Genomic DNA, 72,089 nt, shown 5'->3' on the forward strand with positions numbered 1-72,089 from the left:
GAACCACCTGCTTTCAAGTTCAGAGGAAACTACTTTCCATTGGCTCTGCATGTACAGACCACCAGAAGCTTCTTGGCATCATCTGAGGGGAAGAAGGCGATATCCTCAAATCAGTACCGCTTTCATGAGGAAGGATCCTTGTTGGCCATTCATAATATTGCTTCTGTTTATTCTTGTAGCATTTGGTCTAGGAAGGAGGCAATGTCAAACCACTTCTGAAAAACCTTGCCAGGAAAATTGCAGGGATTTGGCTGGGTAGTCTTGGATAAATGGACACAGTAGAGCAGAAGAAAAAGTGGTTACTAATTAACCATCTTCAGAGAAACAATTTAAAAAAGAACTTAACATTGAGCTATATGTAAGGAAATCTGTGGTCATCCCTACTTCTTTTTGAGGCTGCCAATCTGCCTCGGACCAAACACTAACTCTTAGTCTAATATTATAAAAACAAAACTTGCAGAGCACTGGGATGGAAAAATCCATATTTACCTGAACTATTTTTGAAGTGCAACTTTAAAATACAATTCAGGCTAGTGTCATTATAGTCAATAATGTAACCAACCTTTTCCTAATATAATGAAGCAAAACAATTAATTATACTTCCATTCAAATATACAAAGAGCAATCGAACAGAGAGAAAAAATCATTAGTACTTTGATGCTTCTAAATATAACATTTTGCTTCAAGTAGTCTTTACTTTAAAATGTTTTATTCTGTAAAGTTAACACAGAGCATTAAAACATAAAGCCAATGAATACGCAACATGCATAAGGAAACCCAAAAACAAACCAAACAAACAAAAAATCACCCTAGCAGCAAATTCAAATATGGAATAGTAAAAAAGGATAGCAAGATTCATACAATGTGCATCTATAAATTAAATGCTATTATTACATTATAATTATGTTCCTTATTTTGTTCAAAGAAAAAAAGTTACCAGAGACACAGAATCAAGTTAAGAATTTAGCAGTTAAATTTTGTATGGTTGCAATTGATTAACTCTCAAAAATATGTGTTAAAATGTTGGATGTTGCTGTAAGAACATTCCTTAGCTAGAAAAAAAGACTTTTTATAATAAAGTGACTGGGTAAACTTTTTTCAGTCCAGTATTAGGATTGAAAGTTGGCATTAGAAATTAGTTTTTTAAAAGATCATTTTAAACTGATCAGGTAGGCATCAAATATTTGAAGACCAATTCAGAATAGTTCCACATGTATGCGTAAGGAAGCTCATCTAAATTTATTGCACCTTAATTCTTATTAGACTTGTACTATCTTTTGGCTATACTTAAATTCTATTGAAATAAATGTGAAAAGCAAGCAATGACCAAGACCCATTGATTTTCTGGGAGTAAAGCTAAATCTATATTCAACAGACCATTATTACTATCTTCATTTGCCCATTCAGGATATTCTGAATGCCATGCTTATATCCAACATTATGATTATGAAGTTGCTTAATTCAATGTATTTTCAAAAATCCTAACATTTGTCTTTCCCACACAGATGTGCATATATGCACTTACTTCAGCTGTAAGAAAACCTGAATATAAGCTTGACTTGAACACATACTAGAGTGAACCACCATAAACAACGAATTGCCAGATATAACCTTATGCCTAAAAATTACATATCTGTAGCCTGATATTATGCAATTTATTTGGAAGCACATTTCACAGAAAATCTAAAACAAGTACTTTCAAGTACTCAAGCAGAAGACTGCAGCCTTGATCTTTTCTGTCCATATAGTTGATCGGTAAGCTGGTACAAGTAAAATCTTGATTGTTTGCTTATTTGGATCTCATTTCCAACAAAAGTTTCATTTTGCACATTTAAAATGGTATTTTTTAAAAAAAATGTGTAAAGTCTCCGGTCATGATTTTTACTATTCATACAGATTAAAGGACAATTTTACTTCCCCCCCATTTGGCTGCAGTCTTTTTACACTTTTGTAACCTACCATGAGTAAGTTATAAATCACTTTGTGGCAAACCATTTGAGAAGCCTGGGAAGATATATGGACTACTATTCTGCACATTAGCTGGAAGAGTGAAAAGAAAACATACAAACACAAAAGGCTTCCTTGTTAATGTACAAGATTGCAAATGGAAATAGCAAAGTAGCAGAATGATATAATCCTATGAAATTTAAAACATGCATTTTCCATTGCATTACATATAGGGCCTCTACTCTGTTACTAACCTTCATACAGAACATATTTATGAATGAGGCAGACAAGAAATACACATCCATTGATGATGCATTACAGTCCCCTATTTAAACTAACATAAGTTTCATTAGATAAGCAAAGAAAAATCTGTACAAAACTAAGTATCAGACAGTCAAGTCTGCAAAACAAAAACAAAATCCTACATATTGTTCAGATAGTGCTGTTTTTAGATAAAAAGTATGACATCTTCCTAATTTTAATTTATTATAGCAAGCTTAGTTTGTAGGAAGAGGAACTCATCTAATCCTCAGTTTTACAATGACAGACCTGTTTATAAAATTGAAATGCACTCCTGCAAATTAATACAGTTATGGGCATATTTTAAAACTCAACAAGTAGTCTTAGGAATTCAAAAAAATAACTTTTAGCAGGCCTTGTTTATTATGCTATCATATGACTTATGCGTGCTAGCACTTTTTTTATAGAAATTATTTTCCAGGTACAAGTAAGTAAATTAAGGCTTACTAATGTTCAGGTAAGGAAGCACAATCTCATTTTTTCCCAAGCTTTGATGGATAAGTTTAAGCAATTTTACATTTTTTGCAAAATTTAGAGTAATTTGACAAGAAATAAAAAAGCACAAACCATAGAAAAGAAAAGGATTTTTGTGAATAAAGAAAGCTAGAAGCTCCTCCAAAATTAGAAGAAAGTTTAGGCGATATTCAGACTTAATAATACTTACAAACAACATCATTGAAATTAATGGATAAAAATTTAATTATGACTTATTAATAACTTCCCCCATAGAATGACTCATTCTGGGGTTTACTCTTACAAAAAAGACATGCTTAATATTTCTATACAAATCTGTCAATTAAAGATGAAAGTTGCAATTTTTAATATGCCAAGCAGTTCCTTGTAAAAAGTCAGAGAACAATTTGTATAAGCACCAGACTTTAATAAACCAAGCAGAGCTTAGACCTTTATTAATTTTAAGCTTTGTTATGAACTTGATGGACATTTCAAATGTGCAACAATGTAGCCACTTAGCTTGTGGTCTATCAATTTGAATTCAAAGAAAGAAAAATATTCAAGGCTAAGACAATAATGCATGATCTAATTCAAATAGGATCTCAATAGTGAAAAGTTCCATTGTATTTTCCCTCATTGGAATGGAGTGCACATTTTCATTTTAGTAATTGTAAGCATACCAGTCATAAGAAACTGCTGTTTCTTTTGCTAATTTACTGTAAAATAGTTAATTAACTGGGGCATGATCTAAGTTAACACGTGTTATATAATAATTTAAACCATTAGGATTTAAGCACTATTTAAATCATGCTTAACTTGGGCAAAATTATACTTTGCAGCTAGTAACACATGAATAACATTTTAATCAAGAGTTAAATTATCAATCATCATATGCTCCCAGTAAAGAATTTCAAACAAGAAAAGGAAACATGTATTTAAGTAAAAGTATCAGCAAATCTGTTTCTGACATGGTATTTACACAGATCCAAACTGAAGCAATGTTCAAACATATTAAATATTCAAATGGATTAAAAATATTCAGGACAATTCTATTTCTTCAAGAAATAGAAATAGCATGTCAGAAAATAACATTTGAGAGAGGCATTATCTGCAAACCCCTGCCATTGATAAGTAACTGCTTACAGTATTGATATACTGTATATACTCAGCGTCTACAACTTCTTCTGATTAATTGTAGTATAATTAAAATCTTGCAAAACCATTCTTTACTCCTGTCAAGTGCGTCATACATTTTTGCTTTCAGGAAATCCATTTATATCCAAGCCAAGGACCATGAAAATAAAAATCTAAATGCAGGTGCTATGCTTTGCCTCCAATGTAAAGTGCATTGGCACTTATGTGGGTTTCCCAAGAGTGGATTACTTTAGGCTGTATGGAATTACAGAGAATCAAACAAAAAAGCAAGCTTTGAATAGCTGTTTGCACAGGAGAACTGTGACAACTGCAATGAAAATCAAAGTTCAAGAATACTGCAAAAACTCTAAATACAGTTAAATTGAAGATAAATGTATACAAAGAATATGGGCCTAATAAATAAGAGACATATAAGACACTTTTAATACTAAAGCCCTAAATTAAACACTTGGGGGTAAACATACCTAATTTGTTCACTTACAAATATCATACTGTAAAAGAAACAATTGGAGGAAGTTTTCTACGGTATTAAAGACTGGGATTACAAACTAAGCAATATGGCACCTACTTGCCACTCCCCCCCAAGTTCAGCAACCTAGTGCTAAGCTCTTATTCTATAGCCATCAACCTTGGTTGTACACCACTGCATTCCAAGACAGATTGTCATTTTACAATACAAAACCTATTGCAGGTGCATGAATATAAAAATAAACCACATCACTGCTATGCAATTGTAACACTTGACACCTAGAACCAAGTGGCTTTCCTCTCAGTGTTCTTCAGATTTAATAAGCTGATTTGTAAACCCGTCAGACAAATAGATTTTCCTCAACTGGTCAGCCTTGGGTATGGAGTTCCCATTCTTCACATGGCGAGAGAGAAATGCTCGTACAGCGGGGTGATCAGCCTTCTCAAGGGGAATGCTAGCTTCCAGAAACATTTTTACAAAGTCCTGGACTACACTGGGTTTCTCTGTCTGGGTTGCGCTGTTGCACTGCAGAGAGGCAGTCAGGGTCCGTGGTTTCTTTCTGACACTTTGCTCTTGAAACTCTCCCTTACGTTTGGTGTGTGTTTTGGATTTGAGATGATCATTGATTGCAGACTTGCGGACATGATTCAGAACTACGTTGCAAAAACTGCAATAGAGTTTTCCCCCGTCTTCATACAGTTCACTGCCAAATTCAGTCACACGATCCTGAGGGGTCACATATAAAGCAGTCTTTGAACGGCTCCGGGAAGGAGGTGGCTTTACATCAAATCGTTCCATTGCTGCCTTTAATAAACTAAGAAAAAAAAAAGAGAGAGCAAATGAGTGATTTTGCATTTATGTACAAAAGAATAGTACAATAGAATTTAGTCATAGTCATGTGAAAAAGTAAGTCCACCCTCTTTGGTTTCTATGGTTTTATGTATCATAATAAAAATCATCTGGTCTTAGCAGTTCTTACAAGTAGGTAAATACAACCTTAGATGAATAACAACACATGACATATGTACACCATGTTATCATTTATTTTACAAAAAGAAAGCCAAAATGGAGAATGGAAATTAAATACACTTGTGCTTGAATAGTTCCCACAACCACCTTTAGCTGCCATAACTTGAAGTAAGTAATAGTTTTCTGTATGATTTTATCAATCTCTCACATTGTTGTTGAGGAATTTTGGCCCATTCTTCTTTACAACATTGCTTCAGTTCATTGAAATTTGTGGACACTTGTTTATGCACAGCTCTCTTGAGATCCCACCACAGCATTTCAATAGGGTTGAAGTCTGGACTTTGACTGGACCATTGCAACATCTTGATTCTTCTCTTTTTCAGCCATTCCGATTTCTGGTGTGCTTGGGATCGTTGTCTTGCTGAATGACACAATGTCGGTCAAGCTTTAGCTATCAGACAGATGATCTCACATTTGACTCTAGAATATTTGGTATACAAAAGAGTTCATGATCGACTCAATGACTGCAAGATGCCCAGGTCCTGTGGCTGCAAAACAAGCCCAAATCATCACCCCTTCACCACTGTGTTTGATGGTTGGTATGAGATGTTTGTGCTGATATGCTGTGTTTGGTTATTGGCAAACGTGGCACTGTGCATTATGGCTGAACACCTCCACTTTGATCTTGTGAATTTTACAATTTAATCCCACAGATAGCAGAAAGAAAGGGGAATTGGTGAAAGTTGCCTTCTCCCTCAATTTGCAAGTTCACTGACTTCCACTCTATTTAAAGATCCATCACATTATTTAATATGCTGTATGTATTCACTACATGTGCACATGAGTTCTCTATTGGCTCTTGAAAGTAGGACAACCAAAATACACTGCTCAAAAAAATAAAGGGAACACTTAAACAACACAATGTAACTCCAAGTCAATCACACTTCTGTGAAATCAAACTGTCCACTTAGGTAGCAACACTGATTGACAATCAATTTCACATGCTGTTGTGCAAATGGAATAGACAACAGGTAGAAAGCAGAGGCAGTTAGCAAAACACCCCCAATAAAGGAGTGGTTCTGCAGCTGGTGACCACAGACCACTTCTCAGTTCCTATGTTTTCTGGCTGATGGTTTGGTCACTTTTGAATGCTGGTGGTGCTTTCACTCTAGTGGCTCAGGTAGTGCAGCTCATCCAGGATGGCACATCAATGCGAGCTGTGGCAAGAAGGTTTGCTGTGTCTGTCAGCGTACTGTCCAGAGCATGGAGGCGCTACCAGGAGACAGGCTAGTACATCAGGAGACGTGGAGGAGGCCGTAGGAGGGCAACAACCCAGCATCAGGACCGCTACCTGCACCTTTGTGCAAGGAGGGACAGGAGGAGCACTGCCAGAGCCCTGCAAAATGACCTCCAGCAGGCCACAATTGTGCATGTGGCTGCTCAAACAGTCAGAAACAGACTCCATGAGGGTGGTATGGGGGCCCAACATCCACAGGTGGGGGTTGTGCTTACAGCCCAACACCGTGCAGGACGTTTGGCATTTGACAGAGAACACCAAGATTGTCAAATTCGCCACTGGCACCAGGTGCTCTTCACAGATGAAAGCAAGTTCATACTGAGCACGTGATAGACGAGACAGGGTCTGGAGATGCCGTGGAGAACGTTCTGCTGCCTGCAACATCCTCCAGCATGACCGGTTTGGCAGTGGGTCAGTAATGGTGTGGAGTGGCATTTCTTTAGGGGGCCACACAGTCCTCCATGTGCTCGCCAGAGGTAGCCTGATTGCCATTAGGTACCGAGATGAGATCCTCAGACCCCTTGTGAGACCATATGCTGGTGCGGTTGGCCCTGGGTTGCTCCTAATGCTAAACCTCATGTGGCTGCAGTGTGTCAGCAGTTCCTGCAAGACGAAGGCATTGATGCTATGGACTGGCCTGCCCATTCCCCAGACCTGAATCCAATTGAGAACATCTGGGACATCATGTCTCGCTTCATCCACCAATGCCACACTGCATCACAGACTGTCCAGGAGTTGGGGGATGCTTTAGTCCAGGTGTGGGAGGAGATCCCTCAGGAGATCATCTGCCACCTCATCAGGAGCATGCCCAGGCATTGTAGGGAGGTCATACAGGCACGTGGAAGCCACACACACTACTGAGCCTCATTTTGACTTGTTTTAAGGACATTACATCAAAGTTGGATCAGCCTGTAGTGGTTTTTTCCACTTTAATTTTGAGTGTAACTCCAAATCCAGACCTCCATGGGTTGCTAAATTTGATTTCCATTGGTAATTTTTGTGTGATTTTGTTGTCAGCACATTCAACTATGTAATGAACAAACTATTTCATAAGAATATTTCATACATTCAGATCTAGGATGTCTTATTTTGGTGTTCCCTTTATTTTTTTGAGCAGTCTATTTTATTTCAACCCTTATTTCAAATGCAAGAATATAGAGCTTGAATATTTCATGGAATAATATGAATACTATCAAAATCCTCACAGCACTGTCACTCAAAATACTTTTCTTACCTGATATAGATCAAAACACATTTTGTACACCACTATGTGAAACTATTTTTTTTATTTTTAAGCAGCTTCTAGAGCAATCATTTTAATCACAAAAGTTTTATTTAACTGGCACCTCCCCTAATTGGTCAGAAAGCATATATCTTTAAAGCCTGTCATGGATTTCTTGGTTTCCTTGGGAGAAAAAGTTTTTTTTTCAAAGAACATATTAGCACAAATGGTTTAGATCAGGGGTGTCCAACCTTGGCAACTTTAAGACTTGTGGACTTCAACTCCCAGAGTTCCTCAGCCAGTTTTGCTGGCTGAGGAACGTTGAAGTCCACAAGTCTTAAAGTTGCCAAGGTTGGACACCCCTGGTTTAGATGTTCCAGAGTTCTTTATCCTCAAAAGACATTTCTGTTCAGAACCAGAGTACAAATAAATCCTAAAAGAGAGGTTATTATTGTATTGTTTGCTGACATCTAGCAAAGACAGGTAGCCTAAGAAAAGTAAGATGAATAGGGGTCTTTTTCTTGTTTTATCCCTACATTTTGCAAAAAAAAAAAAAATTTTTTTTTTGCAATTGTGTGTATGTTGTTTTAGAAATCACATTTCTCGTATTAAAACAAAAGAGAAAAGACTCCCACTGAAGAAACTGGAAAAAGAGCACATCCATTCTGGACAAACATGAAAGTATGACAAAGGGTTGAAAAAGTAGTCTTCATACAGTATCAGCTTAAATCCACTCAGCTGTCAGGTCATATTTCAGCCTCATAGTAAAATATTAAGCAGACATATTTGACTGCTTTGCAAACCTAACTTCCTTTTCTTCCTTTGGAAAATTAGTACTAGAAATTCACTTCAGCTAAAACATTGTCAGACTAGCTTCTGATTTATTACATAATTGTTGCTGCTGTCAATTTTTTTTAAAAAAATAAATACCTTTATGAGCTAGAATCCTAGCATGTTTTCCACAGAATCACTATCACTGAACATAACAGGAGTGATTTTTTAACAAAATAATTTTTGTTACCCATGAAATTGATGGAATATTTCAAGATTTTCTTACCTAAACTATCTGTATTTTAAATTGTTAATTTCATATCAAAATATTTAATGATTTTGGTTTAAATGGCCAGGAAAAAGAAAAAAGTTGTTTAAAAATTATTGTATTAATGAAAGAAGATATGTTATATTGGGAAATGCAATACAACAATTGTTCATTGAAAACCTTGATGAAAGGGAAAAAAGAGGTTCACTGATGAACAATGTGCCTTTCTAGTAGTAATTGAGATCTCTAATGTCTTATACCGATTCTTGATCCATTAGCAGCTGCATGCCCAACTGATGTACACTATCAACAAATGTCATTTTGAATGGCTGCTTTGATAATAATATTAAGGAAAAGAAAATCATGGCCAAAGTGAATTACGGTGTTTTCATTTCTAGTTTCTAAATAGCAGTACTTGCTTGCCAAAATATAATCTAATTTTCCTAATGAAGCTTTTATGGCTAGCCTTTAGGCAGGAATCAGGGAAGATAAGGTCTTCATAGCTAGGATAATATAGGGTAGGTATTAAAAAATAATTATTAGTACCCATAAAGAATAATTCAAGAAAGTTCAGAATATTTAACTACACAGAAGCTCTTATCATTTCTGGTATCTATTATCAAATTTGTGATCATTAACTTGAAACAACTGAAACCACCTGAAGGTGATGTATCTATCTCATCGCTTCCTGAATTCTGGATAATTTGTTTCTAGAATACAACCACAGTGGCAATATCAACTATAGATAAATATGATATTAATCTAATTGTTTATTTTTCCTGAAGCCCAGAATGTGAACCTTGTCCCTTATTTAAAACTGAGGTCAAATGCTTTTAGCACTCCTAGGTTCTTTCCCTACCTGTTCCCCATCTCTCTGTAGATGCTTGAAAACCATATTTTCTAAATCTGATATGTTAATTACTTGATATCTGGAGAATATATAATTAACATAAATACAAAATATCTTATAAATGAAAGCATGCTTCTATTTAAACTTTGTTATTTGATAAATCAAGATTTCATAGCAAAACAACACAAAAATCAGAACACTAAAAAAAAATCCATGGTAAAGTGACATGATCTGTGGAAAGTATAAGGTTCTCTGATAATTCAGGATAGTTTTTTTTTAAATGGTCATTCAACCTGAGGGTATATTTTATTGTCGGTTAAAAATCAAGATCAGGGATACCCAACCAATGGCATCCAAGGATTTGGATTCAGAGACAGAGTCTCTCCAAAATCTGTGATTTATTAATGTAACAAAGGGGAAAATTTATTAAATGCATCAATATTAATTATGTAAATTAACTAAAGCAATTTAATTTTAAAGTGAAAAATCAAACTTTATTTTGTCATACTTCTAGGTTTTGCAGTATATACTTTAATAGGCCACTCACTTGTTGCCAAAATGTAACAAACCTGTTTTATACATTTTCTAGAATCATAGTCTAGAAACGGCATACAATATTTATGCTGCACTGTGCACAAGATCAATTATGTGTAAAATTTATTTCACCTGTCAGGCATAAAAAGACTATTTTAACTTGGTGTATAGTTGCACTGGTGGATCCCACACTTGGCTGGCTAGAATGAACTATCTCAGATAGGATTCATTCATTTTCTTTTGAATTAAAATTGTGCCTTCTGTACAGTTATGTTCCAAGATTTTTCAAGAGCCCTACCTGAAAAGTATGTGAACTGTGGCTAACGGTGAACTATGGTTTAAGTAAACACATGCTCAACATGATACACTCAAGAACAGCAAATGTAGGATCAGTAAGAAACCGTTCTTCTCAATTTATGTATTTGAAAATAATACAGCTTGTTTGAACAGTGGGGAATAATGTCAAACCATATACCATACCTATTATTTTGCAATATATAAGTAATGATAATGATAACTATTGGCATAGTTAATTTTGTTCACAATATTAAAAAGGTGTTAAGACTCTAGAAAGAGTGTAGAGAAGAGCAATACAGATAAGGTGACTGAAAACTAAAACATAAGAACAATTGCAGAAATTGGTATATCTAGTTTAACAAAAGGGACTAGGGGTGATGTTATAGCAGTGTTCCAGTGTCTAAGGGCTGCCACAAAGAAGGTGTTCAACCTATTCTCCAAAGCACCTGAAGGCAGAATAAACAATGGATGGAAACTAATCAAGGAGAGAAGCAACCTAGAACCTAGAAGGAGAAATTTCCTGATAATTAGAACGATTAATCAGTGGAATGACTTGCCTCCAGAAGTTTGTGAATGCTCCAACACTGGAGATTTTTAAGAAGAGATCGGACAACCATTTGTCTGAGATGGTACAAGGTTACTGCTTAAGCAGGGGGTTGGTCGAGAACAGTGGTCACCAACCAGTGGGCCAGGGACCACTGGTGGTCTGCGAGAAAATTTTGGTGGTCCGCAGAGAAATGTCACCTCCAAAACACCCCCCAAAGCAATTAATTCAGGCTGCGCGGGAACACAAGGCTTGCGTCTCTTGCATTGCGAACAACACGATGTAGTGAGGGGAAGGGGAAAGGGCAGGGGGGAACTTGCCCCACTAGTCCCATGGACCTGACCTGGCCACCGGGCTACTTTTTTCTGCTTCTTTCTTCTTCTGCTTTTGGCTACATGCAAGGAAAGGAGCAAAAGTCTTTCTTTCTCTCCCACAAACTCCACCAGAAATGAGTCTTTGGGACTCTGCAAGGCATCCTGTTCCAAAGGCTGCACCGGCAGGATAAGTCTCACAAAGACTCATTTCTGGTGGAATTTGGGGGAGAGAAAGAAAGTTCTGCTGCTTTCCTTGCATGAAGCCAAAAGTCTCCCCCCCCCCCCCAAGAACAGAGCTGGAGATGGTATTGTGTGATCCCAAATAAAGAATGATCGACCGGTAGGAAAACGGGGTGGCGAATTTTCCTGCAGACTTTTTGGGGGGATTTTCCCAGGGTCTCTGGTCCACAGGATTTAAAATTATGAGTTTGGTGGTCCCTGAGGTCCAGAAGGTTACGACCCCTGAACTAGAAGACCCCCCCAAGGCCTTTCCAACTGTTATTCTTTATTCTGTTATGTAACATTAATACTGATAATCAAATTATTAATAATCTGAAATTCAGTATTGCAGCCTCAGAACACATACTCAAGCATATTTGCTCAAAAGTAAGTATGGCTCTCTTGAATGGGTCTTATGCCTAGTAAGAGCATTCAGGGATGTAGATTCCCTTGGTGTAAGTAAAATTAAAAACAGTGGGATTAATTGCCAGAATATATTCTGTCCTGGAGATGGTTATCTGCATCTCAGAGTTGCATCTCCATTTTTCCTATACACTTTAAGGGACGTTAAACCTCGCTTGTTCCAAAACGAGATGGATCCTTTTAGGTGTAAACACTTTCAAGGTGGCAAACTTCTCTCCTTCCCCCTCCCCCCCCTCCAGTGAAAACGTCTCCGTAAACCTTGGTCAGCTGTACAGTTCGCTGGCTCAGAAATTCCCACTATATTCACTATATTCCTCTCGTCAGGTGCAACCTTTCAATCTGTGTCCCCAGCAGGCCCTCCCTCCTTTCAAAAGAGAGCCCTCTCCATCGACTCTGCAAGGCTTTTTCTCCATCACCTGAATTTGCTGAGCCCGCCCCCCTTTCTGACATTCCTTTCAACCCCCCCACCCTCTCCCAACCCTGACCCAGTCTTCTTCCCTTCAATCTCGATCCACGCAACCTAGACTAATATTTCTTCCCCGCCTGAGGGAAGGGGGGGGGGGGGCGGAGAAGAAGACAAGGTAGGTTACAGTGCTGCACTTGATGCAATGAAACGTCTCTTTCCGACTCGTCCTTACCGATGCTGACAGCGCGGAGTTCGGCTCCCACATTGACCGAGACCAAACCTCCGATCTGCTCCGTGCTTGCCCCCCCCAAAAAAACTCCGCGATGGCGTGGATTAGACTTGGCGGAGCCGCCTGCCAGACAGACAGGCACTCGGAGAGGCGCGGGGTGGAGTGGGGGGGGGGCGGCGGATGGTAGGGCTGAATAGAGTTGTTTCCTCTCTTCGGTTCGTCGAGGAAGGCGGGACGTAGCCCCCTAGCAACACCTCTTCCAATGAAGGCGTTGCTAAAAGCAAGTAAGCTCGTGCGAGGGTAGAAAAAGTGAGCGCCGTTCTGTGTGGCTCACGAGGAAGAGAGTGACAAAACTTTCCACCACTCATGCGAAGGAAAGAACGGAAGTTGTACCGCTATTGTGGCCCACTGGCAAGGAGTGGGCGGAGATGTTTACTTTGAAGGATGAAATGTGGGCCCAATCGACAAGGGCAAAGGCGGGGCTTAGCTAATTTTATCGATAACATTCTTCACCAATCAAAAAGTGCTGCTGAAAGTTCAGCTTCGAACAGGGAATCCAGCTCGGCCAATCAGGGGCTTAACCACTGGAGCTCGCTAGAATGAAGGTTCTGTAGGTCAGAGGATGAGGGATCGGCGTTTGAATGACAAGTGCGCGCACCACTAACAATGCACCGCGGGGGGCGGTGCCGGAATTGAAGTACACGGCCGAGAGGGCGGGTCATCCGGCAGATCCGGGCGGGGGAGGGAGCTGGGACTCGGTACGCGCAGGGCGGCCAGAGCAGCATGGCGGAAGACGAGAGCGACCAGGAATCGGAGAGACTCGGCGAGGAACTCAAGGCTATTAATGAGCCGCGCCTTCCCGCCGGATTGTCTCCTGCCCTGAGCAGCCAGTATTATTGCTACCGCTTCTGCCAGGTGAGTCGCTAGTCCCGCCCCCTATAGATTGACACTCCGGGACTTGGGGGCAGAAGACAGCCGAGTGATGGACGCCAAGGAATTTCGGACCGATCGTTCTGCGGCGAAAACGTCGAAGGTTCCCCTCCCCTCTCTATGTCGCGCGGCCCTTTGCACAGCTAGCGGCTTCAGGGGAAAATAAGAGGGCGAGCCTACACGGAGGCGCTTCCCCCTTTCTCCGGTCGAGGCGGGGGAAACCGATTCCCTTTCGTTTCTGCCTTTTCTCTTCACTCCCTGCTTAGAGCGAGCGGTAGGAAAGCCGCCCGTGGCCGAGCGGGCAGTTGTCCGTGAGGGGGAGTTGATTTTCGCCACGTCAGTTTTCCGCTCATTTTGTCCTTGTCACTGATACCCTTCTGTGGCTTAGAAAGTGGTCCTGACCCTTTCCTTTTACCTCACCGGCTGACCGGATAGGGAGCTGCCTTCCGAAGTGCAGAAAAAGGCCTTTCCCCGTCCTCTCGTGAGCCGCTCCGTTTGCTGTCACTTGGGGTGGGGGGTGGGGGTTCCGTTCCCGAGCTCAAGTCCGAAGTTGGTGGCCCTCTCGGTCTAGGAGCTGGGGATTTTTAGATTGATGTTAAAAGTCTCTAGAGATTCTCAGTCATCCAGGTCACGGTTGTGGATGACAAAGGTGCTTTTTTTTTTCTTCTTTTCTTCAGAAGGCAACTAGACTTCCTTGGTTTTTTTTTCTTTTTGAAGACCTTTTGCTTCTCATCCAAGAAGCTTCTTCAGCTCTGACAGGATAGTGGGGAATGGAAGGATTTATATTCCTTGCAGGCAGCTGGTCATTTGCATTGATGTTGAGGTAATAAGACAAAGCTACTGTAGTTCTTTAAAGGGGTTGGGTGAGGGCTCAGTTCTTCCTCCTCCTCCTCCTCCTCCTAAAACTTTACATTTGGTTGGCCTAAGCATGAATGAGGGTTGCTGAGAAAACAGCCCACTGTTTTGAATGGGAGTTCATGACCTAGTTGCTGCTAGTTGTTCAGTTTCCTATTAAGAACCTACTGAAGATGTTTTGCCAGTGCATGTCTTTTTCTGATGGGATGGAAGCTGGAGGGAAGATCTCAATTGGTTGCTACAGGTGTGTTGATGTAACTTTACCACTTCATGTATTATTATTTTGCTGATATTTTGTTTTACATGATCCTGCTTGGATTCTTTTTGTTCTACTTGATCCCAAAGTGGCTTGGGGAATTTAAAGGTAGTTTGGGCTGGGTTGGCGGGTTTGGAATAAAGGCCTAAATGAAAATTAAGATCATGCACAATTACCTGAATTAACATATTCAGAAAAAATGTTTAAGTGTTTGGCATCTGTGATAAATGAAGAAACTTCTGATTATATCATTGCTTTATCATGATTTCCAAATGGCGTTTAATTGTTTATATTTGAGGGACTTAGAATATAAGCGAACTTGTCTAAACATGATTTTTACTTTTATGCTGTGCTGCCTTGTGCATTTCTACATTATTTAGGTGGAATCCTATCCTTACCTGAAAATGTTGGATTAAATACAATTGTTTCATTTTTTTTAGTAAATACATTTGGTTTGTTATTCAGGTGAAATTGTACTAAAGCTATGGTCTGACTCATACACCCAGTTAACCATTTAGCCATAGTTTATGAAATAAATCACAGTTTATTATATTCACACAACGTATGCGATAAAGTATGATTGAAAGACCTTGGTGTCTGGATTCATATACTGTATCACATTTAGACAAAATGAAAATTTTATGATGTAATTTGATGTGTGGTTCATTTTGACTTTTGATTTAGAAATAATATATTAAATACCTGTTCATAGGTTAAAATAGATTCTATAATACTTCTGAGAAGTATTAATGTATATATCTTACATAAGCTTACCTCTGTGGCCATATACTGGATGTTTTTCTATACCCAGTATAGGAAATATACATAAAAATAAAAATCTACAAATAAAATAGTATAAAAACAGGTTTGAAAACAATAATATTGTTACATTTTCCATGCCATGGATATAAAGGTTACATTCTAGTTCTCTATTCCTGGCTTTTAAAAAAATCCTCTTTATTAAATGCAAAACAAACATTTTGAAAAAATGATTTCATACAGAGTACATATTAATTTTTCATATAAATATAAAAGTTCTACATTTAATTAATGGTAACTATTTTATTATAATTATAAATATATATTGATAAGTCATTTATTGATCACTTGCTAATAACAAACTGTAAAGTGTTTAATACTTGGGGCATATATTTATCTTTCTAATCCTGAAGAGCCTTTTGGTTTTAAGTAAAACATGGAGAACCCATTTTCTTTGTCTAGGTGTCAGTTTCCATGTTGTAGGTATAATTCAGTGGAATATTTATATCTGAAATTATTGAATCTTGTCTCAGGATACAATTCATATGTGTAATAATTTTCTTCCTAACTGGAACATTTATAGCACAATGTAAAATATATTTGAAGGAAGCTTTAATTTAATTGCATATCCAAATTTTTAGTACATAAATGCAATGTAATTTAGTTAGTCTGAATTGCTTTTTGTTGAATAAAATGTACTGTAATCTAAAATATATTAAAGTTTTTGATTGTTAAAATTACGAAGAAATTTTGGGCTGCTTTAGTATCATGAGATACATAGATGAGGTGTGTCTATGTTGAAAATGTGAGTCAGCATATGCTGTAAATGTAAATAATGTAAATACCTCTAAGCTATTATGCAGATATTTTTATTTTACTGCAGAAATTTTTTAAAAATCTTTATCCTATAAATAAGCTGAAGCATAAATACCTATTTCCAACACATATTCTATACAACGGGATTTTAAAATTTGTTTTGAGATCCTGATTACAGGTGAAACTCAAAAAATTAGAATATCGTACAAAAGTTCATTTATTTCAGTAATGCAACTTAAAAGGTGAAACTAATATATGAGATAGACTCATTACATGCAAAGCAAGATAGTTCAAGCTGTGATTTGTCATAATTGAGATGATTATGGCTTACAGCTCATGAAAACTCCAAATCCACAATCTCAGAAAATTAGAATATTACATGCAATCAATAAAACAAGGATTGTACATAGAACAGTATCGGACCTTTGAAAAGTATAAGCATGCATATGTACTCAGTACTTGGTTTTGGGCCCCTTTTGCATCAATTACTGCCTCAATGCAGTGTGGCATGGAAGCTATCAGCCTGTGACACTGCTGAGATGTTATGGAAGACCAAGATAGTGGCCTTCAGCTCTTCTGCATTTTTCGGTCTCATGTCTCTCATCTTTCTCTTGGCAATGCCCCATAGATTATCTATGGGGTTCAGGTCAGGCGAGTTTGCTGGCCAATCAAGCACAGTAATCCCATGGTCATTGAAGCAGGTTTTGGTGCTTTTGGCAGTGTGGGCAGGTGCCAAGTCCTGCTGGAAAATGAAGTCAGCATCCCCATAAAGCTTGTCTGCAGAAGGAAGCATGAAGTGCTCCAAAATCTTCTGGTAGATGGCGTTGACTCTGGATTTAATGAAGCACAGTGGACCAACACCAGCAGATGACATGGCTCCCCAAATCAACACAGACTGGAAACTTCACACTGGACTTCAAGCATCTTGCAGTGTGTGCCTCTCCATTCTTCCTCCAGACTCTGGTCCTTGGTTTCCAAATGAGATGCAAAAGTTGCTCTCATCAGAAAAGAGGACTTTGGACCACTGAGCAACAGACCAGGTCTGTTTTTCTTTGGACCAGGTAAGACGCTTCTGACGTTTGTTGTTCAGGAGCAGTTTGACAAGAGGAATACGACATTTGAAGCCCATATCCAGGATCCGTCTGTGTGTGGTAGGTCTTGATGCACTGACTCCAGCCTCAGTCCACTCCTTGTGAAAGTCCCCAACACTTTTGAATGGTCTTTTCCTGACAATCCTCTCCAGGCTGCGGTCATCCCTGCTGCTTGTGCATCTTTTTCTTCACACTTTTCCCTTCCACATAACTTTCTATTAATGTGCTTTGATACAGCACTTTGGGAACATCCAACTTCTTTTGCAATTACCTTTTGAGGCTTTCCCTCCTTATGGAGGGTGTCAGTGATGGTTTTCTGCATAACTGTCAGGTCAGCAGTCTTTCCCATTATTGTGATTCCTACTTGAACCTGACTGAGAGACCATTTAAAGGCTCAGGAACCCTTTGCAGGTGTTATGGCTTAATGAGCTGATTCGAGTGGGACACTTTGAGCCTAGAATATTGAACCTTTTCACAATATTCTAATTTTCTGAGATTGTGGATTTGGAGTTTTCATGAGCTGTAAGCCATAATCATCTCAATTATGACACATCACGGCTTGAACTATCTTGCTTTGCATGTAATGAGTCTATCTCATATATTAGTTTCACCTTTTAAGTTGCATTCCTGAAATAAATGAACTTTTGCACGATATTCTAATTTTTTGAGTTTCACCTGTATATTATATAAGTTTAGCACTAGAAAAGAGTCAAAAGCCAGTTCCTACTAATCATGTATCACAGTTTTGAAATCAACGTTATAGTGATTACAATATAATGTAGAGCTATCCAAAATCAGTTACATCTTGGTGTCAGCAAAACAAATAAGAATTAAGATGTAGGGTTAATTCACCACTCATAATCAGGTCTTTTTGAATTTGACTTAGCAAAAAGTGTAATTATCAGCCCTTGTTGATTATTTAGCAAACTGATTGTGTGTGTACATACAGATAATGTATTTAGATTTGAGTGGCATTACATTTAACTGCCTTTCTGATCTTCCTATATTAATCATTTGTTTTTAATTTGACAGTGATGAGCCTCTCTAATCAGGGTATTTTACCTTCCAAAGTAAGGTGCATTTTAAAAAAATATGGAGAGCATTTTATGTGAATGACTTGCTTTGAATTGACATTATAATAGATGTACTCATACTGTAATCTTATGAATAAGTAGTTTTTAAAATGTTTTGAAGGCGAAGATGAGACATTCAAATTTCTCATAATAACTTTGTGTGTGAAGATAAATGTAATATTTAAATTGGACAGCACTTTGGAGTGAAGTCTGATATTACATACATCTATTGACATTTGATGGCTTTTTCAATTGAATGGATCCTTTCATACACAGTGCAAGCACAAGCAGTAGGTTGTTTTTTTTTTGTGATTTATAGTTATAACTACCATATTTGGTTTGGTTACAGTGTAAGTACATACTCTAAGCTTTGCTTTCTGTATTGCAATTGAATGCTGTGTGGCAAATCTGCCACATTGATTAATGATCTGAAGGATTATGATTAGGAGCAGTTTTTAATTTTGGGACACTTAATTTGATACTTAAATCATACTTCAATGCGTATTTTTCTTTGCAGTTTTTTTCTACTATATCAATATATTAGGAAATGATGAGTTCTAGACCTTTCTTATAAAAGCCACTTGGATAACTTTCTCAGCCTAGCATATCTTACACAGTTGTTGTAGGAAAATAGGATGCAGAAGTATTAAACATGTTTAAATATATTTACCACCTAGAGTTGATCAAATATATATATTTAAAAAAGGATAAAAATATGATTCGATAGATGAAGTAAAATGCCAAAGCCAGTCTAAACCTCTGGCTGACTGTGACTGGCCTAAGAATTAATAATAAAAATTCAAAAACATATGGAATACCATTTGAATACCATCAACATTGAAAACTATCAGTCAGTTGCAAAAGGCAGTTTTACTTGGACCAGCTTACAAACTGTGACAATATCTTTAATACCATCAAGCAACAATACCTACCTATCTCAGGTAGGTCTTTGGGAAGGACTCAATAGATGGATAAAATTGCTGGATCCAATGTAAACATCTGGATAACTGTGCAACCAAACATAATAGTTAGTAGCATGTTGATACTGAGGCAAAAATTCTTATAGCAATTGTACTGCATATCTTGTTTCTGAGTAGATGCTGTGTTGTATCTAAACCAGAGGGCTTACAGGCCACCTTAAATTATGAATCTTTTTAATTGTAAGTTTTCTATTATTCCTTAGCCATGGAATGGTGCTACAAATTATTATTTTCCTTTTAACAAAAGTAGAAACACATTTTTATAACACAAATTGTTTTCTTTGGGGAAGAAATAAGGATAGTAAATCCTCATCTAGCAATTGCAAATGGGAATGGCAACTTATTGCTAAGCAACATGTTCATAAATATGAGACTCTGCCAGCTTATGATATCACTTCTGTCTGCAGTCATTAAACAAATCACCTGTGGTTAAGTGCAACATCATGTGACTGCAACTTGTGACTTCTGACTTCTCAGTTGACTGCTTATTGGAAACTGGCTGTGAAGATTGTAAATTGTGATCATGTACTTCCAGATATTATGACTATTATAAATGCATGCTGGTTGCCAAGTACCTGGACTGTGATCATGTTGATTGCAGGATGTTGCAGTGATTGCAACATTAAGACTAGTCATAAAGCTCTTTTTTCAATGTTGTAACTTTGAATGTTGTTAAACAAGCAATTGGTAAGGAATTGTAGACGCAGATTGTAAGGAATTGCCTTCTCAGTACTTATCAAGGATTCCTTTTCTCTCTCTGAGAATCTGTTGGAATTAAAAGTCAAGTAGGTTTCCCTATTTGGAAATCACACTTGGGGTGTTTCAGTCCTTACTGAAATAGCAGTGCTTTAAGTTACATGATTTTGTATATAGTTCAAGAAAGTATCCTAGAGAGGCTTTAAAACTTACTTTCATGTAGTTTTATTTTGTGTAATTCATTAACAGTTCTATTTATATCTTCATTATATACTGGTTCAAATAATCTTATGTATTTACATTTTCTCTACATAACATAAATATAATATACAGTCTTTCTGCCACAACTTATAATTGGTGTATCTGTAGAAATACTGTATATTTAGTCTTTAAATGAAATCAGCTGGTTTAAATGTTACCATTACATTTATTAGACAATTAAATTTAGCTTTTTTGTAAACAAATCAATCACTGTCCTCCAAAGACAGTTTCAAAATGTAATCTTAGAAAATCAAAATGATGGAAGTATGATAATCTGTTTCATAAAGAGATGTTTTAAGGTACTAATATAAAACAGGTTACTGTTCTTGTACACGGTCTGTTTACCATTTTGGAACTTGTCTTCTATTATTTTGAATGTGATAGTTCTGGAGTGAAATAAAAATAATGTTCATTATAAATCCTGAAACATAGTCATATAATATAAAATTAAAAATTTCTGTTTATTGGAAAAGCTCTCAAATGCTAACTCTGTGTAAGACCTATACTTAAATACACCCATTTAAGAATTATTAAGGTATAATACTAAGCATCTTGTTCACGTCTGTAACAAAGCTGAAAGCCAGAATCTGACAGCTAAATTTGGAGGAATTGAATACACATAAATATGCATTGGAAAAAGACTTTCAATTGATAATATGAATTAAGGTTTAAAAGTTGATGAGCTGAGACTGGGGTGCATTTTATGTGGGTGGCGATAGAGAAATGTTACAATAAGTGGTCAAAAAGGGAATAGATAATAATTGGATTTATTTTCTTGTATACTGTTTGAACATCCTGTCCTCTTGCATTACTGTGTTTCGTATCACCACTTAGAGACATTGTGGGTGATAATTGTATGATTTATTTACATTTTATATGCCTGTTTTTTTAAAGCAAAAAAAAAAAAAAGCAATTATGGACTGAAGACTCAAAATCTTAATCGTTTTTATAGGAGAACAACTTACTTGTGTCTTATGTAGTCTCAAGACATAAAATGGTAAGCTTTATTCTCCAAACTGCTTGTCTTACCTCGGTAATTACACTGCTCAAAAAAATAAAGGGAACACAAAAATAAGATATCCTAGATCTGAATGAATGAAATATTCTTATGAAATACTTTGTTCATTACATAGTTGAATGTGCTGACAACAAAATCACACAAAACTTATCAATGGAAATCAAATTTAGCAACCCATGGAGGTCTGGATTTGGAGTTACACTCAAAATTAAAGTGGAAAAAAAACACTACAGGCTGATCCAACTTTGATGTAATGTCCTTAAAACAAGTCAAAATGAGGCTCAGTAGTGTGTGTGGCCTCCACGTGCCTGTATGGCCTCCCTACAACGCCTGGGCATGCTCCTGATGAGGTGGCGGATGGTCGTCTGAGTGATCTCCTCCCACACCTGGACTAAAGCATCCCCCAACTCCTGGACAGTCTGTGGTGCAACGTGGCATTGGTGGATGGAGCGAGACATGATGTCCCAGATGTTCTCAATTGGATTCAGGTCTGGGGAATGGGCAGGCCAGTCCATAGCATCAATGCCTTCGTCTTGCAGGAACTGCTGACACACTGCAGCCACATGAGGTTTAGCATTAGGAGCAACCCAGGGCCAACCGCACCAGCATATGGTCTCACAAGGGGTCTGAGGATCTCATCTCGGTACCTAATGGCAGTCAGGCTACCTCTGGCGAGCACATGGAGGGCTGTGCGGCCCCCTAAAGAAATGCCACCCCACACCATTACTGACCCACTGCCAAACCGGTCATGCTGGAAGATGTTGCAGGCAGCACAACGTTCTCCACGGGGTCTCCAGACCCTGTCATGTCTGTCATATGTGCTCAGTGTGTACCTGCTTTCATCTGTGAAGAGCACAGGGTGCCAGTGGCGAATTTGCCAATCTTGGTGTTCTCTGTCAAATGCCAAACGTCCTGCACGGTGTTGGGCTGTAAGCACAACCCCCACCTGTGGATGTCGGGCCCTCATACCACCCTCATGGTGTCTGTTTCTGACCGTTTGAGCAGCCACATGCACATTTGTGGCCCGCTGGAGGTCATTTTCCAGGGCTCTGGCAGTGCTTCTTGCACAAAGGCGGAGGTAGCGGTCCTGATGCTGGGTTGTTGCCCTCCTACGGCCTCCTCCACGTCTCCTGATGTGCTGGCCTGTCTCCTGGTAGCGCCTCCATGCTCTGGACACTACGCTGACAGACACAGCAAACCTTCTTGCCACAGCTTGCATTGATGTGCCATCCTGGATGAGCTGCACCACCTGAGCCACTTGTGTGGGTTGTAGACTCTGTGTCATGCTACCACTAGAGTGAAAGCACCGCCAGCATTCAAAAGTGACCAAACCATCAGCCAGAAAGCATAGGACCTGAGAAGTGGTCTGTGGTCACCACCTGCAGAACCACTCCTTTATTGGGGATGTCTTCCGAACTGCCTATGCTTTCCACCTGTTGTCTATTCCATTTGCACAACAGCATGTGGAATTGATTGTCAGTCAGTGTTGCTACCTAAGTGGACAGTTTGATTTCACAGAAGTGTGATTGACTTGGAGTTACATTGTGTTGTTTAAGTGTTCCCTTTATTTTTTTGAGCAGTGTATATACTTTGTAGTTGTATTCTTTAATGAGGTTACAAATAAAAATTGCCTATCTGTAGAATATAACAGCATACTATATTCTTGCTTATATGCTGTTTCAGATCAAGTTTAATGTGTACTGTTTTCTCTGTAAACAGGTTGTTGAAGATTATGCTGGAAGATGGCAGGTTCCTCTGCCACAGCTTCAAGTACTCCAGACAGCTCTCTGTTGTTTCACATCTGCATGTGTATCTTTTCCAGATGAATGTGAACATGTACAGTATGTGCTAAGTAGCCTAGCCTTGTAAGTAGATCATGCTCTTCCTATTGTAAACTTCTTAACTTTCTCGATATTATGGGATAATTTTAAAAATTAATCTTCAAGGATAATTTTTTAAGCTTTGGCAAGAAGATTGGTGTCATTTTTTTCCAAGTGTATAAAATGTAAGAGCTGTTTAAGAATTTGTTGACCTGTGCATAATACATATTTGGGACTTGGAATCTGACTATTGGAAAACATTCTTATCTAGTGAAAAGCAGGTTGCTGGTGGGTATCATCATTCTTTGTTTTTAGGCAAGTCAAAGGAAAAACTGCATATCTATATTTAGGCAAATCTTGCCAAAGCAATTCCCCAATACAAAATGTAATAGGTTGTAATTATTTGCACTCACCGTACCTAGTGTGGCATTATCATCAAGCTGCCTTTTAATCTAATTATTTCTACAAAAATGGGAAATAATTGTTAGGACACTTATACATAAATTACTGTGAAATCTCTGAAATCTTGTAGAAGACCAAAAGATATTTGGTAACTTCATATAAGGCACTAGACTTGCAAACTCTGGTGAAGGATCATCACAAGAATGTTGAACAAATAATATCTAAAACCTCAGAGTATTAAAAATTAGACCCTCATACCTATAGAAGTTCAGTATTGATTAACAACAATTTTAATTTTATCAAACCAACAGTTGTAGACTGGGACTTAAAGTTCAGTTTCATTAGACTGCTTATTTTTTTACTCTAACATGGATTTTGAGAACAGTCCATTGTCTCATAATGATGTGGAATCATATTGCATGTGAGCAAAAACTGAAAAAATGCAGTGTTTACTGAAAAAAAAAAACTTGCATTCTATTTGGAGATAGAAGAATTAGCACCAACTGTTGGTTCATCGTTTAAATCTCCATGAATCTGTAATCTTTAATTGGGTGAGAAATTTTAGGTTGCAGTGGCCCTTAATAAAGTATTTCTTCAATTCTATATTATGGAAGTTTGTATAGACTCTATAATACACTAAAAATTCAGCTAATATATAATGTAACATACCACTGCAACATTGTATTAGGAAGAATATTATTCCAATATTTTACCTTGTCAATAACTTTCTATGGTATAGTTCTATTAAATGAGCTTGCCTGATAGAGAATTCACAGGGCTTTGTCAACATTGCTCCTTCATTTAAAATTCTTTATTTAAACTTGTGTCATAATATGCTTGCTCTGCTTATTTCTTTTCAACTTCAAGTTGCTTTGATTTATAGGAGCTTTTTCGAACTGTTGCTGTTCTTTGGAAAAGATGAATTCTATGAAGATCCTTTAAAAGATATTCTTGGGTCAATCCAGGTAATTTGCTAGTATTCAAATAATTAAGTGTTAGCAAGCATAATGCAAGCAATTTACAAGTAGTCCTTGATTTATGATCATTTGTTTAGTGACCATTCAAAGTTTTGACAGCACTGAATGATTGGTAGTTTCTGGCTGATCCTCAAAGTTCCAACCATTCTAGCACCCGCCTTGCTCACATGATTGTGATCTGAATGCTTGGCAATCCATTTATACTTATAACTGGTTCCCAAGTGCCCAATGATCACAAATGCCATTTGTAAATTCATGCTGGTTTCTCCAGAAAGTCAAAGTGGAAGCCAGCAGGGAAGCCTGTAAGTTACTGGGTAACTCTCCTCGTGCATCCTTCCCCAGCCTCTTTGAACTTACGTTATACTGGTCACTTGCACAGCCCTGTGCACCTTCCCTGACCTATGCATTGCCATCATAAAACCTCACACATCCTTCCTGACTCTTTTAATGCCTCTAGTGCAACCCCTCCCGCACACTCACCCACCAACCCTATGCATGTGGCACTTTTCTTAGATCTTTACACACACTGTATAATACCTGTTGTGTACCCTTTCTAACCCTTCCCCATACCCCACCAATCCCCTTCCTCCCTGATTCAGCAGCACCTGTTAACTTCTCTGTGGGTCTGGGAATTGCAACTTCCTGCTGGCTTCCCCCATTGACCTTGAAACAGCAGGAAATTGGCTTGCCTAAAGACCATGGGATTGAGTTAACAGCAGCAAATGGGACTGCAGGGATTGTGGTTGCTAAGCAATGTGATTGCATTTTCTGATGGTACTGCTTAGTGACAGGAAGTTTTGGTTCCAGTTGCTGTGGTATCAAGAACTACCTGAATAAGGAACTTTATCCAAAAGGAAAATTCAGTTAAATTCCTTAAATTTTTCAATTAAAATTTAAGTATGAAATTCTGAGTCAATATATAATGCTGTGAATTGTATACAAATAACATGATTAATTGTTAATATCAAATTCATGTAGGAATCAGTTTGTGACTTTAGAGTCTGTTATTGCATCAGACCATCTCTCTTCCTTTTGCACTCTGGTCCCATTACTTTCTAATGGCAGTTGAGAAAATGTTAATTAGTATGGAGCAAAGCTACATAATCATTGCCAGTTAAATTCATAAACATTTTTCCTATAGTGGTCTTCCCTGTTGAAATTTTAGTAGCCCTTGGCTTAGCTCCTAACAGACTATTTTTCAGTGCTGCTTATTTGTGATATCTATATACTACTAAAACTCTCATTGTCATGGTTAAATTGGATGAAATGGTATGTTATAGGGCAATAGTTTTTGAAGCAAGGTACCTTAAATGGCTAACATATACAGGATGTGTCCAAAATCTGGGAGCCATGATTCCCAAGGGAATCAATTTTGAGAAAGTTGTGCTTCATGCTGTTGACTGCCTCTGTGCTGTTGCAGTCATGTTATCTTTATTTTCAATGTTCTGTGACAGTCTCCCAATCAGTATCACAATCCTTTACTGCCCTCCTCACCCAGCAGTGGTCATATATTTGCCTGCTGGGAAGGGAAGGGAAGGAAGGAAAATTGCTTCTGCATGAATGCTTGGAAGACGCAATAAATGTAATTGAAGAGAAACTTGAAAAAATATTGGGCAACACTTATACTTTTTAAAATTTTTGGGTTGAAAAAAAGAAAGTGTGACTAATTGATGTAGTAATAGCAGAGGGTAGTGGAATAGAAAAAAAATTGGAGAGATCACACAGTGGCAAGATCTAAAATTAAAATTTGAAAGATAATAACAAAAATTAGCCAGTGATTATCAACACACTGGGTACCACAGATCTACTGGGTAAATTACAAGGCAAGAAAGCAAGAGACTGTGAGTTCTAATCCCGATTTAGCCTTGAAAGTCAGATATGTGACTGTTGACCAGTCACACACACAAAACAACTTTGCAGGGTTGTTATAGAGAAAATGGAGGAGGAAAATGTGTGGATATATGTTCACCTTGAGTTATTTGTAAAAATAATAAAGGTGGGATACAAATAAATAGAAGTAATAAAAAATGTCTATGGAGGTTCTCGGTCATCCAGGTCATGGTTGTTCGAAAGGCACTTTTTCAAGAGGAAACTGGGTTGAAGAAGCTGACAAGCTGAAGAAACTTCTTGGATGAGAAGTGAAACATCTTCAAAGAAAAAACAGAAAGTCCAGCTGCTTCTTGAAAAAGCACCTTTGGGACAAATTATAAAGGAGTAAGTTGCCAGTCAGTTTTGGCACATTTTGGCAAATATGCAATAAGTGCAGTTGAAGCCCCTAACTTTATGCTAAAAAAGGTGAAATCTCTAAAACTTAAGAAGTATATATGCAGTGTACTGATACATTCCCAGATACATTCTAAGTACTTTAATGTTCACTACTTATTCCTCCATAGGATTGCCAGAATCAACTCAACAGATACAGAAATGTTAACTTAGAATTGGTGACTCGAATTACCAGAGATGGTGGACCTTGGGAGGATCCTGTATTACAAGCTGTTCTTAAAGGAAAATCAGCTTCTCAGGAATTAGGTACAAATAATTTTCCATATATATTGAAAATGGCATAATTTAAATTAATGCTAAATGTAGGAAATTTTTATTTGATTTCTTTATAATTGTTTTGAGGTAGTGAACATTATAATGTATTTCTTAATCACAAGATAGAACTAATTCAATTAGAGACTAAAGTTGGGCTGAAATATAAGAAAATTTAGTGTACAATATATTGTGGATTTTGAGATTATCACTTATGCATGGAAAACAATTTGTATTGATTTTATAGATAATTGGTCCTGAGATGGCACAGTATTAAAGAATAATTTTATGTGTGCATCTTGTTATATCATGGACAAAATTTATCAGCTTGCCAACAATCAAGTTGACTTGATGGCACATAATAAATCATTTTATAGTAATTGCAGATATCTTCTCAAGTAAAATGCCGAGTGTTACTTTCATAGGAATATAGTACGAACTCACTGAAAAATATTGCAGCATTCTAATTTAAAATATTTATGGTCTTAATTAAATAGTTACAAGGATTAAATTATGTGTGCATAATTTGGGGGCAGTATTGCTATAAGAAATGCTATTATTATTGTAGAAGAAGACTGCATAACATACATTGAGATTTACATGTTTCCAAGAAGAATGGGGCCAGATAATATTTTGGAAGGAAGTTGTAGGAGTTATAATGGGTGAATGGCTCTCTTTAGGATATGTCCTTGAAGTTCCCCATCCCCAGTCCTCAATCTTAAATTTATGGCCTCACTCAATTGGGGCAGAGGAGATAGCAACAAAAGGAAGATAGTGAACTGCAATTTTTTGCATTGCTGTCATAATAATTTTATATTGGCCCCATTCTCTTATCCATGTTTTTAAAAGAAAACCTCCATAGATTATCCACTTTTTAATTTTAATAAGTTTAATAGAATGTTTCCAATATTTTGTAAACCTGATAACGTAATCTTAATATTTTATAACTGAATTATTTGTTTTCTTTTACCAGTTAACAAATATTTAAGCTCTGAAAATCCACTGTTCTTTGAATTACGTGCCAGATACCTTATTGCCTGTGAACGCATCCCAGAGGCAATGGCTCTTATCAAAGCTTGCATGAATCATCCTGATATTAGCAAAGACCTTTACTTCCATCAAGCATTTTTCATGTGTCTTTATATGTCTCCGCTAGATGATCACCTACTCCAAGAGGTATAGTTTGTCAGCTTTAATGCAGTTTTATGATATATCTTGATAAGGGATAGTATTCTAATTCATATTAAGCAAAATAAATGATCATCTTTTTTAAAAAAAATCATTCCTGTATTACGACTATATAGATTAATCACAATTCTGTATATATTATTTTTTTTGAATATTGGACAACTACTTTTTAGCATTAGCATTTCAATAACTCTGTTCTAAGATTGCCAAGTAACAATTAATGTAATGGAAAATTTGGTCATGGAAAATAGGAGTAACACTTTACTATTCCGTTCAAATTAATAAAAAACCAAATATGGCATATATAAATTCTTGTTATTGTAAATATTTCTCTTCCTCCTTGTGTTATTAGCTTCCTATACTGGGTAATAGAACTAGTAATAGGAGCTAGGAATTCCAATTATTGTAAAAGGTTAGCCTTTTTCATACTACACTTGCCTGAGTTATCTCATTTTGATTGCATAGCATTTGCTGAGGACTGACTGCAAGAATGGCATTGAAATCATCTGCAACATTGCAAAAGAAGGGAAGATTGCTGTAGCATTGAATCTTTGTGAATTGTTTCTTATTCCACAGCTCAAAAAAGGGGATATGTATTGCATCTGGTAAATCTTTTCTTTCAATAATACTGCTTTACACTAGTGTTATAATAAAGTAAATTACAAGTAAATTATAAAGGAATGGTCAAAGCCTAGTTAATTATTAAGAATAAATAGTGCTTCGATGCAATTTCATTCTGTAAAATCCATCAATTAGTGAAAACTAGGTATTGAATATTTTTGTATTATTATAGATTGCTTAAAAATATTGGATTATCTTATTGATTTACTTAACTGACAACTAGAAAGTACTTTATTTTTCTCCCAAATTAATTTCTTTACAACTTCTCATTTATGACTGGTGCTTTTATGAACTTGATCAAAATTTCATTAATCTGTAAAAACTATATCTTACATTTTATTTGTTAAAAAAATTCAGAAATGGAGAATTATCTAAGAGAATGCAAAAGTGCCTTATATTTAAGCTGACTACTCTAAAAATGTCACATAGACTGGCAAAGGCTCTAGAGATTCATAGTTTTCCTCTATGTAGATGCTGGAAATTGAACTTTAGGTCTGCAGACAAACAAGGCTCAAATACTTATTTATGATTTCTCTCAAATAGCTTTTTGAATAATATATTGATAATATTACATACTTCCATATGTAGAATTTGCATACAGTGAAAATTTATTTTAATACACTAATTGGAGGATGTGGCTGGTTTTAATAAATGGCCATTGAATTGGAGAATGCATTTCCAAGTTGATTTGCATAATAGTAGCATTATGCAAATGATACAAATTATGTCATTATTTTTATAACCCTGAATTATATCTACCATAGATTTTAACATGATAAATGTCATATGATTTGTACCTTGATTCATAAAATAATAAGCTTTATTTTGTTTTACAGGGAGCTGATCTTTATTTGGAGTAAAATGCAGCTTAGGTCTAACCCATCAAAGCAAGTATTTGTAGATCAGTGCTACCATCTTTTAAGGATAGCTACAAATTTACAAGTTATTTTCCCTTTCATGAAAGTCATTAGGGATGAAGTAAGTAATAGCATTTGCTTCAGATATGTGTTTTAAAAGTACCAATATTAAATATTGTATAAGTTATGTTGTTATATAGTTAAATATTTTGTTGAGAAACAATATATGGATAATGTCTAAAATGTTTTATTTGCACACCTGGCATTGGAGAACAGCAAATAGTATTCTAGCCATACTTATGGAGTTTGTGTTTTGAAGTTTTATTATAGGGCAAGAATAACATGTGCTGTGTACAGCTCTAAAATGGACCAATATTAGTAGGATTAGCTCAACATATACTTAAAAAATGGTTGTAATTATGAAGACATTTTCTTTTTACACTTTACAAACTTTAAATGTATATTAGTTTATAAGTTCCATAATTGTTTTATGCAACATGTAAAAGAAAGTAATTGAATTATGTTCCAAATATATATATATTTGTTTAATGGTGATTATTAATAGTTGTATAACACATTTGAATGAAGGGATCTGCAGCACACAGGAGCATTGAAACATTGAAGTAGCAATCTTTTTATGGACCTCATGCAGCTGTTTTGATAACAACTCCCATTTTTTTTCATTTGTGTATTTGTGAATTGCCACTTTTCTAGATACATAAATGTGGAGGTACTTTGAGCACTTTCCAAACAACTTTACAAGCCTTCTGAAAGAGGCATTACTTTAATCATTTGAAAAGGATTACTTTGTGCTCTTGCCTGAACCTTAATTTAGTAATTATTCTTTGTCCTTGATTTTAAAAGATATAATTATATGTTGTGCTTGTTTTAACTGTATTTAGAAAAAAATTATCAAAATTTAGTCTTCCACAGTTGGAAGAGTTTCCATTCATGAATTGGTTTTGACTCAACTGAGTGAACTTACTGTAATAGGAAAATATAATGTACAATGATAACAGTTTAAAATGAATGTACCTTTAAAATTTTTGCAATATTATTTATTACTTTTCTACATTGACATAATACAATACTTTTAAGAATATTTACATCTATTCACCAGTTCTCCTGTATATTAGGGTGTGGGTTGTTTGTTTTACATCCAGTTTCTCCCTAAAGATAACTGGGAATTTTAACTTTGGAACCAGTGATAGGTTTCAAAGTAGTTTACCACCGATTCGGAGGGCGTGGCTTGGTGGACGTGCTTTGTGTGCGCGCACATACTTTGCACACATGCGCATGCCAAACACACAATTTGCGCATGTGCAAAGGCTTTCCTACTCACCTCCTGCAATCCTGCACTCTCCCTGTAGCTTCAACAGCTGATGCGCGGCAATCTGCTACGCCACGCAAAGTAGCTGCGCTTCAAAAGCAGGGAATAAAGGTCAGTATGGGAGCCCGGGCGGGTAGGCCCAACAGCGGCTTGTCAGGGAGAACCGCTTCGGCCTCCACTGATCTTTGGTGCTGCCGGTACGCCAGAACTGGGCCGAATCGGTAGAATAGTACCACTGTTTGGAACCATTTGTTGTATCATTGAGTTATAATTTTTTTGAGAATAACTCTCTGGAAGAGGAAATGCAGAAGATTCTCAGTATTCTGAATTTATTCTACCTTTCTTTCTCACAGATTGGCAAGGGAGGTCTACAGATTTGTGTAGAGATATGTGGAAGTGCTCTTCAGCTAGATCTTCATGATGATCCAAAAATGAAATGTTTGATATACAAAACCATTGCTCACTTTTTGCCAAATGACTTAGAAATAGTGCGGATATGTGCTCTTTCTATATTTTTTATTGAGCGCACCTTGGAGTCCTATTATACTATTGAACAGCTATATAAATGTACAGATGAAGAATACAATGAACAGATAAGTTCAGTTCAGAATCGTGTACGTTTTGAGTTGCTGCCAATTTTGAAAAAGGGGTTGTTTTTTGATCCAGAATTTTGGAATTTTTTGATGATCAAACAGAACTGTTTAGCACTATTAAGAGAGAAAGCCTCAGTTGAACTGAGTGAACGTCCACCTGAGCTTTCTTCTGCAAATACATCAAAGACACATCGAGCACTGCGGGGTGATCAATCTTGTGTACCTGAGATAAACAATGGAGAACTAGGCCATGAAGATACTTCTGAAGTACAATTGGAAAATGATAGTAATTGCAAAAAGAACAATATAGTTCTTAATTCATCTAAAACTGATCACAATGTACCAAAACATCGCTGTATATTATGTAACAGAGAATTTGTTGGTGGTCATATTGTGAGGCATGCCCAGGCTCATCAGAAAAAGGGCAGTTTCTCATGTGTAATGTGTTATAGAAAATTCAGACAAAAAGGTATAATGCTTAAGCACTTAAAGAATCACATAAAGAAAATGACACTGCATCATCTGACTGCTACTTCTGTTGATAAAGAAACTCTTATTGTAAATGAAGTGAACTGTTCTAGTGCTGATGTCTCCCTTCAAAATGGGGACTTGGAGAGTACTAAAGAAAATGAAGTGGAGCTAGTCATTCCAAGTACTAATCAGGAGATGCAGAATTCTGAACTTGCACTGGATATAACCAAAAATCATGTTAGTAGCCAGGATGATGTTATTGAAAATGGTAGTTGTGATAACAATTCAAATAATATTTCTGAGGCAGAAATTAAAGAAGGATCACCAGAAAACAGCCTGAATAGAGAACTCCCTATACTTCCAAAGGTAAATGGTGTGCTCTGTCCTCAAAATGATGTGGATCACACAAGTAATTTCAAGTGTCCTGCAGATGGATGTATTAGAGTCTTTAAAAAAATACGGTTTCTGAATAAGCATGCGCGTAAGGCCCATCCCTCTGATCTGAATGTGCAAGAGCATATAATGAAATCGAATAATGGAAAATGTAGGTTTTGTCAGAGAAAATTTGTGGATTCTCATCATTTTATTGATCATTTGAATCAACATGTTTATCCAAATGTATATTTCTGTTTGCATTTTAACTGTAATCAGAGATTTAAGCTGTCCACTGAGCTTGCAGAACATATGAAAAGTCATATTGAGTTTAAAGCTCAGTGTAATTTTGCAGAGTGCTGTAAACTTTTTGATGACATTTCGTTGTTATATGAGCATGAAGCTCAACATTACTTAAACAAAGCAAATCCTTCTGAAGTCAGTGAAAATAATTCTTCAGTTGTTTTGGAATCTGAGTGTGCTATTCAAGAAATAGCAGATGATGGTGGTGAAAAAGAGGCTGTAATGGACTTGCCAATTCCCACTTGGAAAGCAAGAAAAGATTCCCTAGAACCAAAGACTTATATCCAGACTGAGAAAAAAGTAAATAATCTAATCCAGAATGGGAATGAAAATGCATATGGTAGTGCTGTCACAATTGTGAACTTAATAGACCAAAAGATACCTGAAGTAGAGCCAAATTTAGAAAGCTGTACACTTAATGATCAGCTAGTTGTTAATGGGCATGATGAACTGGAACAAACAACAGCCACACTGGATGTTGATTTGGAAAGAACGAGTGCCAGTACTAGGACAGAAAATGGATCTATTCTACCTGTTCTGCAGAACTGTACAGATATATCAGATAATACTCTCGTGGATTCTCAGACACTTTCTAAACCAAATCAGATAACAGAAAATACATCATACGGCTTAATCTTAACAAGGCCTTACATTAGACCATTGCCTCCGAGTTACCTTGATGAACGATATATAAGCATGCCAAAACGAAGAAAAACTTTGACTGATAAAGCAGGTGCACATTCAGAGCAAGGCAAAACATGTAGCAAATCAGAGAGACTAAGATGCAGCAAATGTTTGACCACCTACTGTAACTCAGAAGCACTTCAGCGTCATCTTGCACAAAAGAAGTGTCGGACACTTTTTGGATTCGATTCAGATGATGAAAGTAAGTTTTACAATTTTACTAGATATAATTTTAGGTGTTTGTATAATGATAAGATGTTAAACAAGATTTAAACAAATGGATAGAAACATAGTTAGACAAAGGATTCTAAAAAAATAGGGTGAAAAAATGTAATAAAATTATATTATATATAATGGTAAATAGTAGCATCTAGTGTTGTCTTAGCCCATTAGTATTATGGAAAAGTATTATGTTACAGGAAATAGAATTTCAGCTAGTTTTGACAGCACTTACTGTGCAACATTGCTGAAATCATTACTTGACCAGGTAAAATTATGAAACGTACTCTACACTGTTTCAGTGTTTTCATGAAGTCTTCAGGAGAAAGTGGTAATTAGCTAACATTTTATATTCTCTAAACAAACAGTTTATTTGACCTCACTTTTGTTTAGGAAAAATAAATGACTGAATCTCAGTATGATACTAGACTCCAAAGGACTCAACTTAATCTCTTTTTTGGCAGGTGCCTGAGCAAATGATGTATGAAGACTCCATTTGAGGAGTAGTGATGGAACACTACAATATTCTGCATCAACCTGCTTTTCCCTTCTTGGCCTTAATTATAAAGAAGTCTCTAAAATTAAAGAAAATCATGACCTTTCTGAGAATTAAAGCACACGGGTCACAACTAAGTGATAGTAGGAGCTGTGCAGTATTAGCATCCAGAAAACAAGCAAACTGTGTTTAAACCCCCAAAGTACCAGTTATCTAAAAGCCACAAGTTTTTGCATAGTTCTACTCTTAAGTAAATTCACTGGGTGGCTGTATACAGAGTAGGTTTCATGCTGACTGAAAACAATTGTTCCAGAGAAAAATGCCTGTGGGACATGCCTCATTTTGAATTTGTATGTTCAAAGGAAGCCATTCTGTATGATAAAACTAGTTTGAGTCACATTCAATGTTGCTGTGCATTAAAATTGGATCAATTAAAAATAGATCCATTTATAGAGGTTGACTCTTCTTGCAATGGTATATTTTGTACCCTGGAAATGGAACCTATGAATGTAAGAAATAATCAGTGCTGGGCAGTGTATCTTAATAAATGTTTTAAGGCATACAATCAGGGCTAAAGTATGTCTTTGATATTTCCAAATTCACCTAATTAAACTGCATTCAAATACACCAAAGTTTTTCAAGACCTGATCATGATGAATGCATGGATAGAGTTCACTCCTAACAAGAGCTAGCAAATCCACACAGCTACAATATTTGGTATCAAAAAGCAGTTTTAGGCTCAATAGTAAATTCATATGGTTAGAATTTAACTGAATTCAGCTGGTGTATAAATTTTAAGCATAAACTTTTTAAGTTTTGCACGAGTTGTTAAAATTTACTTTTGTATTTAAAATGAATTAAAAAGGGTCACACTTGATTTAAATTTACATTAGGACACTATGAATATAATTTTATATTCATATTGTATCAACGTTGAAAAGTTGCACTGAATTTTCTTTATGAAACAATTGCATTCTTAAGAAACCTATACAAATGCTATCATGACAGTGCATGCTATGCAAATAATTCAGAGGTAATTTGAACATAGAATCTGTTATTTTAAGCAGTCCTCTGTCAGACTTCTATGCAAGTATAATACAGTGAGTTCAAAGCATTTCTGAATAATTTTTGAAGTGGGCATACATCTAAAATCCCATGACAAACTTAATCAGTAAAAATAAATTGCTTTAGTAATGAGTGCCAGTAAAATTATTTGCACTGTGCCTTGAAAAATTAAGCTTTAAACCAGTGGTGGTATGCTACCGGTTCGGCCCGGTTCAGCTGAACCTGTAGTAAAAAAAAGCCTCCCATGATCAGCTAAGGAGGAAAAAAAGCCTTCAACAATCAGCTAAAAGGAAAAAGAAAAGCGCAGGATCTACCCTCTTACCCGCCCCTTCGCTTTTCTCTTCTTTATCCTCTCAGCTGATATGTGGAAAGTTTCACGTGTGTTAGGTGTGTGTGTGTGTTAGGTGCGTGTGCTAGGTGCATGTGCGAGATCACCAAACCGTAGTGGAACAGGTAGGATCCCACTGCTGCTTTAAACCCCTTATTCTTAAAATAGTACATATAAAAGCAGAGTATTCTAATCCCAAAATATCCAAGATACCCCTTTCTTTAAAAACAATGGTGTACAAATATTTATTATGAAAAATAACTTTTGTAATAAACATTAAGATCTTTCTTGCAGATCACTGGGGTTTGAAAATATTTGCAAAGGGATTACAATTTTTTTTAAAAATGGAAACGTTATTTGATCTATTGAACTATATTTTCAATGCAATCCTACACATTTCTACTCCAAAGTCAGTCCCATTGAGTTTAATGGTACTTACTCTCAGGTAAGTGAGTAGATTTTTTAAAAAAATCATATTTTATTCATAAAGACTAAGGACATTTTTTTCTCAAGAAACAAGTATGAAACTTTGAACACAGATACACTTAAAATATAATTATATTTCTAACCACTTTTAGGTCAGTCCTGATATCTAGGCACCAAATGATATTTTTAATTAACTACACAGGTGAAGCTGTGCTTGACTATGCTAAGTATCAAAGGCTACTATTGAAGCAATTCGAATTATAACACAAACAGACCTTTTTCAATTTACTTTTGTAAGTCATGCAAGATTGCACAAATATGGTACCTAAGTTATCTACTTTTGAGATAATTAAAATCCAAAAACATATATTTTGTAATATATTTGTACATCTTACTATATAGGAGATTTTATTAAAATATTTTAATACTTTATATTATTAAATGGGAGTTATTTGCAAATCTCAGTCTTCAATTGTGTCTTAATTGGAGTTTATTTAATTTGGTCAGATTAGAGAATAGGTTTTCCTTGTACAGGAGTCCTAAAATTAGCAATTTAAAATGACAGCATGTTTTAATATATCAATATATGAAACTCAGTTTTTTCAAAAAATAAAGTATTGATTTTCTGGGACCTCAGAATGAATTAGTAGTTTTAGTGTTTCATTTCTTAATCTGCATTAGGGGTGATGATATTTTAAAGATAACATTGTGCTAAGCTTGACTTCTAGTTATTACATAGGCACAGCTGTGCAGTTTGCATAATGATAATATAAAATGATTTGCTATTATTTTATTCCATGTTTTTTGACTAGCTGAACCTGTTATTTCCTATGGATCTGTCATCCAGGTTATAATCTAAAGCCCAAGTAAGGTGTGCCTGATACTGACACTTGCTGAGATGGATAATTAGTGCTGTGGGTATGAATCGGTAGCTATACTTCAGTATTCCCTAAACTGGGTTTTAATTTTCTAGATATGAAAAATATTCATTTTTCCACCAACTTTAGTTTCAGTAACTTTCTGCACTCTTAATTTACAGGCATCTAGGTATCCAGACTTATATCCAGGATATATAAGCTTTTCCTCAGGAAAACATTCCATTTCAAATTAATTCCAAATTATGTAACATCATAAATGTTTAGTATAAAACTGAAAGGGAAGATTAACCTTCTGCAAAATGTTCAGTTGTCCACTTGCTATGTTAGCAGTTTTAATCAAAAATAGTTGATTTGTTGTGCTTTACTACCAAACACTTAGGAGAAATTATACAAATGGTAACATTGCTAGGACACCTGTCTTTCAGTATTGGTTTGTCAGCTAATATCAATTGCTGTTAAACACTATGAGTTAGTAATTAAATTAGTGAGCCTAACTCCATAATTCTAAAATACACACTTTTGGAAAATATGTTGACTGCCCTTTTGTAAGTGATTACTATTTTGACTTTCCACAAGCTTTTAAAACAGGATAGGGATGTTTCTTTTTCGCCAGAAGAATTACATGAGTGACTTCAACCAATTACATGAGTGACTTGTTTGTCATGGGCAAGTTTTCATTATTGCAGGAAATAATGTTTTTTTTTCTAGTTAACTTAGAATTGGCATTGATATAGCAAAAGTGGTATTTCTTAAATGGCTTGTGTAATGCCCCCTTATCTCTTGTCTGAATGAGAAATAAAAAGTCAGCAGTAATCATTATGAAGTGCTTAGTGGATCCAGTTGAAAATGTGCTAGGGTTCCCTTGCCCCACCTAGAAAAATGTAAAAATTCCCAGCCAGAACAAGACTACTGCTGTATTTAAGTTTATGTCAACTAGTCTGAAAATTAAAGCTTAAAAGTTAAATGATTGTGTTAGTGTTGCCCAATGTTTTTGCCAGCTAATAAACACTTGGTATGCTACTCAGTTAATCTCCCCATCGAGTAAAGAAACTGCATGGCTGACAGTTTTTCTAACTAGATACCAGATATGTAAATAAGACATTATGTAAAAATAATACTGTACTTATTTCAAGCATCTCCATTAAATCTGACTCAAGCTAGGTACAATTATCATTTTTTCTGTTTTTTAAGGATAACCTCAGATCCTCCACTACCCTAAATATTGGCAGTGGTTCCCAAGTCATAGCCTTTAGAAGACAAACTTGTTTATCTATTTGGTTTGTCACAAGGCATCCTCAGTCATGTAAAAAAGTATTGATCTGCTATCTATAGAAATATCTCTGCCATCTATTTTATAGAAAAAATTGAAATGCTTATCTGTGGGAAAGGTTACTGGTACTTTGGTCTAGCCATATTCAATTAAACATCTAGAAACTCTATAGTTTGAATCATGTAGACAAGATTCAACATTTCTTGTTTAATGCCAAGGTGTAGGGTGGAATACTTTAAAGGGTTGTTGTTGTTGTTTTGCACAGTATAACACCTTGATTACATGCAGTGTGTGTATTTTTGAATTCTTATGTTTAATTTGTAAAAGCAATTACAGATTTAACAAGTGAGGAAATTTGTGCTTCCTTCTTGATGGTTAAATTATTCTGCATTTTATAAGAGTACAAATAAAAACTGAGCCATCAAACTGCAATAAATCAACAGTAGTATTTCATTTAATTTTTTTGTATTGTAAATAGATTTGTTCAATAAAATGTTATTGTTCAATAAAATATTAAAGATATGTCTGGAATTCTGGAAAAAAAACCATTTGATTTTGTTAGTTGCAATATTGCTATACAGCAGCTAGCAAGACATTTCATATATAGCTTTAATATATCCTGAAGCAGGTGACATTTAAATAAGTACTAACTTGCTTGAATGCACAATTTGGTAACATGAAACTGCAGAATATAGAACCCCAAATTTAATATGGGCTGTTAAGGTTTTTATTGGAAACAAAAGTTCTAATTACAACCTGATTTTTAAAAATCCAATAACAATATTGAGCCCAGGAATGGATTTTGAGAACCCAAATTGAACCATGTTTTTGTACTTTGTAAAAATATTTCCTCTGCTTCTGATCAGTGTCTTGAGGTGAGCTTATTTGCTTTTCTCTGAAATCATTGGGAATTAGAGGTCCTTCCTGTGAATCATTAACAAAATTTTCTGTTCAATCATGTTCAGTTCTCAACAGACTCAGAAAGTCCCATCAATTTTTTTGGCAAGGTTTTTCTGAAGTGGTTTTCCTTTGCCTCTTTCCCATGGCTGTGAGAAAGTGAGTGGCCCGAGGTCACCCAGCTGTTTTTGCGCCTAAGAGGGTCCTAGAACTCGCAGTTTCCCAGTTTCTAGCCTGATGCTGCACCAAACTGACTCATTCACAAGATTAATTTGCAACGAAAGAATCTTGTTTTGTTTTCTACTTTGTATCCTGAAGTTCCTTTTCTTAAAAACTAGCCTTACATTGTAACTCATATTTGGGATATTATACATTACCAAAGCGTGTGCGTAGTACCCATTTAGTCCCGTCATTAAGTGTATTTGGGGAAAAATATGTTTGTAACAATTTTGTTTTTGATATGACATTGCAAAATTTAACTTGGAAATATCTTTAGAGATGGCATCACTCTCTTGTTTTTTTTAATGAATCCTCCAATTATTATATCGTATATTTTAATATATATGACATAGTTTTCTGGAAGAATAATCTACAAATAAGTTGTGGTCAAAATAGCTGAACAGAAGATCCTCTTTAAAAAAGTGGAGAGAAATAAACGCGCGCCGGCACGTACTTTTTGTAGATTAATATTGTTTGGACTTTTAAGATCAAATTACAACAGCTACATACAATTACTCGAAAAAATAAAACTAATTGTAAAACAGGAAAGCACAAAATAGAGAAAAGTTTTCTTGTTTTGCAAAACCAGAGCTGGTATTCAAAGGACCATACATCTTGCCGAATAGATGAAGTACTGAAATTAATAATAAAAAACTCCACAAAGATTAATAATAGAACAGCCAGTCCAAGCCACGGAACTATAAAGGTCGCTTCTGTTCCAAGCCGAACAGTTTTCAACTCCGCTCTCCGTGTCGATTTGTCGAATTACGAAAGCAGGGGGGGGTGTGAGGCACTACAGGCGGAAGTGGCGTTGTTCAGCCCTGCGTCGCTCTGTTGTCAAGGTTTCAGGCTGCTGCTGCTGCTGCTGTGCGCTGCTGGTCTGGGCTTCCCGTCTCGCGCTCGAAGAAGCAACGCGCCTCCGCCCCCCCCCCCATCAACATGGCTTCGGCTGGGGCGGGGATGACCGAGCGCGAGCGGGACGGCTGCCGGGAGCTGTTGGAATTGCTCCAGACCGACGACCTGGTGGCTCTAACTAACACGGTGACCAGCCGCCTTGTGGAAGCCAGCAACCGCCAAGGTATATTAAGCGGCTAGAGAAGGACCTGGCATCCTGATGGGAGTTTGAAGGAGATTTGGGGCGTCCGCTTAAAAATACTTTTTGGCTTGAGGTTCATTAGTTCCAGCCTGGTATTTCCTAATGACCACTTACCAGAATGAGATGTATTCATTTCCTCACCCCTCTTACAGTCCAAGGGGTTCTTCAGCTGTGCCAGAAGTATTTGGGGCCTGCGACATCCTTCCAGCTGCATTCATACAGTGTGGTTTCACTCTCTCCTACTGGCGAGGCACAGGTGTTTTGCCATATAAATCGCCTGTCAGCAGATAACCTGCTTTGAAAATAGCTTGTAAACTGACGCAAGGCCCTGCGACTTCTATTCATCAACGATAATCAAGTTTCTTTAAACATCTTTAAAGAAAGGGTGATGGCGGCACATGATGTGGAACAAATATTTATCAGATATTCAATTTCTGGCTGTTATGGTTAAGGTTAGCCAGAGTAATTTATGGGAAATGTATATATGATTCTCTATTTTTTTGCAGCACTCTTTTCCCACTGTTGTATTTTGGTTACAGTACCCAAATGCCCATATCTTTTTCGAACATGTTTTAAAAGTAACATTTTTCAAACTAATGTTCCTTTTCTCAGTGTGAAAAGAGTTGTAAAAGTATTATGTAGGAATTCAAGAATGTAAAGACAATTTATCATTTTGCTAAGGCAGGTTTTTCCTTTTAAAAAATAAGCTGTTTTAATAAAAATCTTACATTGAGAACTATTGCAACTAACATTGCAGCAGTTTTCCCATTCTGGTACAGAAGGGAAAAATTCAACAAAAACATTAGCTGTACATTTGTTTGTTTTTCCTTATGGTCTTCTGATAAAATATTTTACTAATTAAATATGTTAGCAGATACAATTAGTGTATTATTCCAATAGAAAACAATTTATTTGTTCAGATACTATTTATAGATGAATAGGAAAGTAATATGCCCCAGATATAGAGCAAACCATTATGATAAAATCATTTTGTACTGACTCTATTGTTACTTGACTGATGATTTCATACAGCTTTCATATCAGTAATAGTAGCACATCTACAGCATATTACAGTATATGTTAGTGTTGCTGGTAACTTAGTAAATAAATAATTTAATATTTAAGTAAATAATTAAATATTTGAAATATTTTAAAATATTTGAGCAATATTAAAAGTGAATGGTGTTCATGATCTTTGAAAACATAAATTCTATTTAATATGCTTATGCACATAATTAAAAATGCATCAGTTTTATTCAGTTTTTTTCTTCTGATTGCTAGTCTAAGCAGAAAATTCACTTTCCATTTTATCTTTACAGTCAAAATAAAGCTTCTTAAAATGTTCTTCTCACATTTAACGATGTGTACTATTGGTCTATATTTCAAAATACACCAAATGAAGTAATAGGTCAATGTTCAAAACAAATATGATTTCCTTGCTACAAGCAAACTTCAGTTTTTAGAAGTTTGAGAAGCTATAACAATAAAGGATCAAAAGTATAAATTGCTAGTAAAGATTCAAAGTAATGTGTAATTTTTAACTAATTTTTTAAATGAAATATACACCTTGATCCAGCGCTCTTATTTCCTAAAAAGGAATTCTATGACTGTCTATATCAGGGGTGTCAAACTCCTAATGTCAAATTGTCACATGACATATTGCAACTTTCCCCCCCTTCACGAAATGGGGTGAGTGTGGCCAGCACATGATGAATCCGGCCCACGGGCTGCAAGTTTGACACCCCTGGTCTATATCTTTTTAAATTAAGTCTTATTACAAAACATTCATAATATAGGAAGTTGCTTTATTTGTGTCACATCATTGTCTACCTAAGCCAATATTGTTGCATTAATTGCAAGTGGTTTCCAAAAGGTCCAGTCAAGAGTTTTTCTAGATGGACAAAAAAATGTGCTACAGAATTATGGATTATGAATGGCAGTTTTGTTTCTTGCATTATTGACCAGGTCTTTTGCTAGTGGGGCATTTCATAGGCCAGGGGTAACATATTGCTTTTCTCACTAGGGATGTTGAGACTTGATTACAGAATTTTTTATTTTAGTGGATAAAAGGGTTTTCTACATTTTAGCAAAAATCACAGAAAGCTGATTCTTTAATCCACAATTACTAATAATTATGTTTAACAGATCTTTATAGAATGGCTTTTTCTGTACTATGTCTTTTGCTAACTTTCCCCCAATATAAAATTCCTGGAGCACCTTCAGCAGCAAAACTGCAATCTTTATGTTACATATTTATAATTCAGAAATATATTTTCAGAATTTTAGATTTACAATTAAATTGCTAGTTTTCTTTTGCAATAAAATTGACTTTAGGTAATATATCTATTTCTGAATTTGTTTATAGAAGCCATAAATGTCATCTTGCTGTACAGTCAAAGTGCTGAAGAGCTGTTGAAAAGAAAGAAAGTATTTCGAGAGATAATCTTCAAGTACTTGGCAACAAAAGGAGTTATAGTGCCACCTTCTTCTGAAAAACACCAGCTTGTTTATCGTGTAAAGGAGTACTGGTGTGAAGGGCTGAATGTCTGTGCATCAGAGCAAACATATATTAATCCTAGTATACAGGTGAGGTACATAAATAATATTAGGAAATGCCAAAAATATTTTTACAATTATATTTAATTATTGAAAAAATAATACACTTAAACTGCTCTTCAGTAGATTTGCAAAGAACATTTGTGATTTCTTTTTTAGTCATTGCTTGGAGTTCATTTACTTCATCTCTCGGTTGGCAGAGAGGTCTTGGGAGACTTCAGTCTGCCTTTCATGGGAGTTGGTTCTGAGGTGACCCAAGAGTTCATAGTCACCAGAACAGCCAAAAAAACATCCAGAGTCTGACATTAGACAGTGGTCACACATGGATCTCGTATTTCTTTTGGAGCAGTGACTGTGATCTGAAATTGGGGAAGCTTTGGTGTCCTCTTGTCATGGTAATATCACACCCTGATTACCATGGGATTCTCTGACACTGCCATCCACTGCAAATAAGTTAGATCCATTAGATTAGTCTATGCCTGGCAACTGATGGACCTTGATGAGTTTTAGAGGGATCTGTGGGTTGTTCCTGCTACTCTGCTGTATGATCCATCTGAAGACATGGCAACCGCTTGGAATAAGAGGGCAACTGATGTCTTGATCTGATTTTGGGAATGCAACCTCTAACATCTTGTGGATCCTGACACTCACTGTAGTTCATGGAGGAGTTAAGGGGATTGAAATGAAAGAAGAGACATTTAAAGTTGCTGGCATTCTATAAGAATGAACTTGATGAAGGTTAGAGTATGGAAGACATACCTTGTGGTGGTAAGAGCAGCAAAGCATCAGTACTTCTCCAATACTTCTATTGTGTCCCCGATAGCCATCTTGCTCTTTTGGGTAACACATGGCCTCATGCAGAAGAATTTGTTCAATATCTATTATATAAATTCACTTGAATGCGTTGAGAGTTGAATACTGGCCTTGTTGCAAGTATGAAGAGATACCTGGGCAGGAATCTTTCCTGGTTACCTGGGAACTGTTTGAGCCTATTGAATTGACTAAGTGTACATAGTCCTTAGGACTCTGAGCTCAGCCACCAGCTCTTTAAATCCATACCCCTGTTGGCTGGTTAAGGGACCTGGAAGATGTTGTGTAAGTGGATTCTAGTGGTTATTTGATTGAGGGGATTGTTCCATTACCTCTTTAAAAACCATGGTTTGCTCACTTCTCAAGAAGTCTTTGCTGGACCTGATTATATTGGAGAATTTTCTTCCGGTATTGAACCTTCCCTTTTTTGAGAATGTGATTGAGAAAGTGGTTGTGCAATAATTTCAGAAGGCCCTAGATAAATTGGATTATCGATCTATTTCCATCAGACCCAAATGGCATTTGTTGCATTTTTGAACAATCTCTGGCATGAGCAGGATGAGTTTTGCTGATTTTCTGGCTGTTTTCAATACCATCAATCATGATATCCTTCTGGATCAACTCAGAGGGTTGGGAATAGGTATTGTGCATTTGCCTCTTTTCTTTGGGGGCAATTCCAGTTGGTGATAGGGGAAGAAATCACATCCTCGGTCTTTATTGTGTGGGGTGCTGCTGGGTGAGCTCATCTGTTGCCGGGGGTGAGGTATCATCAGTATGCTGATGATATATAATTATACATCTCTGTTTTTGGTGAACTAGACAATTTTGTGAGTGGCTTTTGCTGCCTAGAGACTGTGGGTCTTGATGGGTAATAACAGGCTTCAATTGAACCCTTTCAAGTCTGAATGGCTTTGGGTTTTGGGGTCACCAGTTCTAGAACTGTCCCATATTTGGTGCTGGATGAGGTTGCACTGCCCCACACAAACCCTATGTGCAATCTGGGAGTTCCCTTAGAATTACAATGACTGTAGCAGCTGTGATCATGACTTGGAGAGCCTTTATTCAACTTTATTGTGCATCAGTTGTTCCCATTCCTAGATCAAGTAGCTTTACTCATAATCACCTCCTGGTTGGACTACTGTACTGTGCTTTATGATTTACATAGGCTTGCTCCTGAAGAGTATCTATAATGGGTAGTTATGCTATTGGTTTGAACTCCGAGTTTGGCAATTTGGTTGCAAACGTTTTGAGATATTGTCAGTGTGTTTTGAATTGATGAAATATTTGCAACCAAATTGCCAAGCTCAGAGCTCAAACCAATAACCTAACTACCAACACAAGTATTAATATTCAAACACATTTCAATGGATAGTTATGCATGGTTTCAGAATAAGACATTACGTTTTTGCTCCATTGGTCTGTTTCTGAGTTCAAGATGCTGTTTTTGACCTTTAAAGTTCTACACATAGCATGAAATCACACTTTTTGAGGGGCCATCTCTCTCCAATTATATCTACTTATCATACCAGATCCATCAGAGAGGTCATGTTGTGGCTCCCATCAGCTGGTGAATTTCATTTGGTGGGTCCTAGGCAGCAGGCTATTTCTGTTGTGGCTTCTGCTTCATTGAACATCCTTCCCACTGAAGTGACACTAGCTTCATCTTTTTTAATGTTTCTGAAGTCTCTTATGACCTGATTGTGTCATTGGGCAGGAAGACCCCAGGGGACTAGCAAAATATTATGATGACTCCAGTGGAATTAACATCTGTTCTCCACCTAATGCTCTTTAAAATTTTTGTTTTAGTTATATAACTTTCATGATTTTAATTTTATAGTTTTTAATAATATTAGTGTATGTTATTTTCAACTTTGTTGTATGCCACCCAAAGTCACTGATTTGTGACAGTCATATAAATATGACAAATAAATACAATTGTTCACTCATGTTATTTTTATTATTATTGTATCCTACTTAAATGAAATTTAAAAATGTTAAAAACAAAAGAAAACCCTTTTCTTTGTACCTGCTTGTTTTATTAGTTTCTAATAACTATCTTTTCAACTATAGAACAAGTAGGATTATCATATAAAGTTGTATATTTTATATGTAATTCTAAAAAGGTGAAACACATTCTTTTCCTGCCGTGATATTGACCTTTAAAGCCCTGCATGGCATGCCTTGATATATCACACACACACACACACACACACACACACACACACACACACACACTATAAAATGTCACTATTAGCAATTAAGAGATTAAAAATAAAAATATTCAGGTTCTTCAAATAAATAAGAATATACATAACTCACAATATCCTTCAATTAATCATTCACATTCACTCCATAAAATTCACTATTGTTCTCTTATTTAATTCTAAATTTTCATATATAAGATTTTTTAAATTGTATTAAAAAGGCACTGAATCTTAATAACTTGTCTATATATTTTAGAGATATATTTCATAATACATTTTACTGTGGCCTTAATAATTTGAAAGTGGTAGATGTAGAAAATGTTTGTTTCCTCAGTTATAACTCACTAGGTTTAGGTATGAAAAACTGTATTTTGCCTTATTAAAATCACTGCTTTTTCTTGGACAGTCATGTTGAATATTAAAAGATTAAACAGTTTTAAAGTAGAATCTTTCCAAACTTCTTCTTTTTTTGTCAGAAGTCATAAACATTGACTTCTATGATAGAATTAATTTGAAAAAATTGACAAGTTTTATCATTTTATGTAATATAAGTAACAGTGATGGGCAGCAAACATTCTATGAAATCATTCACAATTATCCTTAAACCATTTTTTAACAAACATGTTTGAAACCTTTTATGAAGTAATTTGCAGTGTATCACACTCTAAATAGAACCAGAAACAAATTGTAAAAAGAAATATAAATTCTCCATTTGTTCTATAAAATGGCTTCAAATAAATTATTATCCAGGCCCTTAGGTAATCCATAAATAAAGCATGTACATTCATAGATACTATTTCAAAGCAAGGACCATTTTCCTGTTACTGTTTCTTTCCACTTTCTCTGAATTTTTTAGGATTTGTCTAATTATTTCTTGTTATTTTATAAAGTAAAAGTTATTATTCTATTCTACTTTATGTTTCTTATTTTTCAGCAACAAGAAGATGGAGGAACACGAGGAGATCAAGATGACAACAACGAGTGTCACAATCTGGCAGAAGAATTTTGTCAGTGGTATTTTAGAATGCTAAACTCTCAGAACCCATTGATTGGAGAACCACAACAAGAATGGGGACCACAACATTTTTGGGATGATGTAACTCTAAAATTTTGTTACAACACCTCTGAACAAAACATGGAAGAGTACTCAGGTGCAGAATTGGTGAGCCTTCGCTTGCTGTCATTAGTGAAAGAAGAATACCTCTTCCTGAATCCCAACTTGAATGCAGGTGGCCTGAAGTGTACAGTTTCACGACATGGATTAGTTGTGGTAGCAATAGCTGGCACAGTTCATAGAAGTACTTCTTGTTTGGGAATCTTTGAACAAATCTTTGGCCTCATCTGCTGCCCGTTGAGGGACAATACGTGGAAAATCAAGTTTGTCAATTTAAAGATTGTTGGCCAGAATGCCATAGAGCCTGGGACCCATATAGAAAGACCACACATAAAATACGAGCAAGAAGAACTGCAGGAATTTTGTGTGTCCAAGGAACTTGCCTTGATTGACCCTCAAAAATACTGAGTGTTCTGTTTGCAAAATGAAGGAGAAAAGTATGTGGGCCTTGGAAAATACAGCAGGAGAGCATATTCAAAGTATTCAGTAATTTATTTGCTGTTTTTTTATTCATGCTTTCCTACTATGAGATAATCCTGACTACTGATCATAGAGATTTGCTGCTGGTAATTGTTGGCTTGGCTCTTGCCCCCAAATTTAGAATTTGAAAAATTACTTTGGCAGATTATTTTCTAAATGAGAAGGGAGAGAAAGTGAGAAGACACTCCTACTTTCCTGTCAACTGCTGCAAATTATTGATATAGAGGATGGGTGGGAGTGAATAGCCAGAAAGAATCAAGTATATATGAGAAGCATAAAGCACTGGAGATATAATATTGTCATCTTGACTGCTTGTAGCTTCCCTTTTCCCTTTGGGGTAAAAAAATACAGAAGTGTGATAAGTTTGTAAGAGTTTCTTTTTCCAAAGGCTTAATTTTAACTCTTAGTTAAATAACTTTCACAGTTTAATCTCAGGGTTGTACAAAACAAATAATTTTTGATTTTTGATAGAATTTATTAAATATTATTAAAATGATTGTTACTTAAATCAGTATATGAATGAAAGGCTAGTGCCAAATTTAATAGCGGATTTTCATGGGGAATTTATGAAACAATGTAACTTTCCTCCATAAAATGCTTTGAAATTTATCTTATTTGTTATGTACAACCCTTATTAATGTAGCTATTTACCTATAACAAACATACTTTTAAAAATACAGGACAATTGTGAAATTATAAAAAAAAACAAGCAATTTGTGGCAATTATTATATCTGGTTTATTTCACTTACACTACTTTTTATTGTTCCTAATAAAAATTGCAATCTTCAGACTAATTATAAAAAGACAATATTTTTACTACTTCAAATAATTGTGAAAGAATCAATTCGTACTACTACTACTTATTACTTTTATTGTAGAAAAACCAACAGTGAACAACATAAAGCTAGCTACCAGGTTTTGAACAATTTGTTTATGAATCCTTAAAAGTAAAAATCAAATATGTGATGTTATTATAGAATGTAAAATAACATTTTATTTTGTTTTTGGGTTTCCTGAGTGATAAAGATTTAAAAGATATGTGTCATTACAAATAGAGACTTTGTATTTTTGAACAAAGGTATTTAAGTGCATTTCTGCAATATCTACAATCATTTATACATACTGTATATGAGGATTATTGCTAATATAAATGCAATAGCCACTGCTAGTTAATAGTTTTTTTTAATATGAGACAGTTGTTTTTAACAATACTTTGGTCTGAAATCTGGTAGATTTATCTCGTTTGTGTCCAGATAAAATTTGTTACTGCTGGAAACTGAAACTAAAAGTTGTATTTTCCATTATTGCCCCCTTTTTATTTGGATCCTTTTTAAGAGCTTGTACTGACATATTTTTATCATTTCTTTTAAAATCAAAATCACATTGTAAGAGTTGGAAAACTCCTTGAAGTTTATCTAATCCAATTTCATGTCTGGTTCAGGAATCTACTCCTACATTATCTTTGGCAGATATATATCCACATCTTGTTTAAATATTTCCACCTAAAGAAAGTCTTATCATCTTCCAATTATTACCATTACAAAATTGTTTCTGATATCCAATAAAAATCTATTTCTCTATAATTTAAGTAAATTGCTTGTTGCCTTGTGGGCATGTTGGTCAATGTCCTTGTTAAAATATGATGCTCAGAAATACTCAGTACTCTAGTCATCAACACCAACAGAGCAACAATTATAGATCTTAATCTTGATACTGTACTTATATCAATAAGCCTATGGTTGTATTTGTATTTACAGCTGTATCACTGTTGTCTCATATTATAGGAAGATAAAGACATTGCACATTCTCTTATTTTTCCTTCCAGCAACTCTGTGGTATAGGCTGGATAGAATTTGTCCCAAATCATCTGGTAAACATCGGTGGATGAGGGTGGACAAATCTGGATCCACTGGTGCTAGTCTAGTACCTAACCTCTACATCAGTTTTTCAACCCTTTCTGGGTTTCAACCCTTTCTTTCACAGATTCTACCACTTTTAAGATATGGCAATACTTGAGTACCATCAGTCGCTTAGCAAAGCGTCAAAAACTTGATGACTAAAAAAAAAAGGAAAAAAGTGATAAAGTACAGATAGTCTTTGACTTACAATAGTTTGTGTAGTGATTGTTACAACGGCACTGAAAAAAGTGACTTATAATCATTTTTTACACTTACGACTGCAACATCCCCAGGGTAATGTGATTTATATGCGGATGCTTGGCAACTGATTCATATTTATGATGGTCGTAGTATTTCAGAGTCATGTGATTCTCTTTTGCAACCTTCTGACAAGTAAAGTCAATGGGGAAACCAGATTCATATAACCATGCTACTAATTTAACAATTGCAATGATTCACTTAACTAATGTGGCAAGAAAAGTCGTAAAATGGGACAAAATGATTTAACAAATTTCTCACTTAGCAAGGTAAATTTTGGGCTCAGTTGTGGTCGTAGGTTGAGGACTATGTACACCCACCTACCACACTTTTAATGGAAACTGACATTAGTCTTTGCACTATTCTATGCCCTTTTCTTCCTCTGCTTGTCTCAAAGAAGCCTCTTCTCTTGTCTCTCCATCCCCTTTTCTTTTCCCATTGCCCTTTTTTCCTTTCCCTTTTGCCCCCAAACCTTTTATATCCTCTCTACCCCCTCCTTTTCGGTACAGCTCCAGCTGACTCCGCTCCCCAAGGCTGCACACTGCCCCTGGAAAAGCTGATCAGCTAGAGCTGTGTGCGCCGATCCTGGGCTTAGCAGAGTCCTGTCAACACCACAGCTCCAGCTAACTCTCCCACTGGCATGTGTAGCACTGCCACCACTTCAACTCATCCCCCCCACTACACTTTTACACCTTTTTTTGGTTACACTTTAAAAAAACGTTTGCAACCTGTCGTATGTGTATCTCCTGCCAGGTGGTGAAGTATCACCAGTGGTATGCGTACCACAGGTTGAAAAGCACTGCTCTACACCATACTAACTCTCAAATTTGTAATTTGAAATTTCGTAAGGAAATTATATTCATGTTGCTGAAATATTCCCCATTGGTCTAGTTTAGATCTTCCTGAATCTTGGGATAGTCCTTGGAGATCTTTGCTGTTCCATCACTACTCCCATTTTTATTTTTTTTTGATACATACTTGTTGAGTAAAGCATGATTGTACCATCTGCTATTTCTCTAACAGCATTGCAGACCAGCTCATATTTTCTTCTCTATTAAGATGTGGAAGACTTTGCCAAATGTGTTGAAATCAAGGCACACTATATTCACCACATAAGCGTGGTTTACTAAACCATTCACTCTACCAAAAAAGATCAGATTTGTTCAGCATGACAGTTTGAATAAGCTTGGTTCTGTCAAATAATGCATAGTTAAAAATAATCTGTTCCAAAGTTTTACTAGATAGCATCAATTTTGTAAATTATGTGAGTTCTTTTCACTCCATCAACAGCTTTTTGAAGTGAAGAGCTATGAAATGACATCTGCATACTCCTTCAAGACTGATGTAACTGAGTTGGTTCTCTAGAAATTCATTCATGGTAGCTCAGTGCTTCCATAACTACTCAGCTTGCATTGGCAGTTCCTCTTGTTATAAATTGTTCTGCTTAAGTCCACTTAGGCCCAGTTGCCATCTGTTCTCAAACTAGAATTCAAGAACACAAATTTCTTCCTATCATCTGTTACCATCCTTTCATCTTATGTTAGGAGCAGGCCCACAATTTGCTTTTTCTCCCATTATTACTGGTACAGTAAAAAGAGATACTTTTTATAGTCTTCAGTTTTTCCTTAAAGCTGTTTTTTGTTTAAGTTTTTCTAATTTGAGAGAGAGAGAGAGAGAGAGAGAGAAGGAGGAGGAGGATGAGGAGGAGGAGGAGGAACAGCCAACAGAGAGGTTGTGGAGAAAACGGGAAGGGTACAGGCCGGCTGGGTATTCAGAGGAAGAACCAGGCCCATCCTCTCTTCATCCTAGGGCACACAGGAGCGGGGGAGGAAAGGGCCTTGATCCCCTTCATGGGTTGCAGCTGTGAGGACTGTTTAAAAGGACAAACTGTTGAGCCAGTGCTGGAAGCAAAACGTGAAAATATTTCTAGTTTGTCTGTTCTTATCTCAGTTTTGGCGTCCTTCCCAGAGTGTGTATTTCGATATCTGTGGACATCTTCAAGCCCTTATCTTGCCTTGTCTCAATTGCTTCAGCGTGGTTTGTGTTGTTTTTTCCTATTTATAATTTATATGTATTTTGAGTTTGAACGGAAGTTCTTCCTTTTCACACCTGTTTGTGGGGGAGTTTTTTCTCCAGTCAATGATAATTGGACCTTTGAAGACAAGTTGAAGGAATTAAAGGGACTTCACCTGTTTTTGTGACTCTGTTGCTATTGTATCCCACCCTGGGTCATCACAACTTTTTAGTTCTTAGCTCAGTAGAAAGCTCGATATATAAATCTACAATAGTATTGTAAGCTGTTCCCCATGTTTTTTTCTTATTTGAATAGTGTACAATAGTATTTCCAATATCTTATTTTTGAGAAATTCCCAACCCACCTGCACTTTCTTTAAAAGGATTTTTGTCCATAAGAACCTACATAATGCCACTCTAAGCCTCTTGTGCCTGGTTCAGAAATTTAGTGTGCTGCATGTATGCTCCTACTCAAAACGAACTTTCTTTAGAATCTGGCAGCCATCACATCATCATTTCCTCCTGAGGTTCCACTGTTTTTACTTAATTAGCTCTTCCCTATTAGTTATCAGATCTATACAAGGCAATTCTTTTGTCAGTTCTTTAACTTTTGAAAAATGAAACTTTTTGTGACCATGCAGTCTTGGCAGAGTTGGCTTTCCAGATAGTTGAATCTCTCTTCCCTGAAAGTTCTATAATGTAGTACAGAAGGGCAATTACCCATCTTCATCCTGGCTTGATTATCTATAAAGCAGTAATTTCACTGATATTTTTCTCTTCCTTTTATTCTTAGCTGAATGCTCTTTGCTGGACTTTTATGGTCAAATGCCTAGATCTTTACATGAAACGTTTCCTTCACAAATAATGTCAGTTTTGTCAAAGGAGGCCTATTCAGTTTGAATTTGGTATACCTTCCAACTCTTGCATTTTAAGTCATGAATGTCATTCTGGCATTTTTCAGTAATGACTACTAAATTATATTTGCCTTTCTGAAAGGAAGTGTTTAATTCTTGCTGCTTGTTTTCCGTACCCTAAGAATTTATACCAAAACACTGCAAATATTGGGTCATGTAACTTGATATATTGTTTCCCACATATGCATGCTCATTATTGGGTGCCTCCACTACCTGTATATTACTATTAGTCTTCTCCCCAACACTTATGATCCTATTATTTTCTGGGCTATCTCCTCTCTCTCGTCAGGTAAGTTTGCCAGGTTCTCCCTAATCTTTTTTTTTTTGTACAGGTAGTCCTTGACTTTATGACCACAATTGAACCCAAAATTTATGTTGCTAAGTGAGATGGTTGTTAAGTGAGTTTTTCCCCATATTACAACCTTTCTTGCCACAATTCTTAAGTAAATCACTACAGTTGTTAAATTAGTAACATGGTTGTTAAGTGAATCTGGTTTACCCATGACTTTTCAAGAAGGTCACAAAAAGTGTTCACATGACCTCAAGAAACAGCAACCATTGTAAATGTGAGTCAGTTGCCAAGCATCTGAATTTAGATCATGTGACCACAAGGATGCTGCAAGGTCTTAAGTTTGAAAAATGGTCATAAGTTACTTTTTTCAGTCTCACTATAATTTTAACTGCCACTAAATAAACTCTTGTAAGTTGGGGACTACCTGTGTTTCCTAATCTGCATGAGATGCAGTTGTTCTCTTTCTGGGAGCCTCTCATAAAAACCCCCCACTAGCATTCAGAGGATCCAGACCATTTGCACTGGCACTATCTGCATGCCAACTTTTTTTCTTGCAGTATTTGCTCACTTCTTGGGCTCTGTGCTGACCTAATATAGGCTGCTTGCGTAAAAACAAAAGGCAAAATATCTTTGCAAAAGTGCACGAATCAATTACTCAGTTGAAGTAATGGTAGAAAAAGGTTCTACAGTTCTTGCTATGTTTAACTCAAGGGCAACTTTACTTTTTCCTAGTGCGTGATCACTCAATCTACTAGGCAAATTCCATCCTGCTACGAACCAATCTGGTAATCCTCTCTTCCATCTACACCAATCAATAGGCTGGGGAGAGGGAGGGGCAGAGGTTAAGAACGGTGTTTTATTTCTAAATGGGTAATGTGTGAATCACAAGAAGAGGTAATGCTAATGTGGAGCTCATTTAACACATGACTTATTCATACAATCAAAAATGGCGAATGCATTTTAGTGAGGGAAGAAAAAACCCCAGAGTGTATTGCCAAAGCCATTTTGAAAGAATACATTCTTTCTGGATAGTGTGGATATAAGGCAGTCCCAGGGGAGTTCTCTGTTAAATGTGTTGACTGTTTTAGATTGCCTATGAATAAATCATCAATGTGAGTGAGAGAGCACCACCTTGAGATTCACCTTGTGTTGTTTTTTTCAGCTTGTTACTTCTGATGCCTTTTTAAAAAAATATTAAATGGTGAATTGATGCAAAATGATTTCCTCTTGTGGTAGAGGTACTCATAGGAGTAAGTCATGTCAAATACACGTTCTAAAAAATGAAAGGAAGAATTGAATAACTTATCTAAAAAGGCGGTGCATTTCTTTCATGCATGCAAGAAAAAGTACTAATCTTGCTTTTGGAACAGAGAACTGCTATTGAACCCATTCATCAATAATGTAAGTGCTATCTATTTCCTCTGTCCAGATTACCTCTATCAGAGACAATTCATCTGCCATTGATAAAAATTGAACTCAGCCTTGCTGTTTTTGAAAGCTAGCCTTCTCCCAACTGGTCAACGATGTCAAGCTGTGATTTAAAAAGAAAGAGAGAGAGAGAGAGAGAAAAAAAAACCTTTACTGGTGCTAGGGTATACTGTACAGGGAAATGTTATCCATGACAGCTGTCAGGAAAAAAAATGAGAGGGAGCTGGCTGACAACAAAATTTCAACTGACCTGTTAACTAACCCCTGTCTGAGAAACTGGATCCCTATAGGCTTAGGACTCAGACTGAATGAGCATCGGGATGACAAAAGAATAGCCCACACACTTTACTTGACTACAAATTGTAACAATCATATCAGTGGGAAGATTGGAAGAGGAATTGCTTTCCTTCAGCACCTGTTTCCCCTATATTTACACTCACTCGGAATAAGAAAAATAATGTAATTATATTGTAAGAAAAATAAGGACATTTGACTGAATAAATGCAGCAAGATATAATAAGTGAAGTGGCTATTAGAAGACCTGCTGCATAAATATCTTTACATTTGGTAGTTGTTGGCTAAAATAGTCACATTACTACTTAAAAGTTGACAATATGTTAGGAAAAATTTATTTGTGGCTGATTAGGTATTTTAGAAATAGGAAAACTACCAGTGATGCAGACTATAAGAATGAAAGACCATGTCAAGAAATACACACCAATAATTCAGACTTTTAATTATTTGACTTCACTATTGAGCATTCACACCTACACCCATATCCTGTATCTTTTTATAGCAGTGTTTCTCAATCTTGGCAGTTTTAAGATGTGTGGACTTCAGCTTTAAGATGTATGAACTAAGAAGTTCACACATCTTAAAGTTGCCAAGTTTGAGAAACACAGTTCTATGGCTTGTTGGATTGTTAGGGACACTCAACAGGTGCATTGCTTGGAAATGATTTTAATTTTCTTCTCTGCCTCAAGCAACCAAGTATCTTGGCCACCCCTGAAGTAGTAGTTGGATAGGAGCAGGGGTGGGTTTCTACCAGTTCTGTCCACCTCTGTAGAACCAGTAGCTCTGAAGAGCAGCAGACATAGAACCAGTTCTATGTCTGCTGATGTTCTTGCCCACCCGCCTACCTGGGTCTTTATTTCCTGATCTTCATTTCCTGATTTTTCAACTTCAGCTGCCGAACGAGGTACAGCTGCAATTAAAAAAACAAGAAAAGAGGGCTGTTTCAAAGGCTGCTTCTCGGCATGCAGTGTGCTAATGACGATTAACAGGTGCGCAGCTCACAGCGGACAGGGAAGCTCGTAAATCCCGAACCGGTAGTTAACCCTGTCGTATCCCACCTCTGGATAGGAGTCCCGGTGTCACAGTGGTTAGGATGTAGTATTGCAGGCTAACTTTGCCTGCAATCTGGAGTTCAATCCTGATGGGCTCAAAGATTGACTCAGCCTTCCCTCATTCTGAGGTTGGTAAAATGAGAACCAAGATTGTTGGGAGCAATATCCGGACATTGTTAAAGTGCCCAGAGAGTGCTGTAAACCACTATAGGATGATATATATAGTAAGTCTACTATTGCTATTTGGATTAAATAGTAAAACCTAGAGAGCCTTCAAGAATAGCTTTAAATCTCTTTATTCTACAACTAACATAGCATAATTCTAGTGAATATAAAACAACACTGACTCTATATAAGAAGGATTGCAGTTAACATGCCATATTTAACTGTGATGAAAACCTTTGAATGTGAAAGATGCGACTTAGACATCCAGATTCATTTGAACTTGCAAGCAGTAGTAAAGGTGATTCCCTAGAGACCACAGGTTAAAAATCTCAATTACTTAAAATCGAGATCCACTTATTTTCTTTTTTCTTGATATATGTGTTCATTATACATTCATTTTCATCTGAGATTGTGATGGTATTTCTGAAGACAGTGAGACAAGCATGTGAGCCATTGAAAGCGACATACTAGTTTTCCATATTTGATAAACTTAGGAAGTCAAGCTCTATGGAACCAGATTGTATAGCCTTATATTCCTCTTCCAAGGATAGAGGCCCAGTTTTATTTTAAAATTTATTTGGAATCTATGTTGTAGTATATTCAATCATAATTTTGATCTAAATTGGGACTAGTCCATTTAAACTACATTTGTCCAACTATTTTAAAATATATTATCTTAAAATGCTAAACATAACTATAGTATTTAATGTAAGTTATAAGAAAATTTAAATAGATGAGAGAGAAGTGCAAGAGCAAAATCTTTAACTGAAGGCTTTGCTTATTTATATTAGTGAAGAAAGGGCAAACAGCTGAAAAGGGTAGGAACATATTGTCACGGAGAAAATCTATTTGGTCACTAAGATGTGATATCTTCTTGTGGGCACATAATTAAGGAAATGAAAAATCAAATTATCCCTTACGTAATACATTGCAGCAATTGAACAGTAGAGTAGCTGTCAAATACTTTGAACATAATGGTAAATTTCCCTTAAAAGCCAATTCAGTGGAATAAAAGGCCTGTTGGGTTAAAGAGGAACAAATGCAATAATATAAACGTGTACTACAAATATGTGTGAAATGGATTTTCATCTTATTTGGAAGATTTATATAGTCACTCAGATCATGTAGTCAGTACTCCCAATAATGTACATTAAATAATTTTCACTCCTGAAAATAATAGCAATAGCATTTATGAAGCACTTCAGAGTGCTTTATAGCCCTCTCTAAGCAGTTTACAAAGTAAGTTTATTGCCCCCAACAATCCGGCTTCTTATTTTACTGACCTCAGAAGGATAGAAGGCTGAGCCAACCTTCAGGATCAAACTCCTGGCTCCAATACTGCATTCTAACCACTGCACCACCACAGCTCCATTATTAATGCAATAAAAATGACAAAATAGCAAACAGACAAAATCCATAAGCCAGTGTCTCAACATCATCATAATTCCACTCAGAAGATGGGCTCATCTATCATTCTGGGCCAATGCCCAGAAACAAAGCCAAGTTTTTAAAGCTTTCCTGAAAGCTAAGAGTATTGCAGCCATCTGAATCTCAAGGTGAGACAGCGTGAGCTTGTATAAAAAGACAGGTTTCATATGAGGAAAGGCTTCTTAGGTCCCATCAGATGACATTGCCTCAAGGATGTGCCTAGAACATGCCCAATCCTGTGACAGTACATGGGAAAGTAGAATTAACCATAAACACAGGTTGTTCTGCAAATATCTAGTAGGCTTTTGATTCATTGTTCATTTTAGATATATTAATTGAAACAAATATTTGCTGCTTTAATAACATTAGGTAAAATTATGGTGAAGGCAAGCCTTTTGTTAAGCCAGTGTCAAGCAAGATATGGATGCAGTAGAAATCTCACATGTCCATCTCTATGCTGGTAATGCTAGTGAAATTATCTAATATTGGAGAGCAGGAGGAGTCATCTAAGTTATGGAAATGTTCTGTGAGTGACCTATTGAGTTTATCAACAAAATGCAATTATCAGATATTGCGCTCAATTCATCTAAAGCTAAACACATTGAAGTCCATTTTACTAAGTATGTTAAATATATACACAGTGTGCTTAGCACAATTTCTCATTAAGAAGTACGGGGCTGAAAACTCATTAGCAAAATAGAACATGGATTTTGTAAACAAAAAGTCTCGGGTTCAATTTTCATAAATCCCAAGTAAATTTTTTATACTCTTAGTATAATTCCATGCTTGAGGTAATAAAAGATATGATGTTCTATTTGTTTTATGGTGGTACAGTTGGTTTTAATGATGTTTACACAGATTGGTAGTAGCTTTGCATGTTCAAGGCAGAGATTTCCTCCATCACTTTGGAAGGAAGCTTTCATTGTATTGGCAACTCTTCTCCAAAATAAAGAACAGAAACAAATCCACCCAAAGTCTAATGCAATTAAATCTGGTGCTTCTCTACTATTATTCAGTTCAGATGTAGCATCAGAAGCTGTTCCAAACTTCTTAGGTATTTTAGGCAATTTTGCCTTTTTACCACCTCTCCTCTGAGATACTACTTGATATCAATAGATCCATTAGAGTTTCAAGGGAAATTCCCATAATTGCCACTGTGTGGAGGTGTTGCACCATAATCCATTAAGAAATGAATTGCGTGCTCATTCAGCAGTTGAACTGTCATCATCCAAAGTGATTTTCCCCCCCATCAATTCTGTCTTAGTTTCTCATAAAAAGCTTTACCTTTATCTTATTGAACTAATATATTTGTTAACACAGAATAGAGTACTAATGGAAAAATCTATAGTTCACCTTCAATCTGTTTGTAAGTAGTGAATCCACAATAATTTATATGCATGGAATAATGTTAGTATTACTGTAAACTGAAAGCATGGGAAAATATGTATGCATTTGTTCTCATGCATATGTTCGCTGAAATGGTTAATATTTCAGTGTTGGTTTATTTCTATCAGCTCAACTTTTTATGCATTCCTTATGGATTTATTTTCTGACAAGTTTCCCTGAAGAATTCTGTATGTGTGCTTGAGAGACTGAGTATAGTGGTGATGGTCAGTAGAAGCAACACACTGAATGTGAATTAATGTTACATTTGAACAAGTAAAGTGCTGATGATAGAGCGTATTCTTAAATATTTATTTGTACGCAAATCAGGGTCAGTATAATGACACAGAAGCAATAACACCTAGTCCCCCCCCCTCCATCTGAGAATAACAACAAAAGCATTATCACTATATTGTTCAAGAGTGGGATAAAGGCAACTTTTCAATGTGAGTGTGTGTGTTTTTTTTATTCTGCTCTCATTTGAATTTGTAGTGTTTCAAACAGCAAAGGCACTTTCATGTTAGATATCGATGCCAATTTGAAAGTAACTTCATATCAGCAATGTTGGAGAACTGAACCTGATTGATTTCAGGCTCAGCTGCAGAGTAGATGAATTTGCAATAAAGTTTTTCTTTCACAACAACTTTTGTATTTTCTTTTGTAATGCTTGGAAATGTTGCGACTCCACAGAGTTTCACATTGGAAGGAATGTCTGCTTTATTTTACTTTCTGGCTCCTGGTCTTCAGATGTCTCATCAATTCCTTCATGGGGAATGTTGGCTTGGCACCTTTGCAGCAAAAATCTTCTCCTCCTCTTCCTCCTGTGCCACAAAACAATATGTACTAGGGATAGGTGTGATATTAGCCATTTGGTTTTTTAAAATTCCACTTTTCTATGGAATGAGCATGAGGACTTTTTTTACTTCTGCACGTGATGCCTTGTTTGATTCATAATCTTTGCTCCTGGATTTGGCATTACAAGCAGTGATGCAGATGGCTATAGCTAATTTAAAATCTAACTTTAAAAACGGTGGCTGTATGGAATGGAATTTAATTAACTATTAAGCATGCCAATCAAATGATTTATATAAAATTATTTTTTGCTTAAAGTATGTGTATCTACTTTTTTTCATTATGCCTAAACAATACAATCTACAGTACACTGAAGTCAGCCTTTTATGTTTTCTGAAAATGTATTCCAGTAGAAGCTGAAATGAAGAACAATAATTCTTCATTATAATCAGTAGAGATTCTATAGATTACATGAAATAGAAAAGCATACCATTCATATAGTCTAAATATTATTTTGCTGTTGTTTGAATTTATTTTATTACACATTTAGGGACTTGTTTTCTCTTTCAAGTTCGGTAATGTCATTATTTTATTATAAAGATTCACTTACCTTTGAATGCTATATTGGGAGGGGGAAATGTAATGAAAATAGGTTAGAACAGTTACAAAATTAAATTGGATTTCATCTAATTAAAATTGAATTAATTTAAGTACAGTTAATATGATTACTTTCCATCTGTTAAATAATTTCCCGGGTTTTGTACTAAAAAAACCTATTTGATGAGAATTTTTGGAGAAACTTTTGGGCTTCACATAAGACTTTGGAGAAAATCTTTGGAATTATTTATCTCAAAACATCTTCCAGGGATTTGTTTAAAAAGCTATTTTTGCACATTTTTGTAGGCTGAGAAAATGATTTAAATTTCTAGGTCTTCCTCTTACCATTCCTGAAGTCTCATAGGAACCATTGGCTACTTTGTATGTTTTTTTTTAATCTTTATCTTTCTTTTCTAAAAGGAACAATGACTTTCAATTCTCCTCAGATCTTTGATGGACACCACCAGGCTTTGTGCAACATGTTGTGGACCATTTTTTTTTTTTTTTGGTTGAAAGTATTTGGGAACCCAAGTAGGTAGCAAAAGTTATGCTGGTAAGCCTTAATTGTTTGACAAAGTACATTTTTTTGTATCCCTGCTTTACATTTATTTTTATCCTTTTCTTGTTCCTGGATTAATTGCTACCAAGTCTAATATGTTGTTTTATAATGATGGATTGAGCCCAAATGTTTATTCAGAGCCACGGAGACTTCAAAGGCCAGCCCCTAGGTTCTTAAAGATCAGAAATAATAGAAACTTTCACCCTGTTGCCTAGTTACATCATAAAATCTGTATCTTTTTCTTCCCACTACATGACTTTGACCATCAGATTGTTCCTAGATATTGATTATGCAGTCCCATGTCTTTGAAGACCTGACCTAATTGTACTCTTACCGACAGCTCCTTACTAGACTTGGTTCCATGATTACTTTGTTTGTTTGTTAGATAATGTCATTGATGCAATGAACATGAGTTTGTGCAATCTCCTGGAGATAATGGAGGCGTGCTGGGGTCCATGGGGTCCTGAAGAATCAGACATGACTTAATTGTGGTAATATATTTTATTAATCATTTTATTTCCATAACCAACTGCTTCTAACAATGCCTGAGTATATGGCGTTCTAACACCATATTCTTTTGCTGCTTGCTTAACTTCCCTCAAAATTCTGAGCTGTAAAGGCTTCCACTCCCGCTGCGGATTTAATGCAGCATCCATGACAATTTCCACTGGATTAAGTTGAACTTCTACTCCAAACTCCACCAAATCATCTCCTGATAATTCCCTCTATTCTTTGCTTCTTGAATAGCTGCAGTAACTGCATCCACCTGAACCCTTAAAGGTAAACTCTTATCTTCTGACAAAGTATTTCTAGCGCCAGACAGTCCCCAGATTTATCTGGAGGTGCCGTCAGCGGCAACAAACGTATCGCATGGTAAAGCGGCAAACCTTCTTCGGGGGTGATAGGAGCGGTTGTTCATAAGTAGCTAACGCATCCATAATCACTCTCCAGGTTAACAAAATTGAAGAAGGGGCACGAGGTTCCTCGTGCAAAAATTTCCTATCTTTTCCAGGACTCTACTTTAATACTACCTCCCTCCGGATATGACTTAATATTTTTCCAAACATACTGTAGTAAGTCCTCAATTTCTTTCTTTCCTACAGCACAACCCCTACTGCCAATTCCAAACCCAAAACTATTCCCAATGATCCCTCTCAATTCCCTGATGTGCTCTTTCTGAGCCTTCGAGAGATCTCCCCCATACTCACGAAAAGAATCTATCTTCGGCCAGCGAAGAAGATGAGGGCCCAGTCGACGTCCGCGACGATGAGTATAGGATGCGGGAAACGATAGCTTTCCAAGCTATCACGTCGGGGTCACCATTTATGGTGGTTTGACATTGAAATGAGACACAGGGAACTGTCTCTGAGAAAAATGCCAACCCTGAGAGAACTCAGGTAGCAGTATTTATTGAGAAAAACACAAGCAAAATACACAGTATGCATATTCAGAAAACAATGACCTCAACAGGAGATTACTTCACCAGCATGAGAACACACAATCTTGGAAAGTCCCAGATGTTACCTTGCTAGGATGAGATCATACAGCCACGGAAAGTCTCATGGGAAAGTTTGGAAAGTCCCATGAGAAAGCACAACTGTGTATCTTGTACCTTGAACTTTCACCCATTTTCCTATTCCTTCTAAACTGGCAGAATCAAAACAGAATGAGGCACTCTGAGCAAAGATACTCCTACCCCACCAAGAATGCCCACATCTTCCTAGACTTACTGCTAGTTATACAAAGGCCTTACAGAAAATGATAAAATGATTAATAAAATATATTACCACACTTAATGACTAAGTTTTGTTTGTTTTCTGTAAGCATTTGTATTGATCTATAACAATATAAAACATTTTATTCACATCAATTGGAATTTTTATATAATTAAAGAATTAGAAGGCACTTTAGAGGTCTTTGGGTCCAAGCCTGCTGCTCAGTTAAGGAATTCAAATTAAACTATACTGACAGATCGCTGCCCAGCCTCTATTTGAATGCATCTGCAAAAGACGAACTAGCTTTCTTTCTGGATAATTATTGTACTGCTCTACTTTAAATATTAATATTTTAATCATTTGTTTTCCCCTAACATTCAACCAAATACTGACGTCTTGCAATAGAAGACCATTATTGTTGGTCTGAACTCTGGGTCTTTGCTCTCTTTTATATTACACTCTTATTGCTACATATATTAATTTTTATAGGCACATTGTGATTTAGTTTAAGAATTTTGGTTTAATAAGTAATGGAAATGGATACTAACTGCAGAAGGCTCCTCAATGGAAAAATTATATAAAAATCCAGTAAGCTTCGTCTTGTTAGCACCATGTTTGGCTAAAATGAGAATTGTTGTTGTTTAGTCACTAAGTCATGTCTGATTCTTCAGGACCCCATGGACCACAACATGCCTCCATTGTCTCCTGGAGATTGCACAAACTCATCTTCATTGCGTTGATAACATTATCTAACTATCTTGTCCTCTGCTGTCTCCTTCTCCTTTTGCCTTCACTCTGTCCCACCATCAGATTTTCCAAGAAGTCCTCTCTTCACATTTGCTGGCCAAAGTGTTTGAGCTTCAGCTTCAATATCTGTCCTTTCAAATAATAGTTAGGGTTTATTTCTTTAGGATTGACTGATTTGATTTCTTTGTAGTTCCATAGACTCTCAAGAGTCTTCTTCAAGACCACAATTCAAAAGCAATTCTGAGAGATAGTTATAAGTTAAGATTATTCTTGACTGATTTGGGTGACAGAAGGTTATTGGAAAGGTGATAGAAGATTATAAATGTTGAACAGATTAATTAGGGTGAGAATTGTTAAAGAGTTTCAAGTGCATTCTAGAAGTTTTGTGGGTTTTGGGAAGGGCATTGAATGCAACAGGTAAGATTGATTTGTTAAAAACATGGACAAGTGTGTGAATACGACAGTAAATAGGGTTCTTTTTATAGACTATGGAAAACGGGAGACCTAGGGATAAGTTGGGGGTATGAAGGAAAGGATGAAGATCTAAGAAATGACTAGCAAAGGGACAGATAATGGGAGGCAGGAGAAGGACTGTTTCTAAGAACCTCCTAATCTTGATCCCAAAGCCAGTTTGCTGGATCTTTGGAGTCCCTGATCCTCAGCTGTTATTGCTAAATTGCAATGTCTGCCTGCAATAAATCCCTCTCCCTCATCCATGATTTTATGGTGGATAAGAGGACAGATCTGGTTTCTATTAGGAAAGGCGGAGATTCTCTTTCCAAAGATGTGTTCATCCATTTTTGGACTTGGCATCAGCATAAAGGAGAAGGTATTATCATGGTGATGGGAATCTTCAGGATTGTGGCACTGGGGAATTTCAGCATGCTTTTCCTGGAATGAGAGTCAAAGACAATAGGTGGATTCATGGCTACCATGGCCCTGTTTGAGATCATCCAGGGCCTGAAGCATATGGAATGCCACTTACAGTAACTGTTTTGTCTCATGGCAGGTGTGATGTTATCTGAAGATTTGGTACATTACCACATGTCCCTTGTCATTGTCAGATTAACTCTTGATGGCTATGAAGTTGATTGGGGGCCCCTACTTTTTCGGGGAGAATGAATATATTTGTCTAGCCCCCAGGTATCTTATGGGACCACAGAGTTTCCAAAGGGCACTTGAGGACTTTCCCGAGATTACAGTGAGCATTTCTGCTGAAATAGGAGATTCCAAAAACCTTAAGTATGATTGCACCTGAACAACCTTTCCTGGTTTGCTAATCTAAATGGTTCTCTTTGGTTTATTGATGTGCTGATGAAGTTTAAAATATTAAAGATATTCCTAGAATTATACTGAGATCAAGTAGCAAATCAGACTAAATAAAAGTTCATATTGGGTCCATTCTATGACCATAACACTGGCAATACTTCAATATATTTCTATTCCTTTCACACTTGTAGAAAGGAATGGAGAAATAGTCACTATTTAAAGTGACTCAGACTTGTTAGGGTGGATTAGGCACTGTGGGGAATTTTCCAGGCATTTTTTCCCAGAAGAAATCCATTCAGCCAGGCATGGTAGCTGGTTAAGTCCCATAGGGATGACTGAGATACTTTTCTGAGTGGATTTTGTGCATATGACTCCTGAGGCAGTGGATACAGCTCTGTATTTTCTCCAACAATACGGCCTCCCCAAATAGGAAGTCCCAGCATGTTTTATAGGCATGAAATGAAATTAAGCCCCTCCCCCCCAAATTAAGGCCTATATTAAAACATGCGAAATGGGGAGGAATGGTGGGGGGGCTTGCCATTAGGAAGTACTTTTGTTGCACACCCGGATATGGTGCTGCCTGTGTTGACCCCGATACGAAGTGCCCCACCAATGCCGAGGTCAACATCCAAGCCGTTGCTGCCTACCTGCCCAAAGATGCAAGGGGGGGGGGGGAATTAAGTCACCCCCAAAAAGACAGCCTAGCCATTTTTTCGGGGCTCAAAAAAAAAATAAGACCCGGCCTTATTATATGAGAAACACAGTATTAGCTCTGCCATCTACAATTTGGATTCCTGCTCTTCCTGTTTAGGAAAAGGTTCCAGGGAGGACCTGGTCATGATTAGAGGCATTTATGAAGAGGGTGATGTTGCCTACCTTGAAAGAGACAATGAAACATCTCAATAACTATTGCTCATTTTAACCAATTTCAACTGTCCCTTCATTGGAAGATCATTGAGAGAGTGAGGGCTTATTTTTAGAGTGTTAGAAGAAATAGATAGATACTTTTTAAAGCTGTTTCAATTTTGAATCTAGAAACTGAGATGAAACTGATTGTATTTGGCAAGACCTTCCTGGTGCTGTTTGAGTTCTCAATCTGTACCTTCAATCATACTTTCTTTTCGGACTATCTCAAGGTTGAGAGTGGAAAATATTCTATTCCATTTGCAGGGGTTCTCCTTAAATGGCAGATCCAAGAAATTCAACACCACAGACAGTTATGCTTTGGTGCAAATGAATACAGGATTGCTTTTCAGTACCATAAGCAAGCTGGATGTCAGTTTATAAGAAGAATAACCTATCCAAAAATGACTGAAATTGCCCTAATCTTAAGCATGTGTTTGACTTACTTAAAATAGGCAAGGTAAATGTTGATCTAAACTTGTCTACATTATCTCAGTACATGTGATTTCCTTTTTAACAACATGTCAATGTCAAGCCACCACTTATCATAAATAAAATTTTAGACCAATATATTTCACCTATAAAGGATAGACTACATTTTAAAATCAATAACAATATGAAATGAAATGACTGTATACTTCTGATTCATTGCATTCTCTTAATCATCCATGTTGGTTGAAATCTAGTATTGTTGGTGCAATACTGTGCATGCTTACTCAAATGTGGCCTATTGCCTGCCATCCAAAATCATTTATCCCATGATACCCAAAAGAAATATATTTAACACTTGCATCATCATGGGCACAACAACAAAGCTGTTAGAAATAGTGGCAGCAGCAGTAATATGGCCTCTGGCCCCTACACGGAAGACTTTTGGAAATCTTTGCTGTAGATGGAGATGAATTACTGAAATAAATCAGCTAGTGGGAGATTGAAATCTTTAATGTCTTCATTGGTTGTATCTAGATTGGGTCATTTATTTTAAAATAGAAATACCCAAGAGCCAGCTATGTTCTATAAAATAAACTTAACATGTAACTTGCTACTTAGGAATCTAGAGAAAATTGAGGAAATTCTTCATCATTGAGAGCAATGAAGCACTTTAGCTTGGGAATGTCAAGAGATTTTTTATGAACTTTTTTGAGTAAGCTGAATTATATACCTAAAACTAGAAATTTATCCATTTATGAAGCGTTTTGGATTTACTGAACTTAAACTTTAGTTATAAAGTAATCCGACCTTGCTTGAAACAAATTATCCCTCTGAACCTAAACTCATAGGCTGAAGAAAAATGTTTACTCTCAGTCATTTAGTTGGGTCTCTCTCATTATAACACATTGACAATTCTGTGTAGAAGCATCAGAATTTTCTGAGCTCGGGAATAGGAATGGATGCTTCCAAAGTACTTCAGAAGATGCACATTCCTGTTGCATCTTCCAAATGGGTAATGATCTACAAACTTAACATACTAGTGGTACTAAGGTAACATATCCAGTTTCCAGAATTCTATGATCTAATTCCTTTTTCTTTGCTGTAACATGGCTAATAACAATCATTGAGAACTTAACTTTATTGTGAGCTACTGCTAGGGCTTAACAGAGGGCAAAGTTTTGTATTCTTTAAAAATATATTATTGTAATAAAAATTAAAAAGAATCAGTAACCCACAAGTTAAACAAAAAATGTATACCAATTCCTATTGAAATTAGATATATTATTTAAAAAGCATACCTGACATGAATTATAAAACTGAGATGGTTCATTTTTTACTACCCATGTTCCTAATAACATGCTAATGCATGGATTCTTGCATTCAGACTTCTATGTTTTCTTTTGAAACCTGTGACATGATTGTCTATACATGTGCACAACTATACATTGGCTGGCAATGTTGGGCATATTGTCTAACATTCTGAAAAACAATATATTAAAAAAGCCTACTTTTAAAAACAACAACAAAGATTATGCCTCCATTATTTAAGGGAGGGATAAACTCAGCAGGCTACATACGTGTTCTAATGCAGCTGGGAAAGTTTGATTCTGTTACTCATTTCTGGATTGTACTACAGTCTTTTTAGTTCTTATTTGAAGAAAAGTTCCCAGGAAGGGCCTGCTCATAAAGATATCTACTGCAGCATTAGACTATCAATTTCTCAGTACATGTCAAAGCCACCCGCTATATTGCCTTTCCTGCTGTGAATCTCAAACACTTTTAGCGTGATGATGTTTATGTGCTTCTGTATCTGGAACTAGTGGACAGCACCTTTAGCCAATTATCCCTCTGTCCTATGCACTTAGTGCCTATCACTAAGTGCAGAGGATGTCCATTTATTAAGGCTCATTTTGTTTCAAGCTGTACAACTTCAGATTCCAAAGATCCCTTTACAGAAAATAAATGGTGAGGGTCCTGCCCTACAGTCCATGGCTTACTGTACTTATTGTGCATTTATTGGTTTGCATATTTTTCTGATAGGTTGCTATAGGACAGTTGCAAAGAAATACCAATTTTCGAAACAAGTATATGCAACGAGAACTGGCAAAGCATTCTGTTTACCATTGTGTCAAGTGCTTGCAGAAAAATATATGTGCAAATAAAATTCTAGCAAGCCTATATCTGTGAAAATCTTATTATCATATTATCCCTGCAAAAGTACATTATGTCCTCCACACTAGTTGGGTTGGTCGAAATGTTAGCAGGGAGGCTGTTGGGCTATATAGGAAACAGAGGATGAATTTTTTTATAATGCAAGTTTCATCTATCTTTGAAGAGAGGGACAGAGAGGAAAAGAGTAAGTGGTTTTAGAATTTTTCATCAGTTCTTTTTTGTAGAAATAACATACAATCAATAGGAAACTCAAGAAATAAGAAAAGTCAGGGACCTCAGACAGGAGGAGATGGTAGATTAACATATATCTCTGAACAGTGGAGAAGCTGCTGGGGTGGAGACTGGTGACTGGGCCCCAACCTGGGCCAGCAGAGCTTCTCTTGACAAGGAGAAGCCAGGAGCTTTCCCATTTATGTTCCAGGAGGCAGCTCCTTATCAGGAAACCCTCAGATCTGGAAGGACCCAATGGATACCCCAAGAGTAGATAAACAAGTGCCATGGAAAAAAAAAAATCAAGCTCACAGTCTTATGCAAAACCTGCATTTTAGATTTACCCAAAGCTCCACTTTCTAGTGCCTAGCTGGATTATAAATTTTAAATGAGACGGAGATCTTCTAACTAGCAGAGCAATTAAATTACCTGACGGGTGATTCTTTGACCTGGATTAAAATAAAAAGAAGAAATAATGCAAGGCTTTAAAAATAATTAAATGATAAAGCTTGTCAAGGGTTTGAACTAATAACATTTAAAGTTGATTAAGGGACCAATCAAATTATTCCCTTAATCCATTTTAAACTTTCTTAGTTTAGTATGATTAAATAAAATAAAATAAAATAAAATAAATAAATAAATAAATAACACATATTTCTGTAGAAATGAGGACGATATATATTTGGTTGGTTTCATTAAACAAAACAAAAAAACAAAAAAAGAGAGAAAGCCATGAAAGATGATGTAACCATAGAACTATAGGGTGCTGAATGATATTACCGAGATAAGGATTCAGAGGAAGAAAAAAAAGAAAGAAAGGAAAGAACATTCTTTTATTTTTTTTAACTTGTCCTTTCTGGATTATAAATTTTAAAATAGAAATGGTTGCTACTAGAAAGCAGCAAAAACTGTAGAAGGAAGGAAAGAAGTTTTGAAAGCAAATCACAGAAAAAGAGATTGTTCCAAAAATATTACAAAGGATATTTGAAGAATTAGGAAAGATAGTGACAGAATTAGGAAAGATAGTGACAGCATCACCAACTGAATGTGTTAAGAGATTTGGCTACCCTTGAAAGGAGAATGGAAGAAAGCATTGCAAATATGGAGGAAAAGATGAATAAAAAATTTGAACAATTTATTATACAAATGAGTGAAGATGTCAGCATTCAAATGAAACTTCCCATTTCATTCAGCACTGAGAAACAAAGTTCATCCAAGTAAGAATTTATTGAAGAAGTCATATTGGCACATCTGGGAAAACCCGAATCTGAGAGTTCTGGGTTTTCCCTTCAAAATTGAAAATCAAAACCTATCCCCCTGTACCCACCTGTCCATCACATGGTCCAATCACCCATCGTCCCAACTGGAGACATTCCCCCAACCACTCCTTTCCGGGTGCAGGGTAACTTGTCCTTGACTTTATGAAAAGAATGTTGTTATGTCTAAACTTCCACCTCTCTATGGAATCCCCCCTCCCAAATTCCCAGGCACTAAAATGTGGCAGCATGGAAGCTTCTAAGTAAAATATGGCTTCCAAAGCTGACAGAAGATATTAAATTAAAGATAAAATAGAATTTTAGAAAATAAAACAGAAATAATAAATCAGATGGAAAAAATCTAGATAATCTAGACACTACTGAGATTAAGAGAGAAATAATTTTCTTTGAGATTGAGAGCTTTTCTAGAGGAACCTGGTTAAAATATCAGAGAAAAGGTTGTTGAATCCTTAAAAGAATTGCAATGTGATGAAGACATGGAGGCAGAAGTGGACAAGGTGTTAGAATCTATATAAGATATGCAGTTAAGAAATACTTGTGCTCTTTGTCAGGAAGAAGAGATCAAGTCCTACAATAACTTTTTCATACTAAGCTGGAAATCAAAAATTCCAAAGCAATTTTTTTCAAAGAAATAACTATTCGAATATTGCATAAGAGAAAAGAATATACATTTCTGGCTGACAAACAGCAAAAAGATATAATATAATATAATGGAATAAATGAGATGGAGTGATTTTAAGTTTTAAGTAGCACAAGTTTTGATTTAACAAAAGGCAAGAAATTGCCCAAAATGCAAGAAAGTTCATTGAAAAGTTGAAAAAATACCCTGGAGGATGCTGGTGGATCAAAATGAAGGAGCTACACACAAATACAGCAAGAGATTGAGAAGATACTACTATATTGGACACTACAGGTATGTATTTTTATAAATTTTCAATATGAATATGGATTTTAATTCACTGGTCATTTTCAGGAATTTGATTTTGACTGGCTCAAGGTTGACCCAGCTTTCAATTCTTCCGAGGTCAGTAAAATGAGGACCCGATGGTTAGGGGCAATATGTTGATTCTCTAAACCACTTAGAGATAACTATAAAGCAGGGGAGACATGATGTCGGTGTTCCAGAATTTGAGGGGCAGCCACAGAGAAGAAGGGGTCAAGCTGTTTTCCAAGGCACACAAAGGCCAGACAAGGAATAATGGATGGAAATTGATCAAGGAGAGATTCAATCTAGAAATAAGGAGAAATTTTCTGACAGAACTATCAGCCAGCTTGCCTTCGGAAGTTGTGGGAGCTTCATCACTGGAGGCTTTCAAGAAGAGATTGGACTGCCATTTGTCAGAAATGATGTAGGGCCATGGTGGCGAGCCTGCACCACAGGTGGCATGCAGAGCCCTCTCAGGTGTGTGTACCGTCACCCCAGCTCAGCTCCATTGTGCATGCGTGCATGCCTCCTGCCAGCCAGCTTGTCTTTGGGCCTCTGCCGCACATGGGGTATGCATGTACAGGGGCCGGGGCGCATACACAGGGAGTTGTGGGGCACATACATGGGGATGGGGTGCATGAATGGGGTGGGGCACATGCACAGGGGCATGTGTGAATTTGTGCCAAAAAGGTTCACCATCACTGATGTAAGGTCTCATGCTTGGGCAGGGGTTGGACTAGATGACCTACAAGATCCCTTCCAACTCTATTAAGCCATTACATCTGTTTCTGTGAAGAGGTATATAAGTCTAAGGTGTCAAACTCACATCATCACAGCATCGTCACATGACATATCACAACTTTTTTCCCTTCGCCAAACTGGACGTTGGCATAGCCAACACATGACATATCCCACCATGGGCCACGAGTTTGACAGCCCTGATCTAAGTGCTATTGCTATTATTATTTTAAATGCCTAATGTGGAATATAAATGGAGCAAATAATGCACATTAAAGAAAACAAGCTATTTCATTATTTGAAAAAAATAAAATAAAACAAAATGAGAATAAAATGAACTGTTGATTTATGAATTTGCTGATGAAAAAGGATTGAATATGAGAAGAAAGGAATCATATAATGTAATTTTAAAGAGGAACAAAAGATAATAGGTTTGTTTGTAACTATTGTAAAATACAGAAGGCATAAGAATGCCTATATTCTTTTTGCTGTTCCATGATGCAACCTTCAGGTCCTGTGTTTTCCCTCTTTTCTTTGACTTAGTTTAGTTTACCAGGCTGTTATACTTACACAACTTGAAAAGGACAGCTGTTAAACCCCCAGATCACATCGCTGCTTCAGTGGAGTTTTGCAGTTGACTGCTATCCCATTTAGATTAATTGAACACATTGTATTCTTCATCCACAGTGATTGGTTTAATTTATTTGAGTTTCTTAAAGGAGTGGGATTTTCCTGTTTGCCCTTGCTGCATTGTTTTTACTCATTTTGCTCCAATTATCTTTTACTATGGAAAGAAAACAAGAAGCATTATTACAAGTCTCTCTAAGGCTGACTCTTTCTAATAGCATAATTTGTGAGTTATTTATTTATTTACATGAAGAACCTTTCTTTACGATAAAGACATTCAGAATTAAATTACATTCCTCTAGTGGGGATGAGCAATATTAATTGCAGACACCTGTGTCCCTTCCTCTAAAAGACATGATTTTTAGCTAATAAATTTTGACATAATCA

The 72,089-nt window shown here is 36.4% G+C and overlaps 3 protein-coding genes across 3 annotated transcripts; 2 read left to right on the forward strand and 1 right to left on the reverse strand.

The window, feature by feature from the left end:
- Positions 1-2,922: 2,922 nt before the first annotated feature.
- On the reverse strand, positions 2,923-12,809 carry CGGBP1 (CGG triplet repeat binding protein 1). The gene is made up of 2 exons (XM_026664002.2): positions 12,671-12,809; positions 2,923-5,138 (listed from the first exon to the last, which is right to left on the reverse strand). Exon 2 carries the CDS (start codon positions 5,120-5,122, stop codon positions 4,625-4,627), a length of 498 nt encoding a protein of 165 aa, XP_026519787.1. The 5' UTR covers positions 5,123-5,138; positions 12,671-12,809; the 3' UTR covers positions 2,923-4,624.
- Positions 12,810-13,284: 475 nt separating this feature from the next.
- ZNF654 (zinc finger protein 654) lies at positions 13,285-34,835 on the forward strand. The gene is made up of 9 exons (XM_026664004.2): positions 13,285-13,582; positions 23,122-23,267; positions 24,508-24,589; positions 26,995-27,130; positions 28,110-28,312; positions 28,790-28,929; positions 29,782-29,923; positions 31,486-33,757; positions 34,239-34,835. The coding sequence occupies exons 1-9, from the start codon at positions 13,451-13,453 to the stop codon at positions 34,244-34,246; spliced, it is 3,261 nt and encodes a 1,086-aa protein (XP_026519789.1). The 5' UTR covers positions 13,285-13,450; the 3' UTR covers positions 34,247-34,835.
- A 5,280-nt stretch (positions 34,836-40,115) lies between these two features.
- On the forward strand, positions 40,116-49,202 carry C5H3orf38 (chromosome 5 C3orf38 homolog). Its single transcript, XM_026664006.2, has 3 exons — positions 40,116-40,431; positions 42,815-43,035; positions 46,954-49,202. Exons 1-3 carry the CDS (start codon positions 40,293-40,295, stop codon positions 47,539-47,541), a joined length of 948 nt encoding a protein of 315 aa, XP_026519791.1. The 5' UTR covers positions 40,116-40,292; the 3' UTR covers positions 47,542-49,202.
- The last annotated feature ends 22,887 nt before the right edge of the window (positions 49,203-72,089 follow it).

Source organism: Notechis scutatus, chromosome 5 (assembly GCF_049901735.1).
Source record: "Notechis scutatus isolate UNSWTSFEM ecotype Mainland chromosome 5, rNotScu1.2, whole genome shotgun sequence".
NCBI lineage: Eukaryota > Metazoa > Chordata > Lepidosauria > Squamata > Elapidae > Notechis > Notechis scutatus.

Coding starts and splice junctions, on each gene's coding strand:
- CGGBP1 (XM_026664002.2), bottom strand. CDS start 5,122: ATGGAACGATTTGATGTAAAGCCACCTCCTTCCCGGAGCCGTTCAAAG.
- ZNF654 (XM_026664004.2), top strand. CDS start 13,451: ATGGCGGAAGACGAGAGCGACCAGGAATCGGAGAGACTCGGCGAGGAA. Junction 13,583..23,121: donor ATTGCTACCGCTTCTGCCAG/GTGAGTCGCTAG, acceptor CTCTGTAAACAG/GTTGTTGAAGATTATGCTGG. Junction 27,131..28,109: donor ATCAGCTTCTCAGGAATTAG/GTACAAATAATT, acceptor TTCTTTTACCAG/TTAACAAATATTTAAGCTCT.
- C5H3orf38 (XM_026664006.2), top strand. CDS start 40,293: ATGGCTTCGGCTGGGGCGGGGATGACCGAGCGCGAGCGGGACGGCTGC. Junction 40,432..42,814: donor GGAAGCCAGCAACCGCCAAG/GTATATTAAGCG, acceptor ATTTGTTTATAG/AAGCCATAAATGTCATCTTG. Junction 43,036..46,953: donor ATATTAATCCTAGTATACAG/GTGAGGTACATA, acceptor CTTATTTTTCAG/CAACAAGAAGATGGAGGAAC.